Genomic DNA, 72,089 nt, shown 5'->3' on the forward strand with positions numbered 1-72,089 from the left:
AAAAAAATTAACTAAACTATTATATACTTTATGTTTTATAACTTTGTTCTGTGTGCCATTATATCAGGAGTACAGGTGTAAACATTGTGAGGGTGAGACAGAGGAGAGTGGAAATAAACATACAGCAAATAAGGATCTAAGGATTTCAAGATATACTAAAAAACTGTGGTAATCAAAACAATATGCTACTGACACAAAAATAGAAACATCAATCAATGAATAGAATAGAGAGCCCAAAAATAAACTCATGTTTATATGGTCAATGAATCGATGACAAAGGAGGCAAGAATATACAATGGGAAAAGACAGTCTCTTCAATAAATGGTGTTGGGAAAACTAAGCAGTTTTTAGTGGAAGGAAAGAAAGAAAGAAAAAAAGAAAGAAAGAAAAGAAAGAAAGGAAGGAAGGAAGGAAGGAAGGAAGGAGAAAGAGAGAGAGAGAGAGAGAGAGAAAGAAAGAAAGAGAAGAGAAAGGAAGGAGAGAAAGGAAGGAAGGAAGGAAGGAAGGAAGGAAGGAAGGAAGAAAGAAAGAAAAGGAAAGGAAAGGAAAGGAAAGAAAAGGAAAGGAAAGGAAAGGAAAGGAAAGGAAAGGAAAGGAAAGGAAAGGAAAGGAAAGGAAAGGAAAGGAAAGGAAAGGAAAGGAAAGGAAAGGAAAGGAAACTGGACCACTTTCTAACACCATAATCCAAAATAAACTCAAAAGGGATTAAAGACCTAATGTGAGACATGAAATCTTAAAAATCCTAGAAGGGAGCACAGGCAGTAATTTCTGACATTGGAATCAGTAATATTTTTCTAGATATGCTTCTTAAAGTAATGGAAACAAAAGCAAAAGAAAGTTAATGGAAATACATCAAAATAAAAACCTTTTGCACCGTGAAGGAAATAATCAACAAAACAGAAAGGCAGTCTACCAAATGGAGAAGATATTTGCAAATGATATAGCTGGTAAGGAATTAATACCCAAAATATATAAAGAACGTATATAACTCAACACCCCCCCAAAAAACCCCACAAATAATCCAATTAAAAAATTGGCAGAGGATCTAAGAGACATTTTTCCAAAGAAGACATCCAGATGGCCAACAGACACATAAAAATATGCTTAACATCACTTATCAGGAAAATGCAAATCAAAACCACAATGAGATATCACCTGACACCTCTTAGAATGACTAAAATCAGAAATACAAGTAATAACAAGCGGTGGCAAGGATGTGGAGAAACAGAAACTCTTGTGCACTGTTGGTGGAAATGTAAATTGGTACAGCCACTGTGGGAAACAGCATGAAGGATCTTCAAAAAAAAATTAAAAATTAAAATACCATATGATCCAATAATTCCACCACTGGGTAGTTACCCAAATGAAATGAAAACACTAATTTGGAAAGAGATACACATCCATATGTTTCTTGCAATATTATTTACAATGTTCACCAACAGGTAAATGGAGAAGGAAGATGTGGTATATATTATATAATACGCTGCCATAAAAAACGGTGAGATCTTGCCATTTGCAACACATGGATGGAGCTAGAGGTATGCTAAGCCAGATAAGTCACATCGAGAAAGACAAATACTATCTGATTTCACTTATACATGAAATCTAAAGAAAAAGAAAAAAGAAAACAAATTAATAAATAAATGAACAGAAAGCACAGTCAGGCTTATAAATACAAAGAAACTGATGGTTGCCAAAGGAGAGGGGAGGTGAGGGAAATGGGCAAAACGGGTGAAGAGAAGTGGGAAGATATAAGCTTCTATTTATGAGATGAGTGAGTCATGGGAATACAAGGCATAGCATAAGGAATACAGTCAATCATCTTGTAATCCTGTGGTACGGTGACAGATGGTCACCGTCTACACTTGGGCTAGCATGGCACATCATAGTGTACAGAAGTTGACTCACCATGTTGTACACCTGAAAGTAATGCAACATTGTCTGTTTGCCATACTCAGATAAAATATTTTGTCAACAAAGGGCAGGGCCTAAGAATAGGAATGTAAGTACAGTGTAACTGTGCAAGATTACATACAGTGCTATTTAAATTGCTCCTCATTTTTATGTTTAATTATAGTTTTTGTTGCCCTCTAAGGAATTCGGCTGGCAAAATAACTCAGCCGAGGATTTATTTTCTCTAAAAACTTTCAGCCAATCCGATACAGGGTTTCTCTGGTGTCTTAGAGACCGAACATGACTGCTGGACTTCACTTTGCACTTGCGTTGCTCTATAGCAGAATTATGTCTAGACTAAATGGGAAACTTTGCAGAAATGAACAGGAAGACAAGATGAAATCAGAAAAGAACCATTTTTCTCTGCAGCTGCCCGAGGCAGCTCACTTACATCTGTAAAATATGCATCAACTGTTAATGAAAATGTAGGGTCCTCCTGAAGAAAAATCAGAATTCAAGTGTGGGAGAAGCTGTCAGCTTCACGGCCCAAGAGCCCTATAATATTAACCTCTATGCAAGTTTAAATTGTACCTCTGGTACTGAGATTATGGAAATATGTCCCACAGCATAAGCATCAGAGAGAGGTTGAGTATTTCTGCATTCCGAACACTCTCAAATAGGTTAATATATAACAAACTGAAAATTTTACTCTTGCAAAAAATATTAAGTTCTGTATAATATTTAGGGTAGTCCAAATTTAGGAATATGTACTATAGATGACCAGATTATCAATAGATCTACAGTATGAAGTTTGAAAAATCAAGTCAGGTAAAAATACTGACCGAATAACCTGCGCTTATTTAAAAGGAGAATTTCAAATTATCTCCAGTAAGAGATATTTTATAAGATATTTCTATTTGTAGAATTACAGCGACATTGTTCTGGAGGAAAAGAAGAAGAGAAAACCTCTCACTAAAAGTAGATTGAAAATTATTATCTCTGTTCAATGAAAGAAAGTTCCCAATGCCCATTTAAGATTTAAAAACATGAAATTTTATTCATAGGAAACACTCCCATTCCCAGCACTCTTAAATTAAACTTTAAACTTTATGAACTTCTGATGAAGTCATATTCAAATATTCAAGTATAATATTATGCATGCATATGATCTATATAAGTGACTACATGGCTTTAAAATCAAAGGCAGTTTTCGTGAGTCAGAATAAATCAGAATATCACTGGAATATATCCTGCATTTTGCTTTCTTTCTCACACGCACGCGCACACGCACACACACACACACATTGTGCTCATGTATATCACACAAGTATAATGATTAACATATACGAATGTAAGCTCTTGATTTGAATGATAAATCTTCTCGAGAAAATTGCAACATATCCTCAGATTTACCCAACCGTGCTATCTTTCTTTCTTCACAATTTTGTTGTTATTATTCCTCTACTAGGTGAAGACACAATGCAGAGTTAAAATCACAAAATCTGGCCCCTGATCATCTCAGGAACAATTTAATGGGGTGTACAAGATGAGCAGCTCTCTAGAGTACAGTACCGTGCGTGATGTAAATGCACAGAAACAGTTCATTAGCCATGAGGAGAAGGAGGGGAAAAATACCAAAAATCACTGATGGACACTAAACATCAGGCTTCCAGTTTTCGAGTAGTGGATGGAACACACATGGATGCCCCCTTCTGTCCCAAACTTTGCAGATACCATGGCAGCAAAATAAAAGAGGCATTAACCCAAACAGCAGAGACACCTAGACAGGGAACACTATGTTGGTGTAACTCACTGAGCTATAAAAGGTGTTGAGGAGAGGAAGGGCTGGAAGCTGGTTTGGAGTCCCAGAAACATCTGAAAAGGGGATGAGGGAGCGGGGGGTTTGTGGGCTGCAGGCCATAGGACCACCAGGGTCTCCACACCAGAGGGGACAGGTTTCTGGCTCCCTGTCCCACACAGACCACTGCTGACAAACTCCAATCCACAAAGCTAGAAGCTTATTTTCTGGAAAAACTCAACCTGGGGGGATAGAGATTTGAGAAACGAGATACAGCAGAGGGCTGGGGTGAGGAGAGAGGTTGCAAACAGGGAGATTAACTCCATAACTGAACGATGGAGACTTCAAAACCTTTCCCTGAAAAGCTCCCCAAATGCTAGCTGTGGGTTTCTCTGCCCCACAGACAGGCTATCTGTAGGATTGCCATCTCAAAGCCTGGGGCCACACCCTGCTGCCCCCATACCCTGCCCACACAACACAACAGCTGCTTCCTCGCCTGCTGCCCCTAAACACAAGCCAGCTCCTCTGTAATCTCTGATTATGCACCCAGGCCTTAAATAAACTTCTCAGGAATTACTCTGAAATCCACGCAGAGATAACAATACACCAAAAACAAAGGGAAAACAATAAATGGAAGTTTTTAAGCACCATTAAATGGGTTTCTTTAATGGGTTTCTCTCCCTCAGAGAGTTAGTAAAACAGTATTAATTGATACGGAAAGTTAGGATAACAGTTATAATTAATTTCCCCTAGCTAATGTGTCAGTGGCCGTTCTCTGGGAATCAGAAACTGAGAGAGGATGGGTAGTGGGGCAGTTTGCTGGGGAAAGCCCGTGATGGGGGAAAGGTAGAGAGCCAGAGAGGTGGCCAAGCTTCAGATCACAGTGCAGGACATCTTTGAGAAAGAGAAGGAGGAGGAAGGACCGGGTGAGAAGAGCCTGAAATGGGAAATTCCTGGTCTCCCAGCAGGAGAACCCAGAGCGATAACTAATGTTGGTAGTTGGAGTGGGAATGTTGGGGCTCCAGCTCCCTCTTTTTACATAAAGGAGGAATTTTGGAGTTCCAGCATACTCACCCCACTTCACTTGAGAATATTGGGGTTCCAGCTCCCTCCCTCTACACTGGGTGGGAAGATTATGGTTCTAGGCACATTCACTATGTCCACTCTTGGTGGGCACAGCATGGAGAGAACGTGGTCTGGTGTAAGTGATGCACTGTCCCCCAGAGTGACAGATGGACACCTTGGGAAGATAGATGTGTGCCCGAGAGCAAGCAGTGGTGGCTCCTAAAGGCATGAATATGCTGTGTGAGCTGGGAGCTCATCCTTTGATGGCACTTTTACTTGTTCATTGCCCACTTTCATTTGACCTCCATTCAGAGACCCACAGAGGCTCCCAATGGTCAGTTAAGAGGGACATTAAGAACCTGAGCCTGGTTTGCCCTTGATTCTCTGTGGTCTGTCATGCTACTGTACATTATGGCCCCACACAAGAATGGCACAGAGAGTGGCTGTAAAAGAAAATCCCCCCGGTGGGAAGAACTTCCAAGAGCACATCGGGTTTCCAATTTGCCAGGACTGAAAGATGGCCAGATGTATGGATCTATGCTGACTCATAGTGAACAACTTAACAACTCTCATTTTAGCCAAATGAGAAGGAATTTGGAATAAAAGATGGAAATACTGATGACCAGAACCTCTGGGGAAAAGACAGGTAGATAGACCCTCAGGGTGGGTATAATGTATGAAGGCTTTGTGTGGACACTCACCCAAGTGCACCCACTGATGAGGAGGCCCTCAGAAATCAGGTGGACATAGTGATGTTCTGGGCATGCCACTCATTTTCCTCATCTCTCCAACAGCTCCTCATCAGCCCAAGTGTTTGCTGATGCACAGTAGAAAATGGCCAGGGTGAGAGGAATGGGAGCAATGTAGAACTTTGACAACTTAGACTTATCTGTTTAGAGACTCATCACCACAGCTCATCTGTTTAGAGACTCAGCTGATTGCCCAACTGCTGATAGTGGAGGCCACCGGAGCCGCCAGCATGACATCACCCCTGGAAGGAGCAGTCAGCTACCTTCTGGCAGCATGGCTATACCAAAGCCTTCCTTCAGGTTTGGCCTTATCAGAGTATGCAATTAACCTGGGTATGAAAATGCCTTTGTCACCCAAAGTACTTCTGCCAGAACCACCATTCCAGCCTTGCTGGATGCTCTCTTCACTGCCATGGTATTCCATGATACACTGCATCTACCAAGGACCCCCCCACACACTATTTTTTTCCCCAGAAAGAAAAGTGTTGCAATGGGCTCCCATCCACAGAATTCATTGCTTTTGCCACACCCGGAATCTATTTGTCTTGTAGCAATTGGAATGGCCTATTGAAGACTCAGAGCAACAACTGGAAAACATACCATGCAAGTTTAGAAAATTACACTCAAAGGTGTGATAAATTCTTTGACCCAACGACCCATGTATGGGGCCTTGTTGGTTTTTTATTGCTGTACAACAGATTGCTACAAACTTAGCTTTAAATGATACTCATTTGTTCTATCACAGTATTTTGTGGATCAGCTTACTGGATCTTGTGCTCAGGCTCTCACAGGTCTGCAATCAAAGTTTGGGCTGGCATTGGGATCTCCTCTGAAACTCAGGATCCCTGCTCTTCCAAGCTCATGACATTTATTGGCAGAATTTATTTCCTTGTGTCTGTAAGACTCATGGTGACTTGCTTCTTCAGGGCCAATAGGAGACAGTGGCTCTGCCTCCCAAACTCTTTAAAAGACTCGCCTGATAAGGCCAGGCCCACCCATGGGCTTTTGATTAACTCAAAGTCTCTTGATCAGGGCTTTTTATTACTTAAGCAAATGTCCCTTCACCTTTGTCATATGATGTAACCTTATCATGGGTGTGACATCCTTCATGTTCACAGGTCCACCCACAATGAAGAGGAGAGTCTCCTACAGGATAGGCACCACATTATAATTCTGACTACCACAGGTACCATCCATAGGGCCAGAATGCACTTATTTATACTAAACCTGGCTGGTTTAGAAGTGTTACTTCCCTGGGAGGTATGTAGCACCAGCAGGACTGCATCAAAGGGGTTTCTGCTCAGGGGCAGATACGTGGTTCCTATAGCACCCGAGGGGCAACCAGCTCTCCAGGTATGGGCAGTAACTTTGTTCACATGTGTGAAACACCTTTCCCTCCACTCTGCCTCTCCAGACCTTCTAATCTTTTTGTGATTGATTTCCTATGTTAAATCTCTCTCCATTTAATATATCTAACATGGCCTCTGTTTTTCTACTTAGACATTGACTGAAAAAAACATAATTTGTCCAGACTGTGGGCTCAAAAAATTTTAGCCTCTTCCTGCTCAAAAGACTGGGATTTATTGTCTTTTTTTAGGTAATAAGTTTCTTGATGTTATACACACATATTCCCATGTGGCTATGCAACAACCATTAGTGCAAAAGATGACAGAAATCCACTAAAAATGGATGTAGGTTCTTGAAACCTTCAGAATTACGCCAAACACTTGTCCCAGCATAGATCTTTATACAAGGCTGATATTTTTTAACTAGTAAGCAACTGTAGAAGAATAAAAAACTAGAACCCAAAGCATAGATATCTAGAATGCAACAGAAAAAGATTTGAACACTTGACAGCAATATTACTTGTCAAACTCTTTAGTTTTTTTTATTTTTTTTATTTTTTAAAATTTATTTATGATAGTCACAGAGAGAGAGAGAGAGACAGAGACATAGGCAGAGGGAGAAGCAGGCTCCAAGCACCGGGAGCCCGACATGGGATTCGATCCCGGGTCTCCAGGATCACGCCCTGGGCCAAAGGCAGGCACCAAACCGCTGCGCCACCCAGGGATCCCCGAAACTCTTTAGTTTTTACATCAAAAGATAGAATTAGTGGGGACTTCTGAGTGGCTCAGGTGGTTGAGCCTATGACTCTTGATTTTGGCTCAGGTCATGACTTCAGGGTTGTAGGACAGAGCCCCATGTTGGGCTCCTTGCTCAGTGTGGAGTCTGCTTGAGATTTATTCTCAGTCTCTCTCTCTCTCTCTTTCCCTTTCTCAAAATAAATAAATAAGTATGTTTACAAATATAGAATTCGTAAAAAAAATATATATGTATATAGAATTCGTGATAGATATTCATGCATACAGGTCTGCATATATCCTTTATTTGTCTATATTCTTGTTAATTAAAAAGTATCCTTGCACAAATTACACGCAGGAAAAAAATTTTTCCAATATAGTATGGGTTCTGAACTGTGTTGGGTGCAACATGCCTATCTTAGCAGCATCCCTAAGCAGTCGTATGGGTAGGCCTCCCTGGCGGTACTAACATTTATAATCATATTTCATGCATTCTATTAGTAAAAGCACTTATTTATACTATCAAAAAAGATCCTGACAAATGAGCTTCTACTCAATCTGCAAACAATTGTTTAGAAATCCAAAGTTAGCAGATTTTATGCCACTGTTTATGAAGTCTTAAATATGTATTTAAACAAAATACATTTTTCCTAAGAAAGCATTTGCTTAAGAATTGATATATCCTGTCACTCTGGGAGTAAACAAAGAGGGAACTAGAACCGGTAACAGAGTTAAACCAACACGCACCTGTCTCCGATGGCTTTGGTTATCTTGCATTCTGTATAACACCGGCACTGCAGATGAAATTACTGCTGCCCCATCCCACTACTAGACATCTACTTCTCCAGTTTTCTCACAAGAAACAAATACCACCAAGGTCAGCAGAGGATCTCCCTCTCTCTCTCTCTCCCCCTCTCTCGATTCTTTGCTATTAAGAATGTCAGGTCACTGTTAAGAGAATATCACATTTTGAGATCATCTCAAAAACAGTGAACTCAGCTCTGAAAAATCACGTTGGGGAAGAAACTGGACACATCAAATAATGTAGGTCTGGGTAAATCGGCTTGAGAAACAAGGAAATAAGAGATCTTGATATGACAGCCAAGAGCTACTGAGCCTCCATTTGAGTCATTTTTTCCTCTGCCCTAAAAAACCCCTTCACATCTTCCTCCAGATTTCCTTACATAGACACATCAAAGAAATAACGTTGGCTCTCACATTTGTCTCCTGATGCGGGCCCTACTCACCACGTACTCAAAGGCAACATTTGGGATCAGAAATGACTAATTTTATCAACCATAAAGCCTTGAGTCAATAGCAGGTACAGAAATTGTTGCCTTCATCTTCAGGTAACTTATTTTCCTAGACAAAACCACAGTTTTGTGAGGCAAATCCCTACTTGCAACCTCCTCTCAAGGATACTTATTGTAAATGAAACAATCATGTTTTCCTGGAGAGGTTTAAATTTCTGATAAAAAGCTCAAATCCTTCCCTATATAATTAAGAGTTTCCTGAATTATTGAAAATGGCTGGCACCAACACAGAGGTCCTAATGACTCCTCCATGTCTTTTTTAGGTTATCTGTCCACCAAAACAGGTCTGCAGGTTGCAGTTTTATTCTTAACCAGCTCCCAAGGTGGTCTCTGAAGTCATTATGGACCTGAAGGCTTATACACCAACAACCTAAACATTTGAGTCTGCCAGCTGGACCCCTACAGCCTACTGGCATGGAGGCAGTGTGAAAATGGCTAAAATTTCTCCCAGGCTTAGAGAAATTCAGACCGTCAAAGCTTCATAAATTAAAGACTGGTAGCATTCATTCTACTTGGGCCTTCTCCAACACCGCATTCTGTTCTGTCCCATCTCCAGTTGGTTTGACTTGGTACATTTCCTAAAAACAAGGGCCAGGAGTCTGGTGCTGCCAAGCCGAAAGTCATTTCCATTTTGGATTAGAATAAGCAATTCAAATTTAATTCTACTTTAAATCTTTCAAAATAATTTGTAAATATAACCTGATTTTCAGCAAAAGCCAGATGATCCCTACAATAGTTCCCTGCTTCTTGTAGAAATTCAATAAGTGTTGATTGATTTTTTAAAAAATTCATCAATTCTTTCTACTAATGATGTCTGGGTGATCAATTTTAAATCTAACCAGAGAATACACCAATTTTATTAGGCCGAGTAAAATATTACCAAGATGATTCAAGTAAAGGAATCAATTACCATAAAGCACCATTTCTCAAGACCCAGATTATATCAGGCTAGACATACTCATTTCACAGAGTTGATGTCAAAGGCTGATGTGTGTTTGTAATCACATGCACAGATTGATCTTCTAACATTATCTTCTGAAGCCCATGAAGAGAAAGCTCAGGCTTTTTGAAATTGCTGAGCCATTGTAATCTTTAATTCAAAAGCAGAAGCTCAGTCTCCACTATCTCTAGGAATTTTTGAATCTAAATGAGCTAAAATACCAAACCAGTGTATTGACCATTCTTGTTCCAAGACTTCAAATCAATAAACTCTCCAAATCTAATAGTTTCAGTAATAGAACTGTTCAATCATTCACTCACAGAAATAAGGATGCATGCAGTTATGGTCTAGAGCAGCTTAAAAGATAATTAAATCAACACCATTCATCTTCCTAAAGATTGCCTGGAAAAGATGAGAGAAATAAATAAAAGATTGAAGATGAACTCCAAACTTATTTAGTGAAACATTCTGTCTTTTTGTAGGATTCCAATGCACACAGATAGAACACAATCCACAATGATTTTCCAACACTTTCTCTTCCTTTTTACCCTCACAACAATGACTGTGGTTAAGGGGAAGACAGAATTAATGGAACACCTTCTCAGTGCATACACACTTGTTATTTCCCACAAAAGGCTACCACATAATGTACCGTGCATTTTGTAGTCTCTTTGAATAACACCCCTAGGAGTTATGTAGCACATTATCTGGTTACTATTTTAATACAGGAAGTCGAAAAAAGTGAAGCTACCTTAAAACCAAACTTTGCCTAGTTCAATTGATAGCATTCCAAGATGTGCCTGAATTCTCTAAATTTTTATTCAGAAAACAAATAGGTCTCCTGGGAATTTTTAATAAATTTAAACATTTTAGTGAATTCAAGGAAAAATATCAGTGAGCCTTTATTCACATTTATCAGTACTGAGTGGTTAAGAATATTTAAGAAAAGAATTTTCAAAATCATTGCCCACTAATATCTCTGAGCCAAGGCGGGGGGAAAAGTATAAAAAATTACAATCCATAGTCCAGTTCTTTTAGTCTACAAGTAAAATATTTAGAGACAAAATAAGGTTGCATCAACATTTTATAACCTTTCTATTTGTTTTCTTCTTATTTTACATGAAGTGAAAATGGATTCCTTTAAAGCAGCTAGGTAAAACTGATATTGCACTGAGAGGGACATATTAGGAGTACTTGGTTCTTGTAAGGTATTTTCACTACCCCACAGCAGTTTAGTGTTCTTCAAAAGCAGATTTGTGTTAGTTGTAAATATATATGCAAAGTTAGAGCAATCACTAACAACAGTTACAATAGAAATATAATTGCTAAGAAAGGGGGGGAAGCTAATCATATAAAATGCAGAATTAAAATCACAAAAGGCAAAATAAAGTGGAAGACAAAGATGGTAACAAAGAAAAAGGACAAAGAATGGAAAACAGTAACAAATGTGGTAGATATTAATCCAGCTATACCAAAGATCACTTTAAACATCAATGGTCTAACTACATCAACTAAAATACAGAGATCATCAGACTGGATCAAAAAAATAAGACCCAAATATATACTGTCTACAAGAAATCCACTTTAAATATAAACATATATAGATGAAAAGTAAACGGTTGGAGACAGATACCATGCAGACCCTAATCAAAAGAAAGCAGGAGCAGATATGTTAATTTTATACAGAGCAAACTTCACAGCAAGGTTATCATGAATGAAGAGGGGTATTACATAATGATAAAGGAGTCATTATATCCTCCAAAAATATAATAATCCTTAAAATCCTTAAAATAATCCTCCAAAAATATAAAATCCTTAAAATGTCACTATAAAAACATGTGAGTCAAAAATTGATAAAACTGCAATGAGAAAGAGATGACTATACTATATTACACATGAGGCTTGAACTCTGCTCTATCAGATATAGACTGATTCAGCAGCAGAAGGTCAGTAAGGACAGAGTTGAACTCGACAACACCATTGGTCAACTGGATACATTTGAGAGCTATAGACTACTTCATCCAACATCATCAGCATTCTACTCCACCTCACTGGGACATTCACTAAGACAGACCAAATTCTGGGCCATAAAACATACAAGGATAAAAATCATACTACATATGCTATCAGATCACATTAGAATTAAACTAGAAATCAATCAGAGAAAGAAAATCCCCAAATACATGGAGATTAAACAACACAACATGTGGGTTAAAGAAGAAATCTGAAGTAAGGGTAGAACATTTTTTAACTAAATGAAAGCAAAAATACAACTTCAAAGAAGCAGTGGAGGGAAGATTGAGCTATTAAATGCATATATTTGAAAAGAAGGAAGATCTATAATCAAAATTCTAAGCTTTCACCTTAGCAACTTGAGAAAATAAAAAAGCAAATTAAATCCAATGTAAGCATAAGAAATACTAAAAATTAGAGCAGAAATCAATAAAATTGAAAATAGGAAATTAACAGAGAAAATTAACAAGACCCAAAACTCAGTTTTTGAAAAGATCATAAAATTGATAAGCCAGCTAGCTAAGAAAAGAAAAAGATTAAAAAACATAATTGCTAATCTCAGAAATGAAAGGAAATGCATCAATACAAATCATATGGACATGAAAAGGATAGAAAAGGAATGTTATAAACCCCCTCTAAACCCACAAGTTTGATAACACAAATGAAATAGAGTAATTCCTTGCACAACAAAATCTGCCAAAACTCACACAAGAATAAATAGACTATTTGAACAAGTGTTACAAAATACACTGATGCACTAGGCCCAGTGTATTTAGTGAATACACTGAATTTGCTAGTGTGGATTCACTAGCAAATTCTACCACACATTTAAGAAGGAAATTATACCAAGTCTCTACAGTCTTTTCCAGAAGATAGAAGCAGAGGACTATCCTTAGCTCACTCTCTAAAGCCAACATTACTCTGATAAGAAAATCAGACAGAAACATTATAAGAAAAGAAAGCTGCAGACTAACATCTCTCATGAACATAGATGCAAAATCCTCAAACAAATATAGAAAAACAAATCCTACAATGTCTAAAAACAATTATACACCACAGCCAAATGGGATTTATCCCAAGTATGCAAGTTTGTTTTAACATCTCAAAATTAATGTAAGTCATAACATCAACAAGCTGAGAAAGAAGAAAATCACAGAATCATATCTGTAGATGCAGGAAAAGCATTTGACAAAATCCAAAACCCAGTCATAAAAAAAATTGAAAACAAACAAAACAAAGCAAAACCCCTTAGCAAACTAAGAGTAAAAGGGAACTTCTTCAAATAGATAGGAACATCTACAGAAAAGCTACAGTCATATTTAATGGTGTGAAAGTTGAAGCTTTCCCACTAATATCAGGTGCAAGGATGGCCCCTCTCCCCACTCCTTTTCAGCATCATACTGGAAGTCCTTGATGATGCAAGAAGACAAGGAAATGAAATAAAAGGTAGACAGATTGAGAAGGAATGAATAAAAATATCTTTGTTCCCAGATAATATAATTACCTATATAAAAAATCCAGAAGAATCAACCAAAAAAAAAAAAAAAAGAAAGAAAAGAAATTCTAGAACTGATAAGTAATTATAACAAGGTTACAGGATACAAGGTTAATATACAAAAGTTTATGAACAGATAGATGTTTACATCCACGGTCATTCAGAAATTGCAAATTTAAAACAGCAGTGAGATACCTTTCCATACCTATTAGAATGACCAAATTCAAAACACTCAAAACACCAAATGCTGATGAGAATGGAACAATGGGAACTGTGGTTCATTGTTAGTGAAAATACAAAATAACACAGTCACTTTGGAAAACAGATTGCCAATTTTTTACTAAACAAAGTACATTATTACTATATGATCCAATAATCATGCTTTTGATATTTCCCCAAATGAGTTAAAAACATATATCCACACAAAAATCTCCCTATGAATATTTATAGCAGCTTTATTCATAATTGCCATTTAAAAGCAACCAAGAGGGGATCCCTGGGTGGCGCCGCTGTTTGGCGCCTGCCTTTGGCCCGGGGCGCGATCCTGGAGACCCGGGATCGAATCCCACATCGGGCTCCCGGTGCATGGAGCCTGCTTCTCCCTCTGCCTATGTCTCTGCCTCTCTCTCTTTCTCTCTCTGTGACTATCATAAATAAATAAAAAAAATAAAAAAAAATTAAGAGACTCGGGATCGAATCCCACATCGGGCTCCCGGTGCATGGAGCCTGCTTCTCCCTCTGCCTGTGTCTCTGCCTCTCTCTCTCTCTCTCTCTCTCTCTCTCTCTATCATAAATAAATAAAAATTAAAAAAAATAAAAAAATAAAAGCAACCAAGATGTTCCTCATGAGGTAAATTGATAAACAAACTGTGGTACATCCAAACAGTGTAATATTATTAAGCAATAAAAAGATATGAGATATCAGGATGCCTGGGTGGCTCAGTCTTTGGCTTAGGGCATAATCCTGGGGTTCTGGGATCAAGTCTGCATCAGGCTCCCCACAGGAAGCCTACAGGCAGCCTGTTTCTCCCTCTGCCTTTGTCTCTGCCTCTCTGTCTGTTGTGAATAAATAAAAAATAAAATCTTAAAAAAAAAAAAAGATGAGGTATCAAGACATGAAAAGACATGGAGGAACCTTAAATAGGTATTACTAAGTGACAGAAGCCAACCTGAAAAGGTTTTCTACCTTGGAACTCCAACTATATGACTCTGTGGAGAAGGCAAAATTATGGAAACAATATAAAGATCAGTGGCTACCCAGGGTTGGGAGAGAGGAGAGGAGGGAATGGTCAGAACATAGATGACTTTTAGGGCAGTGAAAACGTTCTATATGATATTATCATGATGGATACATGCTATCATACATGAGTCCAAACTCACAGAATGTACAACACCAAGAGTGAGCCATAAGGTAAATTATGGATTTTAGGGGATAATGATGTGTCAATGTAGGTCTATTGATCATAACAAATGTAGCACTGTGGTGTTGGATGTTGACAGTGGAAGAGGCTGTGCATGTTGGGGGGGGGGCTGGGGTTACATGGGGGTTACATGGGGATTCCCTGTCCCTTCCACTCAGTTTTTTTTTAGGTAATTTAAAACTGCTCTAAGTCTCCAGCTGTGGGCCTGTGGGGAGCATGGCAGTGGTTTTTGAGTGGAGACAAGGAGAAGGAGTTGCCAAGAGGTGGCTGGAAGTCTTGTTGAGAGAACTTAGAGAAATCTTAGCAATTTCAGGAAACCAAAAGTTGTTACCACCTGGAGAAGAAAACCAGGTCCTGGAGTTATTAATTCACAGAGATGTGGAATTTCAAGAACTGATGAAATTGGCACTTAATCAGGGAAAAATCCATCATTAAATGCAAGTTGTAGAAAAGAAGGTAGAGAAGAGAGACAGTGATGTTCAGCAACTATAGAAATAGCTAAAAGAAGTAGAGCAACTACTGGCTACAGTTGTTTACCAAGCAAAAGAAAACTCAAATCAATACAAAAAGCAAGAAAAGCAGCCATCTCCTCCGAAGAAATAATAAAGTGTGCACATAGGATTAGTGCAAGTAACCCTGTGTGTGCCCCCACTGACCTGGGTTCCAGGGGACCATATCCAACTGAATTGAGATGAGAAGTAGATTAGTGGGTCAAATGAACAATCCTCCCACTAACGGTGTTAATGGTCATTTACCAGGGGATTTACTTGCTGCAAGGAGATTGCCAGATGTCCTTGCTCCACAATGCCCATGGCAGTCAAATGCCATGCCAATGAATATGCTACCACCAAATCACAGAAGTCACTGTTTGTTGATACTTCTGGGACATAATAAAGAAAATGAAGAAGATGTAGACTATGTCAACAGATTCATCAAGCAGTAGTAGTGACTCTGATCAAAAAACAAGAGACAAAATTCATACAGACTTAAATACCATGGGCGGGAGGGGAGGGTACCTGGATGGCTCAATGGGTTAAACACTGGACTTTTGATTTTGGCTTGGGTCATGATCTCAGGGTCATGAGATCAAGCCCCGTTTAGGCTTCACGCTGGGCATGCAGTCTGCTTAAGATTCTCTCTCTCCCTCTGCGTCTCCCCCCACCTCTCTCCCTCTCTAAAAAACAAACAAAACAGAATTGAATATTATAAAATTCTGTTTCTTAAACAATTGCAAGCCTGTAAAAAAATAGCCAAGTAATACTGGCTACAGTGGAATTGTGTAGCCCACTAAAAATCACTGGGCTTCCTTTTTAAAGCCAAAAATCATGATTTCAATTCTAAACCACTAAGTGAATATTTAAAGAATAATCAAAATCTACTGTTGAGGAAAAAAAAATCATTTCAGTGCCTCTTTACTCTGTTATTCCAGTTAAGTTGGACTTGTACTTAGTAGTTCTGGAAATAAAAGTTGAAGGAAATGACCCATGTACATATCACTAATCAGCCCCTGGAATTATTCAGAAAAGCATTTAAAATAAGTGCAGTGGATCACTGAATGTATATAATATCTCAAAATAACAAAACTCTTATTTGAAAGTGAAAGCTGGTAGCTTCTGTCACAATAACGGAGGAAATTGTCTCAATTTGTACTATCTGTTATTATTGTAATCTTTGTAAATAAATTCACTTTTGTTTGTTAAAAAATAAAATAAAAATAATATAGCTGCTCTAAAAGAGCAATGATATGGACGGAGCTAGAGATTATTATGCTAAGTGAAATAAGTCAGAGAAAGACAAATACCGTGTGATTTCATTCATATGTGGAACTTAAGAAACAAAATTAATGAACATAGGGGAAAGAAAAAAAAAAGAAAGAGAGGGAAGCAAACTGGAAGAGAGACTCTTGACTATAAACAAGGAACTGAGGGTTGATGGAGTGAGGTGGGTGGGGGATGGGCTGGATGGGGGATGGGCATTAAGGAGGGTACTTGTGATGAGCACCACATGTCGTAGGTACGCGATGAAACACTGAATTCTACTCCTGAAACCAAGATTATATTACACGTTAACTAACTAGAATTTAAATCAAAAGTTGAAGCATTAAAAAGAAACTGCTCCAAGAAAAGGTGTTTATTAAAAAAAAAAAAAAACTTACACACATGGATCTTAAAACAGCAAAAACTTATAAGCTAGAAAGAAAAAGAGACAAACCCACAAGTTACATACTGCATTATTCCATTTATATTATATTCTTGCAAAGGCAAATTATAGAGCTAGAAAACAGATCAGTGACTGCCCAGGACTGTGGGCTGGGGGAAGGACTCACCACAAGAGGGAACAGGAAAATGTTTCAGGGTGATGAAACTGTACAAAATCTTTATTGTGGTCGTAATTGCAAGCCTATATACATTTGTCAAAACTTACTGAGCCCTACACTAAAAGGGAGAATTTTACTATACCTAAATTATTTTTTTTAATTTTTCAACCAGGAAAAATAAACACTAAAAAGTGACAAAATATTCATTGCAATCTCTATCTGCAGCTATCTGTCTTACTTCTAGCAATTCAATTAACTAGGAAAACTTATTTCTAAGATTAGCACTCGCACTTCTCAGCTGCGCCACAATCAAAACTACCCCAGGGATCACTTTTCTCGTGTGAAAAAGTGAAATGAGGGTATTCAATAAACAAAGGAAATGATGTCTGAGACCTCTTTTGGAATATATGCCATTACATGGATTCAGTGCACATCTGTTTAAGCAATTCTTTTAGGTTTTTGTCTGCTAACCATCTTCATAAACTCATCTGCAAGTTGAAAAAAAAAAGTTGTATGAATCACTGTATAGCCAAAGGTGTGGTTATTCACTGAAACTCAGCATTGGAAAGCAACTTGATGATCAGACATTCCAAATCCTTATTGTAAAGCACATTGGTGCCAGATGGATTAGTGCCCAAGGCAGCTTGTTGGTGACCACCCTGGACCATGTCAGATTGTTTCAGCTGCTTTTGCTTCTGCTTTCCATCTCCATCCAGCACGTAGTGGAGTGTAACAAACGTAGTCATGTTTTTCTTTTACTCCAAACTTCCCAAAGCATTCCCATCTCACTCGAAAGAAGATCCAAAGTCCATGCGGTAGTAAGTATGGGCTCACAAAGATACATCCCCTTCTTGCTTCTGGGACTTTACTTCTTATGACTCTTTGTCCTCATTCTTTCTGTTCCAGGAACATAGGATTCATTGCTGTACTTCAACCCACTATGGAGCTGGCTCCTCTTCGAGAATGCTCTTCCCTGGCCTCATTTTGCCTCTGGTTCTAGCTCTTTCAGTTCCTCTAGGTCTTTAATCAAATGCTACCTGAAACTATCAAGCCATCATATTTAAAGATAAAACTTCCCATCCCCATTGACTATGTTCTTCTTGTCACTTAAAAGTATGTGATATGCTGTAGATTTTTAAATAATGTTTGCTCAGTTCTATCCAACTATGATGGACCTCCTCAGGACAGGGAAAAATGGATAAGAGAGTTACTCCCAAGGAGCAGAATTAGAGTTAATCAAAAAACTATCCAGCATCAGCCACAGGGTCTGCACAAAACCTACCCAGAATCCATTCTTAAATGCCGTGGACCGTGGAAGCTATCTGCCTCCCATTATTTAATTCTTTCCTGCACTGGAGATTGTGTTCCAGTTACCATGCACCTGTTCCACATCACTGCTGGTGTGAGGGAGGTAAACATGACTTGTCTACGTGTGACAGCTTTTAAACACTGTCAGCAGACAGTACTGAGGTCTGGACTTGTACTGACTGGTGGGACACTGGGTTGTCTCCCTTGGGAATGGGCAAGAATATTCCCCTTAGGAAGATGAGTGCAAACATATTATCTGGTGCTACTGGATGGCTAAATGGACAAGAAAATTCATGCACCTCTCCTCATAGCATAGAGCTGTCACTGGAAGCACTGGCCACAGCCAGAGTGACAGTCTCCAGCCATCTCTTTGCCTCTAGAAAGGACCACGGACATAGTCTTTGCCAATAGAACATAAACAGCAGTATATTTGTCACTAACAAGTCACAGCAGAAGAAAAGTCGAGATGAATTCTTCACCCTGTCATGTTCCTTCTGTTGATTGGGGAGTGGAGGAGCAAAGTGTGAGCAACCACAGAATGGAAGCCATCATGGTTGGATCAGGACCATGAACTTGGACTTCTATGTGAGCAAGCGCCAAAACTTCACTGTTTGAAGCCCCTGAAAGGCTGAGGTCCATTAACTGTACCAGCTCTTACTCTACCTAATGCACACCTAATGCACACTCAGAGCTGCTTTCCTATTGATGACCTCCGAGTCTCTTTAAAAAATGTTTTCACCCTCTCCCAAAGTTAGAAAGTGAAAGGTATGAGCTAATGGCTCCCAAATACCACCACACACACACACACACACACACACAAATCACACACACAAAGTGTATTTGCCTAGAATGGACTCTCAAGTGACTGTAAACCAGACAAAATTTCCTCCTTGTTTATTTTCTTTGCATGCATAGATATGCATTATGCAGTGCTCTCTGGTTATTAATGATGATGATTTTTTTAAATGACAATTCCTGGTATCCCATTAAATCATAATATGGAATTATTTGCACTAACAGAGGCCACTATAAAGTGTTCTGTGAAGAGATCAAAGAAAATCTGAAAACTTGGGAGTTGGTAACAAGAAGTCCGGAGGAGAAGCAAGAATTAGATGATGAAGATCCCTCCCTGCATGCCCGAATAAAGTGTTTGGACCTGATCCTAAGTAAATGTTCACTTACATGTTTAAGGTTCTTTCTGCTTAAACGTCACCTGTTCAGAAAACTCTTCCCGGACCACCCACTTACTAGAAGCTCCGTCCTGGAAGTATGTTATCTCTGCATCGCACGATCCCTTCATCCACCTTCCTCACCAGAATAGAAGCTTCCAGAGTCAGGGATTGTTGTCTTACTTATCCACCACTTATTCTCGGGGTGAGCAGATTATCTGTCCCAGGGTGGACATTTGATAAGTAACTGTTGACTGATTAAAAGAGGGAGTGTTTGTGACAGGTCTGTGTCAATCTGTGCATGTGTCTAGACTCACAGGAGTCTAGAAGTGCTGTCCCAAATGGCAAATAAACCCTTCAACCTTAGAGTCAGAAATGTATACTTACATATTTTGTTTGTTTTAAAGATTTTATTTATTCATGAGAAGGGCAAAGAGAGAGGCAGAAGAAGAAGCAGGCTCCTTGCAGGAAGCTCCATGCGGGACTCAACCCTGGAAATCTGGGATCACGACCTGAGCCAAAGTCAGATGCTCAACCACAGAGTCGCCCAGGTGCCCCTATGCTTACATATTTTGTAAGGTGGATGTATAATTGTTATGTGCTTCTTCAAGTTTTGCCAGTTCATTTCTCTATAAGTAGGAACATTCATACAGTGAGTGCCAGGCTGCCTTCTAGAACAAGCAGACATGAGCCAGCCTTCCTGGTTACCTGGAGAGCATAGTATATAGCAGTGGCATGAGGACACATCTTCAAGCCATCCCAGAGCTGGAAAGCTCATTCCTGAACACACTAACTAATGAGGTGGGTTGTTTGGGTTCTTTTTAAATTCTACATGCCAATCCTCATTGGATTCCCTTCTCACCTCCAAAACAGTCCCACCCTGCTATCACATAGGCATTGAAAATACCTGTTTGGGAATGAGAAAAAATACTGCTGTTTCTGTAATGCCATTCGGACATGATATGAACACATTAAGCTAAAAAGTATTTATCGTTCTCCAAATCCCTTTTCTGAGCCAAGGTGCATGTTTAGTAAACAGCGAGCTGCTTAAGGAATTTGAAGAAGAATAAGGTCTAGACACTAGTGAGATATTAAGAAAGAACAAAATAACAGGTCTTCTTCTCAAGAGTATTTGGTCGAGTGTGTTAAACCTGAATCTCTCACTGCAGGTAAAATTTATATTTAGTTCTTAACAATATAAATAAAGCTCCTCAAAGGGCAATCTGAAATACGTCAGGCACAAGAGTGTCTCCACTGAAAGGGACTCTCGTGGGTGTGTGCTGCTAAAAACCTTTCACATCTGTGGAGAATGGAATGCCACCGTGACCTCAGCAGCAGCAATCAACAGGGGGTTGAACTGATTACTTGCAGAATTCATTGCCTGCAAGCCTCTGCCTGTGGTCTCAGTACAACAGTAACACAGCGCTACAGCTCTGTTTTTATCTGCTTATTCAGAGGTGATCAAGTTCAGGAAAAATGATTCACTATAACCAAACTCCTGAGAGATTGATTTATGAACCAGAATGCCAATACTATCAGTTGATAACATGAGGTTTAGCTGAGGAAGTAGCGGGCATCTGTTGTACAATCAATAGACTCCTTTCCTAGAAGTCAAGTTTCTCTAACAAATTTATTTTCAGGCTATACTCCTTATTTCACTTAGTTCATCTATTGCAATAAGCTCTTAGGTGACTTTCCCAGGAATTAAAACACTGAAATTATCACATATTTCTGTAATGCGAAGCTACTATTCATGAGCTCAAAGACAGGGTTAGGCACAGGGTTTCCTAATCCCCATAGTGTTACTAGACTACTAGTTGAAAATTCATGCCAATCTAAACTATTATATAAACACAATAATCAGTTTATAGTTTATGTAAATTCACAAAAAAACGCTGTAGTCAATAGAAATGTTTATACTTTCCCATAGAAGAGTCATCTTGTTGTCTGATTCATGAATTATTTTTACAGTAATGGTTTCTTTTTAATAATTTATGTTCATGTGAATTATGGATCCCTCTGCCTTTCACTAAAGGCATGTAATTCTGCTAGCCATGTCCCATGTATCAGCAAATTACTCAAGAAAATGGTACACATTTATTTGAGAAGCCGTGAGTCATTACCTTCAGATGCTGTTATTAATTAAAAGTGCAAAGCTGAGAGGCACGGATTTCCTGATGTTAGCATGAAATTGATCTACCTTATATGATACAAAACCTGGTTTTTCTCAACTCTGAGCATGTAAGTACTGATTTTTCCTCGTGAGTGTTATGTTCTTACTTTGAAGTCTGAAGTTGAATTTTCAATGAAGAACAAATTAAGATGTTATAAGCATCAAGTAGATTTGATATGTCTGAAAGCATATAAAGGGGTTCTTTTAAAGACAGCTCAGTGAACATCTGATGGAAATGGCATATCTGAGTATTATCTCCCTGGACATCTTATAGAGACTATATACTTAACTACTTAGAGATTTTTTAAAAGACAAAATGTTTTAGTTGTAATAGAACAAAAATATTGTGATGAACATTAATTGAAATTCTTGATGTGAGTTATTATATACCACTGATATACGCTAAGTGTTTAATATATAGGATTTTACTGTGGAGTAGGTGTTATTAGACAACAGTAGATACTAAATCGTGTATATTGCTATATCCATACTTTATATATATTGAGGCTCAGGAGGGTATACAACTCCCTCAGTTTACGGCATCAGTAAAAGGCAGAGGCAAAAGACACACTGCTTTTTTTATAATGCTAATGCCCTCAGACCCTTTTCAAAATGAACTGAAAGAATGAATTTAACAAAACTGATCATGCTAAATGAGATATAAATTACCATGGGAAATAGGCTGGAAAGTTCACTCCTATCCCCCAGCCTAGCCTGGATAATAAAAAACCTTCACAGCCATGCTAGAGGAAGAGACTGACTATTGAGTGACCAGGTCGATTTCTGAGATATCAGGTGGACCAATTTCATGAGACCCCAGCACTATGAAATGGGGACACTCATAAATCATCATATATGCTACTTGCTACACCTTCCCTCAGGATTGTTGGGTAATTTTGCATAACGTCCATATAAATCATAGAAAATAAAGAATCTAAAAGTAACCTTGCACGTCTATGGGCAATTGATTTTTGCCAAAGCATGACATAAGTTGACCAAAACATGAGGAATAAAACTACAAAACATACAGAAGAAAGCATATGAGAAAATATACTCAACTTTAAATACATGAAGATTTCTTAGTTAGGACACCAATACCAAAACAATACAACAAACATAAATAAATTGGACTTGAATCCAATATAAAACTTCTGTTCTTCAAAGGTAGTGTTAAGGAAATGAAAGTGCAAGCCATGGGCAGAGAGAAAAGGTTTTTAATATACCTATCAGACAAAATAATGGTATTCAAAATATATATTCTTACAACGTAATGATAAGAAAACGACAAATGACAATTAGCAAAATATTTGCAATCTCCTGAAATAAGAACATACAAAAATGATCAATAAGAATATGAAAAATTTTTGACATCTTTACTCATCAAGGAAATGCAAAGTCAAACCTCAGTGATATACGTACTAGAAAGGCTAAAAGAAAGGAAAGAGACAATGCAAAGAGGATGCCCAGCAACTGGAAATCTTACACATTGTGTGTGGGAGTGCCAAATGGTACAATCGTTTAGAAAGCAATTGAACAACATCAATATCCTCAGCGATCCAGGGATTACACCCCTTCATATCTACCTGAGAGAAATGAATATATATTCATGCAAACACTTCTAAGCAGATGCTTCTAGCAGATTTATTCAGGCATCCAAAACCTGAAAACAACCTAAATGTCCACCATCAAGTTAAGAGATAAACAATTTGTGATATACCCATATGTGTAGTACTTCTCAGCAATTAAAAGGAAGAAACTATTTATATACTCAGTATTATGGATGAAAGTCAGAAGGATACTGAGCAAAAGAAGGCAGATAAAGAGCACATGCTGTGATTTTACTTATGTGAAATTGCAGAACAGGGAAAACTAATCCACACTGATGAAAAGCATACCAGTCATGAGAAGTAGAAAGGAGGAATTATTTCAAAAAGGCATAAACTACCTTTGGGGGTAGAAACGTTCCATAACTTGTATTGGTGTTTACCCTAATGTAGACCTCTGTCAAAAGTCATCAAACTATATAATCAGGATAAATATATTTTATTAAATATGAGTTATAAATGCAATAAATTATATAAGAATGGCCACACTGTTACCATTTTCATCTCAGATTGTCAAAAATTTAAAGATGTGACAAGACATTTTTTGTTAAGGTTTTGGGGAAACAAGCACTTTCCTACACTGCTGGTTGAAATGCAAATTGTTCTTGCAATATTTAGCAAATCTACATAGCGTTTATCTTTTGATTTAGCAATCCTACTTCTAGTAATTTACTCTAAATTTACTCTAAAGATACACCTCAACAATACAACCACACAGATGCATAAGTTTGTTCATGGTAACATTGCTTATAAATGGCAATTATTAGCAACAACAAAATCTCCATATATAGGAGTTGAAAAAACTAATACATCTACACAAGGGTATATTATGCAGCTTTAAAGAAGAATGAGGAACAGCTCTGTGAACTGATTTCCAAGATACGTTGCCAAATGAAAATTGAGTGCAAATATCTTTAGTTGGTGACCTTTTATAATAGAAGGAAAATAAATATGTATCTACTTAATAGTGCGTTAAGAAGTACAGAATGTGTAAACAAAAAATCAATAGGAAGTAGGATCGGAAAAGCTGAGAAAAGATGGAAAGTAGCCCCTATCAGTCAGTATACTATTTTTCATAGTCTGACTTTTAAAATAATTTCTATGTATCATACACACAAAAATTTAAATAATAAAGTTAATGATAATAATAAAATAGAATGCAAACAGAAAGCAACCTAATTATATTTCAAATGAGAGACATAACCACACAGAAAAGAATGAAAAAAACTGACCCACATGACTTTTAGCCAGTGTATTTTAACTAGACATCCTCAAGCTGAACAGAAAACTGGAATATAAACAAATATTAAACTATAGTTATAAGGGTTTTGTTCTCTTTTTCAGTGAGTGTAACTTAGGAATTCTAATGCTACTTTGGTAAATTCTGGGATTGAGCAAATAAGTAAATTTATTGTAGCCAGATGAAGTGAGGACTTTCCAGGTGAAGCATAAAGAGGGAGTTAGAGTAAATCTTTTATACTGCATTTGAATTGGAGGTGCCAGTATGAGCCCATGATTTGATAGATGGATGTAGATTTGATGTACATATTAACAAATACATATATAGTTGATATATTGAGAGATAAACAGGAGTATGTGTTGTGTGTGTGTATGCACACGCACATATTTTTAAGAACTAAAGCCCTAATATCCAGTAGTAGTGAGTATATCTCATCATATTATGAGACAGCATAATGTTGGTTTCCAAAAATATGTATTATTCTCACTAAAATAAATCAGGGCTCATTGGAGAGAATACCGATTCCAGGGCTGAGACTAGGGGAGTACACGATGAGATAGAGCATATCGCTACCCCAAAAATTAAGAGTGTTGAAAACATAATGGGACCATGACAAGAGGACACAGGAACCAGTTTGAAGGGGCTCCCACTGGTTAAAATGCATTTATTAAAGTAAGAATGTGGGATGCCTGGGTAGCTCAGCAGTTAAAGCATCTGCCTTCAGCCCAGACGTGATCCTGGAATCCCGGGATCTAGTCCCACATCGGGCTCCCTGCACGGAGCCTGCTTCTCCCTCTGCCTGTGTCTCTGCCTCTCTCATTGTGTCTCTCATGAATAAATAAATAAAATTTTAAAAAAAGTAAGAATGCATGATTCCATATTAAAGTGAAGAAATTAGTAGTAGAAACTTAAAAGCGCTCCCTCATTCTATAACTCCAAAGCATTAATTTAGAAGGAATGATCAAATTTGAAAAACACCATTTGATACACATTACAGCAATAATTTATTCCAGCAAGAACCATCAGTGGGTACTAAAGATAGTGGATGAAACATTTAAGGAGAAACAAGATATTGACCACATAAAGATAAGGAGATGATATTTAGAAAAGACAAAGTATCTCCTCACATGATACTTATTAATAACAAAGATAAAATAGCAATGTTATATTAGAGAAACCTGGGAGACACAACTTTAACAAAATGATCAAAATTAACATCATTTGTAAAAGGGCATGTACTGTGTACCATGTGACATAACATATTCAAAACGTCATCGTGTGTTCCAGTTACAAGTGCAAACCCCGAACCCACTTGTTAGTAAGCTTCCAGCACTCGCAGATCAGAGGATGCTGAATGCAATAACTAGTCTCTGCTTGTCAAAATGTCACAGACGAACGAACTCTTCCAGGTTAAAACAGACAAAGAAGTGAGAACTAAAAGCAGTGGGTATTACTGGTTTGGATCTTGGATAAGTTTTTTTTTTTTCTTTCTGCTAAAACAGACATGACTAGGATAATTGATTATATTTAAGTAATGATAGGTGGCTAACCAGGAGCATAATACACTAATTGCACTGCAGATATGTAAAGGAATGTCCTCAACTTCAGGAAACACAGTTATTTACCTGTAAGGAATCATATCTCTACAATTTTAATAGATTCTGAAAAAATATATGTAATATTAGTATATTACCATATATGTATACGTAAAATACATCTGGTTTTAACATTTGAGGAATCCAAATAAAGGACATATGGGCATTATTCATACTATTTTTGCAAATTCTCTGTAAGTCTGCAATAATTTCAAAATAAAATGCTTTTGAAACTATCATAATTAGATACATCATTGTAAAAACTTATAAAAATAAAAGATAAGGAGATGATATTTAGAAAAGACAAAGTAAAGACGAAAACAATGGTACAAATGACAGCTGACTTAGCAATAAATAAATAATAATAATAATAATAGAAAAAAAGAAAGGAGATCAGAACAATAGAATGCCAGCTTACAAAGTATGAAAGGAAAGAAAAAAAGAAATGTCAGCCTCACCTCAAATTCTATATCCAGTGATAATATACTCAAAAACTTAGAAGACAGAAAGACATTTAAAAAATAATAAAAACTCAGAGAACTTATCACAAGCAGACATGCACCACAAGGAAGGAAAAGGTATCAGAAGAAAACTGCAATCTTCAGGAAGAGATAAGGACCACCAAAATCAACATATGTATGAAAACATAACAAAAATATTTTAAACTCTTATTTTTTTATGATTTATGTAATTAATGTGGGGCTAATGGTCTATGTAGAAGTAAATTAGCAGACAATATGTATGACAAAACACTTCAATAAAAAGCCTGAAATTACTGCAATGCATAAAATGTAAAATCCAGCTCGATGTTATCTACAAGAAATGTCCTTTAGAGACAGTCAGAAAGTAAAATGATAGAAAATGTTATACTATGCAAGCAGGAGGCATAGAAGATGAAATGCTTATATTAATATCAGGCAACCCAAATTTCGAGACCAGGTGTATCACCTAAGATAATGAGGAACATTTCATAATGACAAAAAGTTCAATTCATCATGAACACTTTATAATCATAAATGTGTGTGAACCTGACTGTATCCATTAGGGTTTCACCAGGGAAATGGAATCAGTAGGATTCCATATATATTATATATATTAGGATATATATATATATATATATATATATATATATATATATATATAAAGACTTCATGAATGGAATTGGCTTACATGGCTGAGGGGATTTATTGGGCAAGTCCAAAATCTGTACAGAAGAACATTAGGACGGGCACGCTGGAGTTCACAAGCATGAGCTGTAACTATAGTCCACAGCTAGGATTTCTTCTTCAGAGAACCCTTAGCTCTGCTCCTAAAGCTTTTCCACTGATTAAATCAGGCCCACCCACAGAGTAATCTTCCTCATTTAAAGTAAATTGATTACAGACATCAATCCTATCTACTAAATACATTCACAGCATACCCTAGATTAGTGTTAATGATACAACTGGGAACTACAGGCTAGAGGAGTTGACAAATAAAACTGAATATCATGCTGAGCATAGACTTTCAAAATACACCAAACAAAACCTCACTGAAGTTCAGGAAGATATAGACAAACTCACATAGTAGGAGATTTTAATACCTCTCTTGGTAACAGAGAACAAGACAAAGAATCAATATGCATAAAGAATCTGAACAGCATTATCAACTATCTTGATTAATTCACATTTAAAAATAAAATACTGTAAAGTAAAGCCATCATTGGGTATGCTATGTAACATATTACTGCAACTTTAGTGGCTTAAAACAACACATCTTTATCATTCCAGTTCCTGTGGGTTAGGCATCTGGACATGGTTTAGCTGGGTCTTTACTGTGTTGTCTCATCAGGCTGCAATGCAGATGTTGATGGGGCTGCAATTTCATCAGTTGCCAGCCTGGGGAAGGATCAACCTCCAAGCTCGCTCTATCTATTTATCTCAGAAAACAAAAGTGTAGAATCCAGAAGCTAAACTCTCACTTAAAGAAGCTAGAAAAAGATGCACACATTAAAACCAAAATAATTAGTAGAAAGAAAGTCTTATAAAAAATAAGACTAGAATGAATGAAATGGAAAATAGACAAATTGGAAAAAATAATAAACCGCAATGCTTAAGAGAGTAAAGGTGAAAAATGTTTTTTAAAAAACCCTCAAACTACCAAAATCATAATGAAAATGATATATCACTACAGACTCTATAAGTAGTAAAAGATAAATGAGGGAACAGAATGAAAAACTTTTTGCCAAAAATTTAACAATATAGTCACAGTCACATTTTTTGAAAAATACAACTTTAAAAGTTGACTGAAGGTGAATGGAAAATCTGAATCACCTTTTTTCTCTTAAAGAGATTGAGTTCATTATTGAGAACCATTCCCCAGTAAAAATTGTAGGCCTAGATGCTTTCACCAGCAAATTAATTCAAAGACTAAAAAGTAAATGCTATCATCATTTCTGAAATTAGAGGAGGAAAAAACCACCAATTCCTTTTATTTAACCAAAGCAAACCAGATAAGGACATGAGAAATGAGAGCTATTAACTAATATCCCTCATGAAACTTGATAAAAATACACTTAGCAAACACGAATAAATCCAATACAGAAATACATAAAAAAAGACATCAGGACTAATAATGTTTTTTCTTCAAAATGTAAGGTTGATCAAATAATTAAATATCAATTAGCTTACCATATTAACAGAATAATGAGATTAACAATATAATTTTATCAAATAAAATGTAGACATTTTATTTCAACCCTTATTCTAATAAAAGTTCTCAGCAAACAAATAAAAGGAAACTTTCTCAAATTAATAAGTCATTTTAAAATATAGTTAATATTATACTTAATAGGAAAAATAATACTTTGTTCCCTAAAATGGGGAACAAATTAAAGATGTCTTCTTTCACCATTTTTATTCAAGATTGCTCTGGAGGGTCTAACCAGTGAAGCAAACAATAACATTGAAAATATATACCCACACAAAAAATTATATATAATATTATATAAAAGATTATATATATATGAATTTCATAGCAGCTTTATTCATTAGAGCCAAAATCTAGACATCATCCTAATGTTCATCCACAGCAGAATGAATTTAAAAAATAGGGCCATAAGATAATGGAGCAAACTACTGATACATATGAATTAACTTCAAAGTGCTGAATAGAGCAAGGAAACTGGACATTAAGAAGTATATATTATATGGTTCCAATTATATGAACTTCTTAAACAGAAAAAAATATGGTGGCCTAGAGTTGTACCTGGGTGACTCAGTTGGTTAAGTGAATGACTTCAGTTCAGATCCTGGGATCAAGTCCCACATCAGACTCCCAGCTCAGCTTCTCTGCTTCTCCCTCTCCCTCTGCCCCTACCCCCACTTGTGCTTGCTCATGCTCTCTCACATAAATAAAATCTTTAAAAAATATATATGGTGGTCAAGAGCAAACACTATTGTCTCTTGGGACAGAATTGAAGGTAAAGACACAGATGAACCCTGAGGAATGAAGGAAAGACTATGTACCTTGGTAAGGATTTCAGTTATACCAGAGCATGCATTTGTCAAAAATCATCTAAGTGTACATTTAAGATCTGTTTGCTTCATTTTGTGGAAATTTACTCTATTTTTTAAAAATTTTTTAAGATTGTATGTATTTATTTGAGAAAGTGGGCACGTGCAGGGAGGGGCAGAGGGAGAGAGAGAAAGAATCTGAACATACTCTGCACAGAGCACAGAGTCCCATGAGGGCTCCATCCCACAATTGGAGATAATGACCTGAACCAAAACTAAGAGTCAGGCATTCAACCAACTGAGCCACCCAGATACCCCTACCTCTAAAATGTTTTAAAGAACTGTAGAAAAATATTGGAGCTTAATTAATAGTATGGGTTATGGGCATGGGGTCTGAAACAACTTTTTATGTAGGGATTGACAGTGAGTAACTATGTTGAGGATTTAAAAAACAGAAGCACAGATTCAGAGCTGCAGTAAAAGTCATGAGCCCCCCAAATCGTATACTTATATTTACCACCCAACACACGATCATGGTGTCCATTGCCTGCTGTTCAAGCAGCGAACGGAGAAAGTCCTGTTCCTGACCTCGCACTGGCACCATAAGGAATGTTCCATCTTGTAAGACACTCTCTGACCTCTATTCTTCTACTCAGCAGGTTTCCCACTACAGAAAGCTTCTCTTCTGAGCATTTGCTCTCTGGTTAACATTCATGATGAAACAGAACCTACAAAAGGATAAAGACATATTTTTGTGGGTTCAATTGCCACCCAAAGGTGAAGAGGCATTATACCCGTGGTCTTAGGACTCCCCCTGAAGCAAGCAGTGCCTGTCATAGCTGGGTTCTGATGAGATGGGCTTGGTAGGAGACAGTGTGGGTGGAGTCATGAGATTTCTCATCAAACTGAAGAGGTCAGTGAGGACTTTGAAGTGGAGGAAAATGATGTCAATGGGGTCCTGCAAATGGGCTGATGGACAAACAAAGATTAAAGTACAGTGATTCATAATTGAAAGATGGTAAGACACTCCTGAGTTGGTTTATTTCAATGTAACAAATAACATCACAGAATGAAATGTACCAGTCCAATAAAACCTGTACATAGGGCAGATGGAAGTAAAATTTAGGGGTTTTTTGGCAAGGAATTGAGAACTTTGGGGCCTGAGATTTTGTTTTGGCTTCATCCATGTACTCTTCAATTTCTGTCACTTGACCTATTTTTTTATTTTCCTTTTCCACATTGAAAAATGAAATAATAAATGTTCTTTAAGCCTTTTCAATAATATAGATGAATTGTGGGGGTAAACTTAATCAATAGAAAATTGCCCAAGTTTAGCACTTGGCAAGAAAAACACTAACTAATTCACAGATATAAATAATCTCAAATTTGCTTTTTATTACACGAGAAATGAATCACAGAATAAATATTTATCTTCAGGGAAAATATCAAGAGTTAAACAGGATTGTTTATAATACACACTTCAAACGGCAGGCAAGAAAAATAGCCCTCCCATCTCAGGTATTTCTTTGAATATATATAGTTTTTCATTAAAACTAATTAAAGGAATTTAATGGTAACTGACATTATGTCCCCTGAATGCTTTACTTTAGAATAAATCCACGCCACCCCAACAAGAGCACCAAAAGTGCAAATAATGGCAAGACTGTGTCCCTTCCTCTGATTTTTTTCCCTTGCGTTTTACTGGTGCTCAATTATCTCCATAGATTGGTTGTTTTATCCCTGGTTCTTCCTAACTTTTATTTTTCTGTTTTGCCCCATGAATAAGTGAGAAAATCTTCTGGTTCTGTTCTCAAGAAAGAAAGTAGATCTGAACTAGCTAGTAAAACAGACTCGTCAACTTTCAAAGTGTTAAATCCTTTGTGTGATCCCGGATTCGGTAGTTGGAAATGTTAATATTCTGAGAATTACTGGTGAAGATCTTAAAGTGCAATTATTAAATTCAGTGCATTGATTGGAAATTATTGCACTGTATATTTTCCAAGTCACATTTTATGAAATTACATGGATTATTATATCGCTAACCTCATTGTCTAATTCCCTGGTAGCAATGTTCCTTCACACAAAGCTGGCTAAGTTAAAAATATCAATTCTATTTATTCAAACATCTACGTGAGTTCCCCGACAGTATGGGAACATGGCGTAGCGGCATAGCAGGAGGAGAAGTCATATCTGGTTCTCTTATACTTTTCCTAGGTCACCAATTATACATGTTTTCCCAAACTGTTTAACATGTCCTGTGAATTGTCTTAAATAGGAGGGTCAGACTCAGGGGAAAAATTCATGTAACTCCTTCTTACAGTTGAAGACAAAAAGAAGCAAAAGGAAAGTAATGATTTCATGACTTCCTGCTTTGGCTTTCCTTTCTGCTCATCTCTTGTCTAGGAAAAGGGAACCTGGCAATGAAAATTAGACAACAATAGAAGAACAGTAGACACCATCCAAGTGGCCTATCACTGAGAGAGTGATACTCTCATGATCCTGCATTTTGGTGATGACATCATTACATCAATACAGTATTTTGTGGCTTTATTATCATGTTAAAATTATATTGTTTTAGGTCATATCTGCTGAGCATGTCAAGGATTAATGCTAATAATTAAATGAACTGTCAACTTTTCCATAGATGATGTGATGGCAAGGGCCTTGAGAGGTCCCATAGCCCCCAGGTGGCCAACTCTATTGATTGGTTAATATCTCACATTCAGAATGTGCTTTTAATTCCTTTATTGTATATGCTTGGTCCCTGTTAAAATTCAAAATACCCCAGAGTGGACTTATGCCATGCATAAGGCATCTGTCCTGTTGTGTGAACAAAGGATCTAAGTGCAGGTTTTCCAGAGACTATTAGATGCTATTGTATCTACCCACACCATGCTCCTTCATAAAAGGACATTTTCCAGACTTTTGCCACACACCACAGCCTGCCAGATCTATGTAGAAATTCTTCAGCAGGGGTTTTGGAAGTAGAGCAACCACATTTTGCAGGTTGCCAAGGAAAAGACAGAAGGGGCTGGGTTCTTGGTGGCAGGTACTACAGCGCCACAATTCCAACCTGGATGACCACTTCCAAGCTTCTTGATGTGTGATAAAGAAACTGTTTAATTCAGATTCATCTATTTTAGCTACTACTGTTAGGATTTTTATTATCTGCAAATGAACTCAATCTCTAACTAAAGCAGCAGAAAATACAAGTAAGGAAATGCCTATCAAGGCTGACATCAAAACAAATGTGTGACATAAGTTGACAATTTGACAGGGTATTTGATGCTAATTCTTACAGACAATGAAGCCAAAAGAGTGGCATGGATAAGTGAGGGAGAGGGAGAAGGAGCTGCTGGCTGCAGGCTGAGGTGGCCGGCAGTGGGAGCCTGGGGGCAGGAAATCAGCCCAGAAGTTCTAGAGACAAGTGCAAGCTGTGTCACAACCAAGTTCTTGCTCAAACAGGTGCAAAATGGCACTGGAGCATCCCTGTTTTCCTTAGCACACACTCACGAGTCTCCACATCTTGGGGCCTGAGGTGGTCCAAACCTAACACCCTCCTCCTTGCCTGCACCTCAGGATCACTTGAAAAACAGACCAGTGGGACAGTCTGAGGTCAGCATGCTGCCATCAGTAGAAATGCAGAGGGCAGGTGACTTTGCTCCATCCATGGCCAAGGGGACAACCACCAGTATCCCCCCACCACAGCTCCACACATTGCTTAGAGCACAAACATGATGTGCTCTCTAGAGGTGAGCTGTCCCACCTCCGCCTGGTGCTCCAACCTGGGAAGAGTGAGTAGTGGGACAGGACTCAGGCCTCTTCTGCGTGGGAGCAGGAAAGAAGGGGAAGGTGGACACACACACACCATACCACACACATAACACACACACTATACCAGACACTACACCACACACACTACACCACACATACAACACACACACACTACACACACCACATACATCACACATACAACACACAGAGTACACCACACACACACTACACACACCACATACACCACACATATTCACACACACACACTCCACTGCACACACTCACACTACAACACACACATACCACACACTACATCACACACTACACCACACACATACTACACACACACCACATACTCACACTCAAACACCATACATACTACATACACTATACCACACACATCAGACAACACACATACCACACCACACATACTACACACATACCACATACACACAACACACACAGCACATATGCTATACACAACACACCTACGCCACATACAAGTGCACATATCACACACATATCATGACACATACACAACACATCACACACAATACACATAATATACACATACCACATACAAGTGCACAAACATGCATACTCACACATAGATGGACACAACTACTCAGAGTACACATGCTCTGGGAGAGAGCTTCTTACCGGCACAGAGCTCTTACATACAATGTTCAGATACACTTCATTGGGTCAGCTCTAGCAACATGTCAGCGATGAAGCAATTGTTTCATTTATTTTTTTTTAAGATTTTGTTTATCTATTTGAGAGAGAGAGGGAGACAGAGCACTCCAGAGAGAGAAAGCATGAGTGGAGTGGAGGGGTAAACAGAGAGGGAGAAGAAGGAGACTCCCCACTGAGTAGGGACCCTGTTGCAGGGCTCAATCCAAGGACCCTGAGACCATGACCTGAACCGAAGGCAGAGATTTCATTGACTGAACCACCGAGACACCTTAAAGCAATCGTTTTAATGATGACTGACTCAGTATATTTTTCTTTTCTACAATTTCTCCATTGTCTGGCTGGGCTAATGTTGGACTTCATTTGGAATCCGTAGATCCTAAAGATTAACTTTATGTCCTAAGAGGACTTCAGGATTCTTTAGAAAAAAAGTAAAAATGCATAGATAAAAGAAGTATCCAAACACTTTTGCAACCTTAATATAAAGTTTCTAGATTCCATACAATATTAGTGCTACAATAGATTGGCAATGATCAAACCCAGGTTTTTATTTTACAGGTGAGCAACTCATATCATAAAGTAGCAAAGTGAGTTTCCCAGGATCATCCCTGGTTAGTATCAGGATTAGAACATGCACAGGGGTTGGGACTCATGCAGGACTCATCCACTATTTCCCTGTCCTTACAAAGCCTGATTTCTCCCTCTCTGTAAGTATTACCTTAAAGAGCCTAGACCAGCACAGCAGATGAATGCTTTGTCCTCCCCAAAGCTACTGAAGACCAATGACATATGGCCTAAAGTCTTAGGAAATATGATCAAAGAAATGTATTCCCAAAGCCTGATCACAGATATAAAATTTCCAAAGATTGGCAGAGATTATCAATTGCCATAATGATGAGTGATAACAAAATACATCCTGCTAAATATGAGAAGAGAATAGTCCTTCAAAGCAGGTGATTCTCAATCGCACTTAATGGATTTCCTTCTACTGGATGATTCTGTTTCTCTAGAGTCATTCTAACCCTACAGGGCTGTTGAGGACTTAATTTTATACCCTTCCTTAGAACTTTATCTTCTGTAATGATTGTCTTTTACTTAAGTGCTGTAAAATCAAGATTGAAAGAACAATCTGTTCTTGAAAGAACAAAATGGTCAAATTACCTTTTTTTTTTTTTTTTTTTTGAGGGACACCTGGGTAGCTCAGTGGTTGAGCATTTGCCTTTGGCTCAGGGCATGATCCCAGGTCCAGGAATCAAGTTCTGCATCAGGCTCCCTGTGAGGAGCTTGCTTCTCCCTCTGTCTCTGCCTCTCTTTGTGTGTCTCTCATGAGTATATAAATAAAATCTTTTTAAAAAATTTATTTTTGAAAAAAGATATCTCCTTACACTGGTTATGTACCAGTTGAGAGGGATAACAAGAGCATTGTCCATAGAGAATTTAAAAATTTAAAGAGTCTGCTTTAATTTCACCATGTCCCTGTAATTCTAAACATCAGTGATGAATTATCCCTCCCCACTCTGGCAGACCACTGCCAACACCCATCTTGGTCCATCCTTGCCTATACTGTTAGGTCTTAGCTTTATACAGTCAGAGTCGACATTACCTAATCTAAAGGTCAGTAGTCATTGTAGTGTCCTAGGTCTGGGCCCATGGTCAGAGAAAGGTAATTCAAAGTCCCTATCTAGAGGTTGAGATGGATGCTCGGAGAAAAAAAACATCTCTGACTTAGATCCCATGGTGTTGTAACTATGTAAGCCAAGAGCAACTAAGAACTGTCTCATAGTGCTAAGAGAACTTGCTGGAATGAGGGTATCTTCGATGGAAATGGAGCCAAGGCATGGAGACACAGATTCACAATGATGTGTCTGAAGCTAGAGATGTGGCCAATTCTGATATCAAGCCAACATCTTTTATTTTATAAGTTAATTTGAACTTTTGGATTCTATCACTTGCCACTGAAAATATCCTGACTGATAAAACATCAAATTTGCATATTCTGTATTTCCTATTACATTGTCAAATGCCAAACTCCTTCATACGCTTCTAGTCTCTAATTTCAGTTCAATTTTCCATGCTCTATGAAGTCTCAATTCTTTTGATGAGTTTAACTGGCCATATTCTGAGCTCCCATTGAACTGTGTCTGTTGGCTTTACTCACAATATCAAAACCTGGTGTCTGCCATTTTCTCCTACTTAATATGATCTAGAATATAATGGGTATTAAGGGCTAAAATATCTGTAAACTATATTTACAATTAAGCAGATTGTCATTGATGATACAACTGCTAATCTGTAAATACAGCAGATATTTTCCCTCATCATGCATATGTACTCATATGTTACTACACCTACTTTCCCTTGAAATTCTCCCTTCCTTTGGCCTCCATAATGCCTGTTATTCTTGTCAAACTAAAATATGATCAATGTTTTCTCTTCCTAACATGCTCCCATTGCTCGCTCCAATGTGCCTTCAAGGGTGAATGAAAACCTCCATTCTGGCACAGGTCACGATGTGGAATTGTGGTTGTTGATGGGCTGTGGCTCTGATTCCACCTTCTCCACCAGTTAGAATCTGAGCTTCTGGAATCATCCACACTCTTACGTGCACTCTATTTACTACTGTGTCTCTCTCACTCAGCGTCCTTTGCTTTGAGCATTAGGCATTCAGTAGTTATTCATGGGATAAATGATTGGATGAGACAAAACTGGATGTCCCACACCTTTCTGCCTCTGCTCTCCAGGGGCCCTATGGGCCATTCCAGCACAGTGTGTAGCAGCCATGCCCACCAAACTGATCTCACTCCTCCTTCCTTGGAACTTCTTCTCCCCTCAAACTGGAGAACCCCTACTATTATTTTTACCTAACTCTTCTCTTTTGAGATTTGTCCTGAAGTCTTTCCTGACTTCTCCCCTCCTCCTCCATCTGGATTATGTGCTCTTCATCTGCTTTGATGGTACCTTCTAGAACTCTTAGTTACCAGGAGTTAACCACAGTGGTATTCTGAGCATTTGTCTGCCTCTCCTATTGAACGCAGGAATGCTGCCATTTCTGTCAGTACCCCCAACACAGTAACACATCTTTTAATGCCAAGATCTACTTTTAAGAGTAAATAGTTTGTTGACACCAAAACACTTGGGTTCCAGGTTTACACAAGGACACTGTAGTTCATTTCTGCTCTCTGTTACAGTTTCAATACCTTGGCATTAGCATCATTCCACAAAGATGTTTTAATGCAGTAACTGTAATAATGTAGTAATTGTGCTATCATTCTGTTATTGAATGAAAGAAAAATCCCCAGAAAATAAAGAAGAAAAAAAGAACATTGCTGCAAAGTAAATCATGTAACCATAAAATAGATGTGTTACATCACTATGAGTCATTTTTTTTTAATTTTACTAGTTCACCATATGTCACTGTAGTGGGTTGTTTGCAAAATGTTTGCCATAATTACTTCCCTGTGTCCATGCACTTGCATAATCCACTCCCACGTGGCGCCTGGGCTTGCCCGTGTTACTTGTTTTGGGTGCAGCAGTAGTAAACATGACAAAAGGAGAGATTTGAAAAGTGCTTATGCATTGGATCTTGTCGTCTCATGCTGCCAGGGATCTTTCTGTCATCATGTGAAGGACCCTGGAATCACCTGACAAAGTAGGTAAGAACTTTCATGGAGCAGAAATGAGCCAGCTAGCTAAACATCCCACACATCCCATACACCCTAGACCAGCCAGCCTACCAGCGACGAGACATGAGCAAGGCCTTCCAGATCATCCAGTTTGGGTCACACCCATGCAGAACAGAAAAGCCCCCAGCCTACCCACAGCACCATGGGAAATAATACACGTGTATTGTTGCTAGCCCTTAAGTTTGGCAATGGTTCATTATTTAGTGAAAGCTAACTAATAGAGTTACAGAATTTGAATTATAGAGGTGTACTTACAAGATATATAGTCAAACCAGAAAATTACTTTAGTTGAATTAACTAAACTCAATAGATTTTTTAATTTAGTAGCTGTAGCTTTAAAATGTATGTCTTATCTTCAAAATACATCCATTGACTCAGTAAATGTTATTGGGCACCTACTGGATGTGCCCAGCACATATTTACATAATTCATTTATATAAGATACTTCAAGTTAAAACAGTGGATTATTTAAAACTCTTCCTCCAGTTCAGTATGTACCTTTGCTCAGATAAGGCTTAAATGCAGAGGCATGAGGACCTGGATCTTTGAATGAAGGGATGACAGTCAATGAAACTGCAGTACAGCTTTTCTAGAGACTCAAAAGGAAAAGGAGAGAAAGAAAGAAAAGCAGATTTTTAAATTTTCTTCTGAGTCAAAAAGAAAATAGGAAATAAATATTTGTTCTCACTTGGTAGGGACTTGAGAAAAAATGAGAGGCTCTGGTGGAGAACAGGCATAAATGATGGTGATTTTCTGGTCCACAGGAACCACAGGATGATGTGACGTCTGGAGGAAAGAAGACAGGAAGGAGCCGGCTCCTGTGCTCTCCTCTCAATGCTGCTCCTGGAGAACATAAGGGCAGTGCTTACAGTGGCAAAACAGTTTGACCATTCCTCCTCAGTCATCCTTTCATTCTGTACGTCCATCTGAAAGGAAAGTGGCTCCTTCTCTTCTTCAAGGGTATCATCCCCTTAGTGTTGAGCTAGGCTTGTGCTCAAATTAATTATGAGTCTCAATCCATGCTTGAGACTCATAAAATGTAGGAAACGACTTGCTTTATAATGGGGAAAGACAGAGTAATGAAGTGGCAGGAAGAGGGAGAGATAAAAGTCATAAAAGGGCAGCAGCAATGCCAAAGTATGTAATTGAAGAGAATCTGTCCCCGGGGAGGTGTGTTCCAAGGAAAGGATGAGCTAGTGCCACACAAGCTTGTGGTTTTAAATGAAAAGACTTATTAGTCAATCGAATCAGTGAGACAGCCCAGAAATTCAGGGGAGTGATCTGTTCCTGGACTCTCCTTCAGGTGGGAAGATCACTCCAGGTTGACTTACACAGAACCAAGCACACCAGGGCCTGGCCAGCACAAGTCCATTCCTGCCATAGGCTTCCAAATGGTCACATTCCCATGCATCTGCATGCCCCCACAGGTCTACCCATAAACATCTAACATGTTTTGTATACATTATATATTTTACACATGGTATTCACATAAATGGACTAGGATTTTACATTGTGGGCTACTACTGGCCATGTTTGTGTAACCTGGATGTGGTTCAGAATAGATTTCCTTCCCTTTGGAAAGAGTTTATGGCAACTCATTAGACAGCCTTTCAAAAAACCAATTGCTTAGTTAATTCAGTAAACAAACTCTGTATTAAATACTCCTAAGTGACAAGCACCATGCTAAGCACAAGACGTACAATGATGGACAAAAATGAATAGGTATATGCTCTTACGTAGCCTATTGTCTAGCAGAGAAGCAGAGAATTATTAAACAATCACAAAAATATATGCATAATCACCACAGGTATAAGTGCTAAAATCAAAAGGGTGCCACCAACGGGCACAATAAAAGTATGTGACTTAATCGAGATGACCAGCAAAGACCTCCTCAAAGTAACTACTTTTGAGGTATAATCTGTAGGATGAGAAGAAATGCCCAAGTGATGCTGGATACAGATGAGAAGAGAAAGGGCTCAACATGCAGAGAGCCCATGGTGAGGGATAGGATGGGGTTTTCAAGGTCTTGTGAAGGTCACTGCAGCTTAATACAGAACATAAGACAGAGGGTAATGTGGGATGAGACCACAGAATCAGGGAGAGGCCAAGCTGGCCAAAGCTTCAAAGCTGTACAGAAGATTCTAGATGGTAGCCAACAAAAATTTTAAGCAAACGTTCTTTGCTTTTTGAAAAGAAAGGCTGCCACACAGGGAACAAAGCCAGAAAAATTAGAGAATGCTGCAGTATTCTAGGTGAGATGCAAACATAATTGGTACCACTGAAGAGGTAAAGGAGGGTAAGAAGGAAACAAATTTGAATTCATTTGGAATTCATTGTGATATAATCAGTTTTCTTTCTCATGGTATTTTCTTTAAGCCCTGGATCAATTGACAAACAAATATCCAAACCTTGAGGTTCTAGGATATGCCTTAGTTTTTTAATCATTATTGATAGGATTTATGCAACCATCTTTATTGGTGCAGATCCAGAGGCATCAACTGTTATACACTGAATTTTTGTGTTTTCTCAAAGTTCATATGTTGAAACCCTACCCCCTAGTGTGATGGCAGCACCAGGTGGAGCCTTTGGGAGTTAAATGAGGTCATGAGGGTGGGCACTTACAAGAGTCACCAAAGAATTTTCTTCCTGGTTCTGCTGTCTACCTCATGAAGATAACAAGAAGTAGGCAGTCTGAAGCCAGAAAGAGATCTCTCCCTAGAACCTAACCACACTGGCACCCTGATCTTGAGCTTCCAGCCTCCAGAATTTTGAGAAATAAGTTTCAGTTGTTTATAAGCATCCAGTCTACAATAGTCTGTTTTAGCAGCCCAAACCACTGACCTAATACCAAACTCTGTGCTATACCACCATTTCCCAGCCTACATTCCACCAAACAATTGAGTACTACAAAACATATGCTCTGTCTAAACAGTGAAAGCTACAGAAACATTGGGAAACTGCAACCATCCCCCTTTTCATATGAATGTCTGAGTAGTATTTTATGAGACACCCAGTGGACATCATTTGACTCAATGTCTACAAAATGTATTTGATCCAGAAACATTTATTGTTTTTTTTTTGTTTTGGAACCCTGTTATTATTTTTCTTGAACATCCATTCATATACTTTTCAAAATAGGATCATAATCATTTATTTCAGGTACTATGAGGTTGTGATTTAAAGCCTTGATTGCATCCACACTTTCTTGCCTTGATTGCATCCACACTTTCTTAAAACTTCACTAATAACATAAAAAGTTTCCAAATGACTCAAAAGTATGAGAAATAAGGATTCACAGCTTTCCCCTAGGGTAAATTGATAATGATTAAACTTGATGTTTCACATTCTTTCTCCAAATTTAATGTGAATTTCCTTTTTCTGAGCAAGAACCACACCTTACCTTTCCAGTAACTTCATCTGACCTATAACACTTGCTCTCTTACTGAACCCAGCATTTGTTAAGCTAATAGGTGTGAACTAACCTACTTCCCAGGAAATATTCCATTAACAATATAATCAAGAAATTAAACTCTTGGTTTAGGTGACTCAGTTGGTTAAGCATCTGCCTTCAGCTCAGGTCATGATCTTGGGGTCCTGGAATTAAGCCCTGCATCGGGCTCCTGGCTCAGCAGAGAGACTTCTCCCTCTCCTCCCGGCTCATGCTGTCTCTTACTATCTCAGTCTCTGTCTCAAATAAATAAATAAAATCTTTAAAAAAAAAGAGAAAGAAACCAAATTATTTTTAGGTTTTAATCTTTTATTTAAATCCAATTAGCCAACATATAGTACCTCATTAGTTTCAGATGTAGTGTCCAATAATTTATCAGTTGTGTAAAACACCCAGTCGCTTATCACATTATGTGCTAAATTCTTGCCAACTTTTTAAACTGTATTTTAAAAATTAACAAGGAATAAGAAAAAGGAAACAATACAATCACAATACAATGTTTTAGAAGTTTTTCTTCCCTTAAAATGGAGATCTTTAAAAAATACCTATTTTTTTAATTCAAGTATAATTGTCATATAACATTATAGTCATTTCAGGTGTACAAGATAATTCAATGTTTCTATACATTGCAAAGTGATCACCACAATAAGTTTAGTTATATCATAGACGTTCACTCCTTATAAGAACTTTCAAAATCTATTGTCTTAGCAACTTACAAATATGGAGTACAATATTATTACTATAGTCATCATGCTGTACATTACATTCCCAAGGCTTATTTATTTTGTAACTGGAGATTTATCCCACTTGATCTCCCTCACCCATTTCGCCCACCCCTTAGTCCCATTCCCTCTGGAAACCACCAATCCGTGCTGTATTTATGAGTTTTGCTTTGCTTTGTTTGTTTAATTTTAAAAAACAAAAAACACCAATTTTTAAGCAGTTTCTTCCAAGCAACACAAATAGACATGCAGATATTATCTCTTTAATTTTCACAGGCCTTCACTGAAAAAAAGATTTTCCCCCTAGTGGAGATATATGAATACAGTTCTTTTTTTAAAAAGAGTTTACAAAAAGTGTTCCCCAAAATACCTTTTTTTTTCCTCCCAGCAGTATTATCTATTGACTATTTCTGTCTTGATAATGGATTTATTTTCTTCATCTCCTTTCAGGAAAAAGTAGCCTAACAAAGAACTAAGCATATGAATTGCGTTCTTACACCTGTCTCGTTCCCTATATCTCACTGTCTGCTCCCAATTCCTGGTGGGAAGCAGTCTTTTAAGAAACACTTAGTAAGGGGCTTCTGGGTGGTTCAGTCGGTTAGGCGCCTGACTCTTGATTTGGGGTCAGATCATGATGTCAGGGTCATGAGATTGAGCAGAGTCTGGCTCTGTACTCAGTAGGGAGTCTGCTTGAGATTCTCTCTCCCTCTCCCCCTGCCCTTCCCTTTCTGCACACACGCTCTCTCTTTCTCCAAAATAATAAATGAGTAAATATTTAAAACAAGAAAAGAACTTAGTGATAGAACAGTAATGAGAATAACAGTAACTACTGTGGACTATCTTTGACATGTGGGTGTCATGCACACATTGTTTCATCTTTGTTACTGAGCCTTAAAGGGGCTAGTTTTTATCATCATTACATGTCAGCCCATTTGGGCTGCTGTAACAAAAATACCATTGACTGAGGGCTTATGAACAACAGACACTTGTTTCTCACGGTTCTGGAGGCTAGAACCCCAAGAACAAGGTGCTGGCAGGTCTGGAGTCTGATACCTGCTCTCTGATTCACAGCTAGCTGTCTTCTCTCTGTGTCCTCATTCAGTGGAAAGGCAAGGGTGGGTCCTTGGGTCTCTGCATAAGGGCACCAATCCCATTCAAGAGCACTCGATTGTTTTATAGATGTGCAAACTTAGACTAAGACAAAATCCAGAATCATTTCTATTTCCATGTCCAGAAAGCACCATCAAGATTGGAACCCAGAGGGATGCCTGAACGACTTAGCAGTTAAGCTCTGTTTTTGGCTGAGGGTATGATCCTGGAGTTCAGGGCTCCCTGAGGAGAGACTGCTTGTCCCTTTGCCTATGTCTCTGCCTCTGTGTGTGTGTGTGTGTCTCTCATGAATAAATAAATAAAATCTTAAAAAAAAAAAAGATCAGAACCCAGATCTGCCTGTCCAAAAGAAGGTCCTTCTCACACTACCACCAACCTTCTTCAACATTGATCTCCTTTTTAAGGCAAGAAAAACTTCTAGGGTGTCAATAAACACCCAAAACCGTGTTTGTATAAATTTATGTCTCTGGGCTGTTTGTTTATTATTTTTGCACAACAGTCTTATAATCACATCACCAAACTTATCAGAAGATGATTCTATTACTTTGACCTTGTGTACACTATTTAGAGAGCTGCTATGATTCCCAGTGTACTCAGCATGTGCATTCCCACTGCTCTTCATCACCACTTTGCAGAGCCATAATCTATTTTTCCACATAATGATAAATTTCAACTACTCCCCCAGCGTCTTCTCTTTCTCAAAGAAGATATTTAATGAAATCTACTTAAAAATAAAGGTTTGTAGGAAACTGAGTAATCACAACATAGTGGCAGGAAAGTATTAATTCATTCAATAAATAGTCAACAAGCATCCATTGTGTCCAGGCACTGTACTGGGGACCACACATAAAACAGTAAACTAAGATACACTTTCTGACCTCAAGGAACTTGCAGTTTGGTATCAGATACAGACAAAGAAAGAGAACTTATAATGTAGAAAGCACTATCTTAGGGCTAAGTACAGGTGCTCTGGGACTCTATTTGCAGGTTCTAGAATAACCTCCTGAGGAACGTGATGTCTCCACTAAGAACATGAGTAGAACTGAACCAAATGAAGAGAACAGTGCAAGTGTTCCATACTCACACACACACACACACACACACACACATTTCAGATATAGGCTTCTATACACAAGAAAGAAGTAGCTGGAATGAACAGCATGAGGATGGAAACTCAGTAAGAGTTATAGGAAATTACTTTTTTTAAGCATACAGCCATATAACCAGATTTGTATAGAACCAGCACCATGTTTTCAAGGTGAATACATTGGAGATAGTGAAATCTGAGGCTGGAGTTTGAGTTAGAGGCTGTCACTGCAGGAAGTGTGACTGCTGAGTCTTCCATGCAGTGAGTTCTCTAACCCATGATCTCTGCATCAGGCAGGTGAAAAATTGGATGACCAGTAGCCAAACAGGTCTAGACAATCACTTTTAACCAGAAACAGGTGGGAGAAAGAAGTTCAGAAAAAGCCTTCGAAGACACTGGTATGGAAGAGATTGACAAGGATGATGTGTGTAGTAAGAAGAGAAGAGCCTAGGATCCAAGTGTGGACTCGCAGTATTTACAGGAACTCAAAGATATTGATTGCTGTCAGAGACTTGGAATAATTAGCAGGAGAAGAAGGAAAACCAACACACTATAGTCATGAAGGTCAGGATAAAAGGAGGACTCGGGTGGGGAGAAGTAGGTGAGGCAGCCTCCAAAACCTCCAGTGAATGGTGGGGTGTAGATTCCTGAAAGTCTGTAATGAGCAAGGGTAAAAACTATAGGGCATATGTATTGGGAAAGCTGAACTGTGTTTGTGCGTGTGTGGTGTGCATACATGTGTTCGAGTGGCGGTTCGGTTTGATTTATTTTATGTGTTTATTTAATACAAGGTGGAGAAGTAATAGTCTGGAAGTAGAAGTTGAACTGAAGGAAAATATCACCGTCTCCTTCTGAACCTGAGGAGGTGTAAGTAAGGAAAATGAGCACAGACTACCTGCTTGACATGGCCACCTGGGTTCAACTGAGAAAACGATGAAGGAAGAAGTTGAAGTTGAAGGAAATACTGAAAGAAGAAATCTGTAGTTTACTCAGCATGGAGGTGGGATTGGTTTGGGTGCAGAGGGTTATTTGGGGAGGGGCTGGGCAGTTGCACAGAGGAGGAGGAGATAGGAGACAGAAAGTGCAGGAGTGGACCATGATATGGCGAACTAGCTATGAGTTGAACAGGACAAGGAAATGATACAGCAACTTTTAAGAAGAGTGATGGTTTGGGGATTTGATTATGAGTTCCCTGGAATAAGAACCAAGGAATGGAAATGAGGAGGACAAAAGATAAATTCATTAAGCCCTTGATAATTGGCCGAAGGTAGAGAAGGAAAAAGTCATCACTGTGCTCCATTTTCCAGTTTTTATTTCTACCTCGACTTCACCATTCACATTCAATTGTCTTCTTTTCGTCTACCATGTTTCCATTCTCCCTTACTTCTTTCAGAAACAAGCTACTTGTATCACTGAATAAAAAACTGGAAGAATTTCAGAGATCATCTAGCTGAACATCACATTTTATAGGTGAGAAAACTCAGTTCGGGAGAGATTATATAAATTGCTGGTGTCGTACAGTGAAGACATAGTCAAAATTAAGCCCATGTGTGCCAACTTTCAGCACAGCACCCCTTCCAAAAGCAGTGTAACTCTTCTGTCAATTGTAAAATGTTGAAATTTTTTCAGCTGATCATTCAAAAGCCCCATTTATCTATAACTTTTAAAAATGAAATGTTAAGACCATATAATGCAAAGATAAGCTGTCAATTAATTTTTCCAAAGTCTTTGGTCAATAACCAAATCTTCAGAGATCATTTTCCTTACACAAGGGGCTGTGTGTGTGCACACGTGTTTTTATGAGTGTGTGTGTATGTGTGTGCTTTGAGGAGAAGAGGAAGAAGGAAACAAGCTCAGAAAAGGGAAATGCAAATACATACATACATACATACATACATAAATGAGAAATGCAGGTTATAAATACAAAAAAATAGAGGACAAAGCCCCTCACCTCAAAGAATTTAAAATATTTTCAGGGAGATGCAACCTGAAACAACAAAACAATTACAAAGCAATTTATCAAAATTACATAGAGCATAGTGAATACATAAACTTGAAGATGATGAAAGGTCAAGGAGTGATTCTAAATAATGCTGTTCCAAAAAGCAATATAAAAATCATGGCTGAGAAACCATGCATCCAGTTGGTGGCAGCCACACATAAATTACTCACAGCAAAACTTCAATGAAATTCATTCAATCCTACACATTCTGGCATTCCGCATCACTCTCGTAGGCTTTGGGTCGGATTTGGACAGGAGAACAATATAGAGCCTTTATTGTTTTCAAAGTCACATAGTCTCTGTCCTTACATTTCATGGGCTTCACATTATTAACATTATTTGACCCCATCACTCTCTCTGCTCTGCTGTTATTTATCATTCTCCCAGGTAAAGGGCTTATGTAGCGTGAGCCTCCCCCACCTAAACTTTGTTCTCTGTTTATATATGTCATTCTTCCTGGATTGTTCTAAAGTTTCACCCATTCTTTTCTTCTATACTTTCTTTGACTGTTCACTGCCCTCAAGGCCTTTATGAAGCCATTTTGCTTCTACTTCCCACATCCTCAAATCTGCCTTTGCTTTCCTGTTTATATTCATTAATTCCCTTGGACTCCAGTGCACTTTGTTAGGCATCTGCCGTGACCCCACATACCTGTGCCATTGTCATTTCACTCCCTCCTCTACTTTGCCTCTTCCTTCCCCTGACCCACAGCCTGACCTGGACTTTGAAGGAATTACATTTTATCTATATAACTTCCAGAAAGCGTCCAATATACTACTTCTGTGTTTTCCTCTGGAACACTGAAATATATACCTTTCTTAACCATGTTAGCCAGAGAGAAAATATTGGTGTGAGAAAGACATTTTGATGCTAGAAACACTTCACTACTCAAATTCTTCATTGTCCGTGGACATATGTATCTTGGCTCTTCTGAATCTGTATGTATATAATATACATTGACTATTTATGTGTGTGGTTAAGTCTAATATACACAATATATAAACCGTGTATGCATGTACACAGTGATAGAAGGAACTTAGTACTCACTGCCCACAATGTACAAAATCCCCCAAATCCATGCCCAGATCCTTCTGCATTCCTCTATTAAACCACATCCTTTATGCTCCTCCAACCTCATTCTTTAGGTAAAGCATAAGCACTAATAACACACCAAGTAAAGTTAAAGCATATAATTCTATAGATGTGGAGTGAACATTGCCCACCATCTACCCCATGACGTGAGCTCTCTGTGCCAGCTTAATCTCCTGCAGCTCACTGGCAAATACTCAAGTGACAATGTTGCAGAGACCGTTTCTGACCTCCCTCCATGCCCACAACTGTCCGCACTTACCTCCATTCTTCACTCTGGAATTCTACATCTTCAGAACCAGGATTGTTTTACTCTCTTTAACACATCCACCATCTCACAGGCTTTTGTTGATGTTGTTTCGGCGAAAACACTTAAGTCCTACTCCCTTAGCGAATTTCAGATATATAATAGAGTGTTATCAACTGTCGTCACTGTGGTTTACCTTAGGTCATCAGACTCATGTCATAACTGAACATCTATACCCTTTACTAACCTCCCTGCCTCCATCCTCCGCCCCCAGCCCTGGCAACCACTTTTCTAATTCGTGTTTCCATCAACCTCACATTTTAAAAAAAATTTCACATATAAGTGATACAATGAGGTATCTCTTTCACTGTCTGACTTATTTCATTTAGCATAATGCCCTCAAGACCCATCTGTGTTGTAAATGGCAGAAATTCTTTCTTTCTCAGGGCGGAATAATATTTCAGGGTATATATGCACCATATCTTCTTTATCCAGTCATCTTTTTTTAAATTTTTTTTATTGAAGTTCAATTTGCCAACATTTAGCATAACACTCAGTGCTCATTCCGTCAAGTGCCCCCCTCAGTGCCCATCACCCAGTCACCCCAACCCCCCGCCCACCTCCCTTTCCACCACCCCATGTTTGTTTCCCAGAATTAAGTGTCTCTCATGTTTTGTCATCCTCCAGTCATCTATTGACAGACACCTAGTTTGTCTCCATCTCCTGGCTACTGTGGATAATATTGAAATGAACATGGGAGTGCCAACATCTCTTTGAGATCCTGTTTTGGATATATGCCTTTGGTTACATGCTCAGGAGCAGAATTGCTTTATGATAATTCACTTTTAATTTTCTGAGGACTCACCATACTGTTTTCCATAGTGGCTGCACCAGTTTGCATTCCCACCAAGTGCCAAAGGTCTGCCTTCTCTCTACATCCACCAACATTTGCCAGTTTTTACTTTTTGATGATGGCCACTCTATCATGTATGTGGTGATATCTCATTGTGGTTTTGATTTGCATTTCCCTGATGATCAGAGATGTTGAGCACTAGACTTTCTTCATCCCCTGATTTCTCTTTTGTTGCTGTAACAATATCTTACTTTTCCTTTTAATTATTAGACATCATTACCCTCCTATGTTCCATGATTTCTCTTTTCTTCTCAGTTATTTCTCCAGTTTTTGCAGAAACTGACTCACCGTTGCCTCTCTGACAGAAATAGGCCCTTATACGATGACCCATTCCCATTCCATAGCAAACAATTACATAATTGTGTTCGGTGACATAACTAACTACAACATGGATCCTCAGTGGAGATGCTGACAGCGCATAAAGTCTTTAGTCAAACTAAACCATCCTGTGGGAAAATTGCCTCTAACTTTCCTCAGCTGAAGCACTTCCCAAGTGTTGGAGTGAAGAATGACATGGATTTGAGCTTAAAATATCAGATAGAATTCCCAGGTCTCATGACTGACACATCACTTACCCTCTGGCACTCAGTGTTACAATTCATAAAGTAACACGTTCAACAACTGGCCCACAGAAATAGAAAGAAACTTGAATCTAATTGATATTTGTAGTTAAGACAACTGCAACAAGAAATTGTGCAAACTCATTAGGTGGTAAAATTTATTTTGGAAATGTGTTACAATATATAATGTTTCTAAAATGAAACATAAAAAAATCTGATTGTAGAGATGAGGTTTGTGATGGGGATGTAAATATTTCAATTCTTCCTCATTTTTTAAGTTCCCCCCATGGAAGAATGTAACAAATCTAAAAAGGAATCCGCCAGTGGAGCAGAGACTAAGTCGTTCATACTGGTGTTTTTCTAATAAGTGTGCAATTATCATAAACTAGATGAAATCCTAAAATGTTGCAGGGCAATAAAATCTTAGAAAATAGAATCTTGTTTCCCCTTTAACTTTATAAATGATTCCAGCAAACCTTTAAGTGTTTGTTGGGAACAGTCTGATCATTCTTCTTTGGTAAAATAGAACTCGTGAACTTGAATGACCAGGCTGACTGGATTTTGAAACCAGAGGTGGACACTGATTATGGGACCTGGTGCCTCAATGAACATGGGGCTGGTTTCAAATTCAAGACCACAGAACCCCACCACAAGATCAAAGGAGACAATTGGCCACTGTCATCTGAGGCATGAAACATCTTGTCTCTGTTCCATTGGAAAGCAAACCCCTAGTTTTATTTTGAAGTGAAATCATCAGCTACCAAATAAACAAAAAAAGCTAAGACCATATAAGCTATCATAAAACAGAAACTGCACAACCGCCAAATGGTGCACACACACACAAACATTGTGATGAAGCATCACAAAGGGTCACATGATCATTGACACACATACTGGGAAAGTATGAGTGTAGAGGAAGAGAGGATTGCTTGAGAATGCAAGGAGGGAGGCTCAGGGACAAGGAACCCTGTGGTTCACAAATTAGATTAGGTCCAAGATGGAGTCGCTCATGCTAAGCCCCACATCAGTAAACCAAAATGTAACTGAGTTCCAGTGCTTGCTCTTCCAGAAAAGGAAGGCTGAACTCCACCAACCATCCCTTGCCTGCTCATCACACATACCTGACCAGCTCCAAGCCTTCCCTTTGCTGTACATAAGAAAAGTAGCCCTGTTTTAACCAATCTACAAGTGGCCAGGATAACTTTCTTGTTCTTGCTTCATTTGGTCTATAAAAATCTTGCTTTGTATAGCTCTTCTAGAGCAACTTCCTCCCTGCTAGGCTGGGTGCTGCCTGACTCATTAATCACTGAATAAAAGCCTAGCACATCTATAAATCGTCTGTAGAAAATTTTCTTTTAACACACCAGAGGCTGCAGCACTGAAGCACATGGCAGGAATCTCCAGTGTTTCCTGGGACTTTGAGAAGTGGGGATGACCCTTTCACAGGAGTGACATGATCATTTTCCCCTCCAGAGAACAACAACAAAACACCACTAAAACAAAAAGCCAAAACCCTGCACAAACGACCTGAGAAGCTCTGCTTAATACATGATTTCTGAGAGATGGTTTCACGTGTTATCCCCTGCCAGCGGCCTTATTTTCCACTTGGACATCTGCGCCCACCCCTGACACCAGGGCCATGTGTATGTGGCATCTCCACCAGCCAGGCCGTCATCACAGTGCAAGGCTTTCGACTTCCTAGGTCTGTGGCCTTTTCACAGAGCTATGCAAGCTGGCTGATCTATAACACTGACAGCACAGTGGTGCAAATTATTTTAGAAAACACAAACGTCATACTATTTATTACATGTCTATGAAATCACTAAACAGTGACTTTGTTGATTTGGAGTTATGTGTGTGTCTACGTTTCAACCTCACCACTGATCCTAAATTACATGTTGGTTTTCAGCTTTGACATAAATATTTAGTCTTTTACATAAAGTAGTACATGTCTGTGGTAAACTACGAAAGAAGGCATAATTATAAAATAAAGTGAGACCCACTTGGTCCAAGTGACTCCTCCTTCCATTTCTAGAGGCAGTATTTTTTAACACAAGCATGAACATACTGTGCACATCATTTCCCACACATCCTGGAAAGTTTTCATAGCAGCGCACATGAATCTACCTATCCTCTCCACATGGCCCATCCTCATGTGTAGATCTTCCACAGTTTATGGAATCAATGCCCCATCAGTGAATGGTTGTTTCTATATTTTTGTTATAAACATGTTAGAATAAGCATCCTTGAATATTTATGTTTGCATATATGATGTGCCTAGCTGTGGAATCTGCATTTATTATTTTTATTTTTACATAATTTTCAGAGTTTCATTTGTTGCTTAATTGATTTATTGCTTAATTGACTTAAAGAGGTGGAGACTGTATTAATAGTTGAGATGAAAATTAAAAGTACCTCACATCTGTAGCTTTACATTGTGAACACCACAAAAATTGGATGAAATATTTTTTTACTAGTCAAAAAGGATTACCCCTTCAGAAAAGAAGTCATTATCTCATCAATAAATGACTGAAGTTTCCAATTTTTTTGCAGTGTCACTGTTTTCTTTTTTTTTTAAGATGTTATTTATTTATTCATGAGAGACACAGAGGGATTGGCAGAGAGACACAAGCAGAGGGAGAAGCAGGCTCCTTGTGGAGAGCCAGATGCGGGACTGGATCCCAGTACCCTGAGATCATGACCAGAGCCAAAGGCAGACGTTAAACCAGTGAGACAACCAGGTGCCCCTGTTTTCTTCTCTCTTTTTAAAATTTTATTTAAATTCATCACTCAACATCAGGGAAATACAAATCAAAACCACTGTTCTCTTAACAAAAATGAGAAATATTAACCAACACACATTTAAAAATAGACCAAAAAAAGCAGCAATGCCCACAAAATATGGAAAGAGCCCAGATTGTCCATCAACGGATTAATGCATAAAGAAGTGATATATATCATATATATATATATATATATATATATATACACACACACACACACATATATATATGGGAATGTTACACATATTACAGATTTATTTATGGGAATATTCTTCAGCCATCAAAAAGAATGGAATCTTGCCATTTACAATGATGTGGTTGGAGCTAGAGGGTATTATGCTGAGTGAAATAAGTCAGTCAGAGAACAACAAATACCATATGATTTCACTCATATGTGGAATTTAAGAAGCAAAACAGATGACCATAGGGGAAGGGAAGGAAAAATAAAACAAGATGAAAATTGAGAGGGAGACAACCCATAAGAGTCTCTTAACTCTAGCAAACTGAGGTGACTGGAGGGGAGGTGGGTGAGGGGATGGGGTGACTAGTGGATGGACATTAAGGAGGGCACTTGATGTAATGAGCACTAGGTATTATATACAACTGATGAATCGCTAAATTCTAGCTCTGAAACCAATTTTTTAAATGAACAAAAGATGAATTTTTACATTTCAAAGAACTTATGTGGGTTGCAAATAAGCACTTGAAAAATTGCTCAAAGTCATGGGTCATTAGAGAAATACTAGTTAAAACCACAATGAGGCACTAATACACATCTATTAGAATAGAAACAATGGAAAACACTTTCCATGGAAATTTTAAGTGAGGATGTTTAAGAACCATAACTGGTCCACACTGCTGTTGGAAACATACATTTTAAAACACAATTTGGCAGGCTCTTAAAATGTTAAACATTCATGTACTCTCTGACATAGGCATTAACTCAAGAGAAATGAAAGCATGTATTCATATTAAGACTTCTATGTTCATGGTCATAGCAGCTTCATTTGTAAAAGCTAAAAACTTGTATGTCAATTAGCAAGAGTAGATTAACTGTGGTACATTCATCTTACAAAATACTATTCAGCAATAGAGAGGATGAACTATTCATACGCACTGCAGGGGGAATTTCAAGATAATCATGTTGTAGTGAAGAAAACAGACAAAAAAAAGAGTGAACACTTTATGATTTTAGAAGAGACAGACAATTCGATAATAAAAGAAAGTAAATCAATGCCTTCCTGGAAATGTGAAGCTCGAGATGGAGGAAGAGAATGATTATAAAGGGTAGACGTGGAGGTGATGGATATGTTCATTATCATGATTATGGTGATGGTTTCATCCATGAATATGTATTTCAAAACTTATAAAACTGCATACACCAGATATTTACAGCTTATTGTGCATCAATTATGCCTCAATAAAATGTTAAAATAAATCACTGCACATGAAAATCTGGATTTACCCCTTATTTTAGGAAAACAATATGTAATAACCCTGTGTGCACCCCACCATCTCTGTCCTCAGCCTTGACTGCAAATCCCAATAAGCAATGAGATCCCTTTCCATCTGGGTTGTCAAGAATACTCTATCACAAATGCCACATTGCCGGACTGTGAGGTCTACCTTCTTTCCATTCCCCATTTTCTTACGTGCACAATGACCTTGAGATGGATAGTCCACAGAGGCTGTAGTAATCCACAAATGCTTCAGATTATTTGCTCTGGCAGTAACATTAAGCAAAGGAGAGACACTGGTCTAGAAGTTCTGGAAGTTTCTGCAGAAGCCTCATCCTGCAGAGCCATGTTTGTGGAAATGTCTGTAAATGCACTGTTAGAGTAGGCAACTTCTCTTTGACTTGCTGTAACCCTGTTAACACCGTCAGTGATCTCATATAAAATATGGTTCCCACATAAGCCTTGGAGTTCTTGCAACCAATAAGCTCTTGTTATTCATGATTCCCTCCAGGGATCAGAAAGAGAAGAGAAGTCCACCTTCTCAAAGAATATTGAGCTGACAGATGCAAACAATGGAAACTTGCCCGCTGGGAGAGCGAAGCTGACTTCACAAGAACTGATTAGTGACAAAACTGGTAAACCCCATGAGCAGACCACAATTGCAACATGCTCCAGAAAGCTTCTGACATAACCTGTACTTGTGGGAACTCTTTCCGCCTGGAAAAATTGGGTGAATGGGGTTTGATATCTGGCTTCCTAACAAAATCCATTCTCAGAGCTTCTCTCTGTCATGAGCTATTATGTTAAGAAAATTTGTGGTACGTGACTGTTTAGGTTCTCAGTAAGCCTTCCAGTCCACAGTAAGCTCTTAGTAGTTAAGTTTTTGGGGAATCAAAACTCATACACAAATTTTCAACTGTATGAGGAGTCAGTGCCCCAAATCTCACATTGTCCAAGGGTCAACTATAGTGCCATTTACCCAAGATGAATCAATAATCAACCAATATTAAGGTCTCCTGGGGTGCCTGGGAGGTTCAATCAACTAAGTGTCCAACTCTTGATTTCAGCTCAGGTCATGATCTCAGAGTGGTGAGATCAAGCCCCTCATTGGGCCCCACACTGGATGTGGAAACTGCTTGAGATTATCTGTCTCCTTCTCCCTTACCCCACCCTCCACTCACACTCTTTCTCTAAAAAAATATTTCCTTTATTTCATTAGGTTTCCATGGTCAATCAAGCTCCATAAATCATAAAGATGTTGTTTACTAAAGTGCCTTTCATAAACTGCACTCGTCACAAAAGCAGTTTCATTCTAGAGTTGTTCAACCAGCGGTCCTCAACATTTTTCCCTTTACAGCATACCTGAGGGCTAGACTTCCTTCAGCAGTAGCAGAGACTCAGTAGCTAGTGGTTCTTTCACACTAGCAGGGAGGTGGAGAACCAGAACCTCCAGGACACACGTCTGGCTGACACCTCCCCACGTGGTTGTGACAGCTCCCCACGTGTCACCTCCCTCCATTCCTGTCCCACTTTCCCCACCCGGAAAGGGCAGGGCCGTTTCTGTCCAGGATGGTTATGTCAACTGGTAAGTGAAATAACACAAGCCTCTGAAATATCTAAAATAATGTCGGCTATACTAATAAATGACAGCCCTTGTTACGAAATGGCATTCTTGACATCCAGAGAAGTAACTTCCATTTACTCAATGTAATGAATAATACGATGGAGGAGCATAAACACTAAAACAGGCATCATTGTGCTGTCCTCAAATTTATATAACTATCAGTATTTGTTTAGAATTCTTATTTTCCTGTAAAACCTCTAGACACTCAAAAAAATCACTAGTAAAAGTCAGGGCTTCTGTATTTCAATTTCTCCCAAACAGAGTTTTTGTGTTATTAACAATAAACTCTACACTATAATAGAGGGAGAAGGAGCTAGGTCTTATTTTATTTTCACCTTAGCCTCTATATCACCTTGTATGTTGTAACTACTGAATTTTTAAAATAAACGAATTCTGAAAACTGAGAACAAAAGATCAAAATGCGGGTGAGAAATTCAGTTTTCTGAGACCTGCATCCAAACGCACTACTTCAAGGATGAGTCTCATCCACACCCATTCATGGCACCGCCCCGCACACCCAACCTCACTCTCATGCTTTCTTCCGTGCACTTGAGTATTGCCAGAAAAGATATACCCAAAGGCGCAGCTTGTTCATTACTATTAATCAGGTACAGTTAGAGCTTGCATTTTCTATGCTCCTTAGCACTTTGTGAACCTCTAACACAGCACTTCTCACATCGCATTTAAACTGTTCATGTATTTTTCTGACCCCCTAATGGTAAGTTCTCCAGGACCTGGAACTGAGTTTGGTTTAAATTTTTATCCTTAGCCACCAGCACACTGCCAACTCACTATAGGTATGAAATAAAATGCAAATGAGTAGTTGAACAAATGTAGGCATGATTGCTTAGTGAAACTTGAAAGTGCACTCTAAAATTTTAGATCCAAGAAACATTGAGCAACAGGTGTTCAGATAGGCTCCTCCTCGGATCGCCGTATCTCCCTAAGGTTGGGAGCCCTTGGTGAAAACAGCATGATCAGCCTCTTAATGGATTATGTTTCATGGTAGAAATGCACACCGTGCTCTCTTGAGCCCTGAGAAGTCGACTCTAAAATGAACTTTTTGGCTGATTCAACTCCGTTCAGTGGGGAAACTAAGAAGGACAGCCTCGGGCATCAATTCCTTTAGCACTAATTATCCAACCTATTCCAGATTAAATTCAGAGTAGAGTGGCCAGGTCAGGCAATCTCCTTAAACTTTAACAGAAGTTAATTATTCATTGATCAAACTCATTTATACCTAATTAAAGTTTTCTTGCAGTAGAAAATACAAGATAATGGTTATGGTTCTCTCCTTGGGAGTGTGCCTGATATAGAAACAAATGGAAAAAAATCCTGATCACTGTGCTCCATAAACACACCTTTTTAAAAACTGGATTGTCAGCTGAAGGCATAATTCTTTCCGGTGACCTTCTTAGGTGAATGTAGTTTCCACAGCACTTCCAAATTTGGGTAATTTTTGTAGCCAGAGGAACAGAGCCTTACTGTAGACCAGCAATACTTAGGAACACTTAAACAAAATCACAGACACTGATTTTATGGAGCAGTTAGCTTTTTATGAAGCATAATTAATGTGCTTCACTATACACATTTATAGAAAAACAGCTCAAGAATTGAGTCTTGGGAGTAAGGAGGATTGCAATTTCATGACCAACTAGTGTACCACCCTCCCCAAAGGCCTCTGCAATGGCAGGATTGTTGAGAAAGCAGTAGAGATCAGATGCTTTTCCCTGGAAAAATAACATATGTCTTATCCTAAAAAAATTTTTCTTGTGCATTTAACAGAGATCAGTTACAATATGCCGTGTGAAGTATGTCACTTTCTTTTATGGAGTGTTTTCTAATATTGAACATATTTCCAAGTTTTATATTTTTGCTTCAGGGATATAATTTTTCTGCAGGCATATATATCTATGAATGTCTTTTTCTCTTATGATGGCCAGATTGACAGTTTTATTTCTGACACTATGAGTCCTCAATTAAAACCACTGTCTGAAAATGCCAATTACCATGAATAAGCCATTATAAATAAATTTCACACAGTCTGAATTTCTAAGGCTAAATGTTAAGTCTCTTCCTGAATCTAGAGTGCTTTACAATTTTGTTATTATTTTCATTCATGATAATAGAGATCTAAGACTTGAATTGAAACCCTCACTTCAAGGCCGTCTTCATGTTTGCCAAATACAAAATGCCGCCAAACCCTGGATCTAGAAATATACAATGAGTGTGCCATTCAGACGTACTTAATTTTTCCTTGGGGGAACAAAAGATAATTTCTTTCAATTATATTTTGGAAAGGACCATAGGCAGAGTAAGGCCTTCTCAAGTTCCCATGTTCCTGATTTGAGTATTTCCTATCATTTCCAGTAGTTAAAAGGCATTACAATTGTGTGTTTATGATGTTAACCTTCCCACCAAACTGCACGAGTCCTATCCATTTGTCCTTTGTGTCCAGAAACTAGCAAAAAGTTCTGCCCATGACATGAGCCAGGAAGAAAGTTGGCACCATTTGACTCAGTCATGGAGAATAAATAAAAAGTTTGGTTTGCATTTTGCAGATTAAAAAAAAAAATCTGTGCATAGAAAGCTTTCGATATTTATTGAAAATGTAAATTAGATGGATGGATGGTGTTGGAGGAGGTCACTGAGAGGATATAACTACTGCTTGGTTCATGAGTTGGACCCCAGCACCTGAGGCCCCTCATCCCCTCCCTGGTCCTTGGAATGTACATTCTGCTCACCTTCCCCACTCCTAGAAACTGCTCCAAGGATACAGGCCTGAGACAGTGATGTGGTGTTGAGACCAGCTGGGCGGTAGAGGCCTCCAAACAAACTTCTAAGATTTGATGGGTGGGCAGGGAGGTCTACACAGCTTGTATTCACCCAGGACAAGCCTCACATGTAAGCTCCCTTGCTTATTAAACCTGCTGCCTATTCTCTGGAGTGGCCTGTCCCTTTCTTTGATCTCTCTCTGTGCTCCACACAAAGCGCCTGGTTTCAGATCATACCTGGGATGCTCCCGAGGAGGCTGCAAACTAGCAGATGGATGGATGGATGCTCACAATCACCATGATACACTGCCTAATACACTCGGCATATTGATTGTCATAGAATCAGGGCCAACCAACCCTACTCTCTTTCTGAAGGTAAGTCATGGCCTAAAATAAATTTCTAAAGGATGTGACTGTATATGTAACTTAAAGATTCTGAGAGATCGTTAGAAATCTTCATTGAACCCTACAAAATATTTTCACTGCAAGAGGCCAATGCTGTTTCTCCTAATGAAATTTCATAATTTCGGGGCACCTGGGGGGCACAGTGATTGAGCGTCTGCCTTCAGCTCAGGGCCTGATTCTGGGATCCTGGGACCAAGTCCTGCATCAGGCTCTCCACAGTGAGCCTGCTTCTCCCTCTGCCTATGTCTCTGCTTCTCTCCGTGTGTCTTTCATGAATAAATAAAATCTTTTTTAAAAAATAATTTCATAATCTTGAATTTATTTAAAATTGTTGTATGTAAGCACAAATTTCAATAACAGAGAGTTATCAGCATTTTTAAAGTCTATATATAAATATAACTGCACCGGCTGGATGAAGTAAGTAATTATTTCAGATTAAGAAAATAGCATGTTGGGGTCTCTCAAATAAGTGTGATCCACACAAGAGATATGTTATCAAAAGCATATGGGGGGGAAACACAGGTCAGATTAAATAGTTTTCAAGTACCTTAAGATGTTGGTCTGAAACAGCTCTGTTTATGGATATAACTTATAGCCTGTGCTACCTTAATGGCTTTCCTAAACAATTATTTTTTTCTCCACTAGCCTTCAGATAAAAAAGCATTTCCAAATTGATATCAATGATCAATGAGTCATAGCCCTGCCTTATTTTATCATTAATTCATTTTAAATCTCTTTTTTCCCAGGAAACTCAAACAACAACACACCTTAGAACTCCAGTTTGAGCTGCTTCCCTGGATAAGAGCAGACACATGCATTTTTCTCCTTCTGAAAGATAATAAACATTATTTTGAAAACAGTTGAAGCTTTACACAGGCAGCATTAGAGAACATATTTCATGTTCAGGCCTTTAAAAACAATAATAATAGTATTAATTCTTATTGATCTGGTAAAGAAAAGGAAAAGGGTTTTCTTTACTAGAAAAGGATGAGATATTTAGGTTTTAAAGAAGAGACACAAGTGGATAATAGCAGTAGAGTACCACACTATCTTGAGAATTGGCAATCAGTGCCCAATTTTGAAAGAAGTAAAGGCACAATAATTGGCAGCTATTGCGGATATTTTTCTTTGCCAGCCAACATCTCATATATCTTTTGTTAATTGGATTAAAGCCAGCTGCTGTGCATCCAAAAGTGGAACTTTTTCACGCAGGGGAGCAGCATGGTACGGTGATGTTTACTCAATATAGAGAGGAGTCCACACCAATATTTAGGACATGACATTTCTTTGTTATTTAAATCAACTGAGAGTTATCTTTCAGAAATTTCCAAATAATTGAGACATAAGTCAATATGCTCTAATGTGAGGCCCCATCTTCTGGTGGCTGCGGCAGGTGTTCAGAGATGCCAACCCTACCTCCCAGAGCCACGCATGGCTCTGAAGCCACACCGGAGGGACTCAGCTCCTGCCACCACTGCCACCACACCTTCCTCCCAAATGACTCTGATTCAGTTGATCTTGCAGGACATCTCAGTTATCCCTAAAGATATGAACATCTCCCATTTAGAGGATGGGGGAGTTTGAGATTATATTTTCACTAATCCTGAAAATTCCTGAGATTGTTTTTCAAATGGAGTCTTTTCTTGTGTTAGTTTGTGTCCTGGTTTTGAATAAAAGGGCCGAGTACATTACCTAGGAAATCCCCCTCCGCCTGTCACAACCCGAATATCTACCAGAATCACCAGAGTATCCACTTCAGGGATATTCTCCACTGAGAAATACTTGAAACAAGTGGATGTTTGTGAAAGAGTTTCTGAAGGGGAGGGTTTCCCTGCCATCATGGTGCAGTTGCTAAGTGTGCGCTGGCACAAGTCAGAGAGAGCCCCTGAAGGGCAATAAAGCATCAGCACAAAAATTACCTGCTTCTTCTCTCATTTCAGGTCATCTCATACCATAAAGGAAAAAAGAACCAAAGCAGAAAATAGCCCCCTTACATCTTATGTCTTTAAAATGTCTTTTTAAAAAAGCCATGCAGTTGGAAGCATCTCCTTCATGTAACTACAGCCGGAAGCCATTCGAAATGTCATCAAGAAAATGATCTCATAAACTCAATTGTCACTGGTAACTACATGAGCTAATACTGTTGCCTTGTGACGGAGACCAAAAATGTTTAAATTAATATTACTTCTCACCTTATGCTCTCACAGCCACATTTCCCCCATGACTACATGTCCCCCGCAGTGTTCCTCCCGGAGAAAAACCCACCATCCACCCAGGTGCTTAGGCCAGAGCCAGGTGGCCAGTGGCAACTCTCTCTCACCTACCAGAATGTGTCTGACCCTGTCAACTCCTTGCAGCCCCACACCCAGCTCCATTCCACCTCCTAGTTATCTCACCCAGATCACTGTGATAGTCCACACACGATTTTCTTCAGCCACTCCTGCCTTCCACAATCTCTTCTCCGTTTGGCAGCTGGACTGATGATTGAAGGCAAGTTTGACAATGTCATTGCCAGACGTCGTGCTGCATTTTCCATGTCAAAGTCCTGACTGCTGTGCTCCCTGTCTACCTTCCTCAACGTCATTCGGTGCCAGCATTCATGATGCTTACAAGCCCCTGACACAGTTGTCTTCTCTGGTTTGTTTGTTTGTTAAGATTTTATTTATTTGAGAGACAAAGAGTGCACAAGCGGGGGGGGGGGGGGAAGGCAGAGGGAGCGGGAGAAGCACCACCACCACCCCCGCTGAGCAGGGAGCAGGATAGGAGGCTTGAGGCTTGATCCCAGAACCCTGGGATCACCACCTAAGTCGAAGGCAGATGCTTCACCAACTGAGCCACCCAGGCTCCCCACTTGTCTTCTTTTGTTCCCTAAAGTGCCAAGATCTTCTGCATGTGCTACTCCCCATCTACAATATTCTCTGTTCCTCTTTCTTCTGGCGAGGTCCTGCTTCTCACTCAAATACCAGTATCAGGGGCGCTTCCTCATGAGGGCTTGCTTCAGACTCCCAAGACTGGAGAAGACCCCTCCCTCTGCCATATGCTGTGCTTTCTTCTATCACACTTGCCACCCTTGTGCATATTGGTATAATTATTAGCAAACTGCACATGGGCAGAGTCCGTGTCTCCATTGTTCTTTGTTCTCTGGTACCTAGGCACACAATTATCCCAATGGATGCAATTAATTAATTAATTGATCAATAAGGATAAACAGGCTTCCTGGAAAAAGAGCTGAGGAATAAGGAATTATGCCTTGGTGTTCTGAAATACTAAATTAATGGAGGATGTGACTGAAATGTATCAATGTTGAGAAACGTGGAGAAATAAATAACAGTAGGAGTTGTGATGTCTGATCTGACAGAAATGTAAATGGCATTACTAAAAACTGGTTTTTTTTTAAAGCTAGCAAAGAGTAAATATCTGGTTAATGTAATGTATTATTTACTCCTGAAATATATTTAAGGAATTTTTCTAGCACCCGTTTCTTCAGATATATGAAAATATATAAGCTATTAGGCAACGCTAATTAATATAAAGAACTAACAATTTTAGATCGTACCTCTTTTTCTGTTTGGTCTACATTTGAGCCACACTAAGACCAAAAAATTTCAAAGATTATTCTACTTCATAGGATTGTTTTTACCATTTTGTAGACTACATGACTGAAAAACTTGTATGTATTATTTACGAGAGGAAAAAAATGAATAAAGAACACAGTGATGTTGTAAGCGGTACCCCTTTGTTCTAGGAACTTGTGGTGCTGATTCTATTTAAGAGAAGTCCTGGTTAGTGAAAGGGAATAAAGGGGAAGGGAGAAGAAATGGGTAGGAAATATCAGAAAGGGAGACAGAACATGGAAGACTCCTAACTCTGGGAAATGAACTAGGGGTGGTGGAAGGGGAGGAGGGCGGGGGGTGGGGGTGACTGGGTGGTGGGCACTGAGGGGGCACTTGACGGGATGAGCACTGGGTGTTATTTTGTATGTTGGCAAATTGAACACCAATAAAAAATAAATTTATTATTAAAATATAATAATAAAATTTAAAAAGAGAGAGAGAGAGAAGAGAAGTCCTGGGCAGCCCCAGTGGCCCAGCGGTTTACCACCGCCTTCGGCCCGGGCCTGACCCTGGAGACCCGGGATAGAGCCCCACATCGGGCTCCCTGCATGGAGCCTGCTTCTCCCTCTGCCTCTCTCCCTCTCTCTCTCTCTCTCTCTCTCTCTCTCTCTCTGCCTCTCATGAATAAATAAAATAAAACCTTTAAAAAGGAGAGAGAGAGATAGAGAGAAGTCCTGCTCTTGCTGGTGCCAGAATAGTGGTAGAAAGCCTCAAGCAATGCAATGCAGCCTGACTCTTCACTCCAGTGACTTATCTGGGTCAAACCAAGAGTCCAAGCAGCCAAACGGTCTATCTGAAAGTGGGGACATGTGTTGATCTTTTCAAGGCCTGGGTCAGTTGCAAAAAGCAGTGGATGATCCTTGAGCATCTTTGACTTACCACTGTAACCAACTGCAATGACTGTATCTCTCTTGATATGCACCATTCCTCTCCTGCCCCTAGCAAGAGGGTTTCCCAAAAGAAGACTCTACACCTGATGCCTCCCTTTTCCAGTGCCCATGCACACCCCAGGTCGCTGCAAGCTGGGTCTTAGCTCAACCCTAACCCTCAGTGACAACTTTAGTAACCAACACCAGACCAAAAAAAAATGAGTACTTCTCAACCTACGGGCCTCTCTGCAGCATTTTAAAGTGGTTTCACCAGGTTCTTCTCAAAACTCTCTGTTTAAGTAACATGGATTTCCTAATTCTTTTCAACTGTTGGCTCAGTTCTCAGGATATTTTAAGGAATTCTCTTTGTGTTCTCTAAGATTCTATCCTTTGTCATTTCTCTTCTCTTGGCACACTTCCCAGACTACTTTATTTATTCCTGATGTTTAAATAACACTTGTTAACTGATTATCCCAGGCAATGCGTTCCTCCCTAGCTTACACCCTGCCCTGCACTTTAGCAATATTAATAGTAGTATCTATTAGGTTCCAACATCTATTTAACTGATGTCTTCAACTTTCCCCTCAAAACTTTATTTTTGGTTTTGAATCATGCTAGAGGCTGATTCCATTCTGCAGCCAGCTATGCCAGCTTCACTTTGGTGAGCTGCCTGAAACCAGGGGTTCTTAACTGAGATTAAATTTAAGTGAACTTGAGAGATGGAGCAAGTGTAGATCTTTGAACTCTTCCTCAAATTTCTCAGCAAAATTTTGTATGTTTGTGAGCTGATAACATTTTCCAAGCCAACATTTTATGTGATTCTCAAAAAAATCCAAGAATCCTAAAAAAAAAAAAAAAAACAAGAACTTTATCTCAGACCCTGATCTATCCTTTAACCCTCATACCCAATATATCACAAAGTTCTGTCCATCCTACTTTAATATCTACATACATTCTCCTTTCTTTTAGGAGATCACCAATCTCCTAAAATTCTTAAAATCTTTACTTCATAAAAAGAATAACTGCAAGAAAAAATTAAAAAAAGAATATCTGCATCCATTCTGACCCATTCTCTGCATTACCCAATCATCCTTTTAAATAGCTGATTTCTTTTCTGCCCCAAACCCTCCAAATGCAAACCACAACTTTCAGAAAAACTCTGTGGCATTGCACTTTGCCTGATTCACCAACCATACCCAGCCTGACCCTTCCTCACTGGCCACCCCATCCTTCTCTTTACTGTCTCCAGACAAATCTTTCCTCTGGCTGCCTTCTGCCTCCTCCCCCATCCCCAACATGCTGCCACCCCCCTACCCATGCCAAGTCATCACCATTGCTTCTGGTCAATCAACACAATGATATTCCAAATCTTTAGGAAAGATGTGAGTCATCTAGAAATGGACAGACAGTGTTTATGAAAATGAGTCTTGGGGATGAGAGAATTTTGCCAGGAACTGGGGAGTGAGGTATACTTCAGTGAAATTACTTAGATATGATCATTAGGCCTTTCCTGACACTGTACATTCCTGTTGTAGCCTCTGTCATGCAGACCAGCTCATTTGCTCTTTCAAGAAGTAACTATTTACCGTTTTAACTTCTCTACTGCCATTTAAATTCCCTTACATTCTTACATCTCAATGTTTTATTGAGCTTTTATTTTTCTGAAATATTTTAGCATGCTAGAAACTGCATTCTCATTAATTCTTAAAGAAATTGTTGAAAAAAGCATGAACAGTCTGATAAGTAGAGTGACAATGCTAAGGATATGCCCATGCAGGAGACAGGGGACAGATGGTTTTGTTTTTACATGGTTTATAATCTGTTAGCATAATAGCCTCTGTACAAATAATTATAGAAATAACTCCATTATAGTTTGGGTGGATAATAGGAGGGAAAACAACAAGCTACTTTGAGAGCATATTTTTGAAGATCTATTTTAACCAAAAGTCAGGCATATTTTATTTTTACTTTGTTCAGTTTCCCAAGGTAAAGAATATGCTATTGATGACATTCTTTCCCTTTCCCTGGCATACACAATATTGATGCACCTTACAATCACTGAGGCATTAGACTTAATGAAATACTGTAAATGTCCAGACTTTTTAAAGTATTATGAACTACTACCCTGAATAGTTCAACATGCTCTCTTTAGAATAAGGATAGTCTCTCACACAAATCAGATATAGTTATCACACCTTAGAAAAATATAAACACCCTCATGATACCATCTAATACCCAATCCATACTGAAGTGTGTCAACTGTCCCAAAAATATCAGGTACCACTGGTTTTCTCTCTTCACTAGAATTTGCCTGAGGTACATGTATTGCATTTGTGCATTATAAGTGATATTATTATCAACACTGTGCACCAACTTAGTAGGAACAATATTTTTAAATAAAACTCTCTATTTTAGGCAAACTTGTTTATCTCCTTTTCATCTTTTTTTTATCTTTTGTGCCTCGTCCTTAAAAAATTTTATCAAAGCATATTTTGCATATTACAAATCATAAAATTCACCTGTTTCAAATGTACAGTTCAGTGATATTTTTTATTAGCTTTATTGAGTATACAACCATCACCATAAATCATTTTGGGAATATGTATTTTCATTCCCTCCAAGTAAAATCTCTAATGCTCACTTACAATGAATCTCCATCCCTCCTCCAGCACCAGGTACCACTAAGCTATTCTCTGTCTCTATAACTTTGCCTTTTCAGGATGCATAAGTGGAATCATATGGTATGAAGTCTTTCATTTAGCATAATGCTTTGGAAGAGGGCTATGTTTTAAAATTTGACTTCAAAGACTTTTGAGTTCAACTGCTAGCCCTGCCATGTCTGTCATAAGCTAAGCGATGAACCCAACCTTCTAGGTTACTATGATCCAGTCATTCCTATGCATTGTTCTTTATCAAGGACAGCAAACAAGCATAGATCCACTTTATCTGTACCTTGACATCTTTTTTTTTCTCTGACAGTGACATTTGGTCCTTTTCTACAGCTTCCATTGTTATGATTTTGGAAGATTCTCTCTTCAATCCACTCTCCACATACTGCTCCCCATCCCAACCTAAGAACACACTGTATTTATTGGGATTTTCACTTTGAAAAGATCAAATCCTGATCTAAAGTGGGTTCTTGACTTGCAGAGAGTAGTGTCTCATGTAGCTAGATTCCAGGCAGCAAACCATATTATATATATATATATATACATATAGGTATACAGGTATAGTCCATTTCTGTCTCTATCCTTTCTCTTCAGTACTTGACTCACCTTTCCTTTGGTTAGCTTCATTCTTAGGCAGGCTTTCTCAACATGGCAACTGAGTTATATCACCTATAAACTTAGCAAACCCACAAGAAAAAAAGACTTCTTGTCTAACAAAAAAATACTTCTACCGAAGTTCCTGAATTGGACAGAAGCAAACAAAGTGCCCATCCCTTACCAGTCATGCCATCCTTGAATGCCCAGGAGGGCTTAGTCCCGAGACGGGAGCAGGACTGGACTCATCAAAGAATACAGACCAAGAGCATAGGAGGTTGGCTCCTTAAACAGCAATCATGAGCTATTACCATAAAAAGGAACACTGGATACTAGACAGGGAAAATAGTATTTCGCCACCACACATCTTCTAAGTCAGAGTAGACAAACCTTCTGTAAAGACTCTGGTAATACAGGCTTTGTGGGTTCCAAGGTGTTTGTCACGACTGCTCAACTCTGCCATCACAGTACAAAAGCATCCACAGACAACATACAAATAGACAAGCATGGCTATGTTCCAAAACAACTTCATTTACAAAAGTCAGTAACTGGCCCAATGTGGTCTGCAGGCTGCAGCTTGCTAACCTCTGTGCTTTGTCATCAACAGAAGCCACATCCAAGGACACAGGTATGGCTGTCACTGCTATGCAGCCCACCCTATACTTTATAACCCTGCATCATCCATATGTCATTTTTTAAAATTTATTCATGAGACACAGAAAGAGAGAGAGAGAGAGAGAGAATGAGAGAGAGAGAGAGAGAGATACAGGCAGAAGGAGAAGCAGGCTCCACGCAGGGAGCCTGACATGGGACTGGATCCCGGGTCTCCAGGATCACACCCCAGGCTGAAGGTGGCGCTAAACCGCTGAGCCACCCGGACCGCCCCATATGTCGTTTTAAGAGACAATCCATGAGCACTGGGTATTATATATGACTGATGAATCATTGACCTCTCTCTACCTCTGAAATCAATTATATGTTAATTAATTGAATTTAAATAAATTTTAAAAATTATTTCAAATTGTAATAAATCTTATTAGTGACTAATTAAAAAAATACAATTCAAAGTTCCTCCAAATATTATCAATGAACAAGATGCTCACTAATGAGCAAATGAATATGCAATAGTGATAAATCCCCGTTGAAAGGACTATCCGAAGGTAAGAGGAATTTTCTTCAACACAAATATTTATGTTTGTACTTACTCAAACAAGAATGATGAAAAATTTAAAAGATACTAAGACAGCCTATAGAGAGTACAATGCTAAGAGAAATAAGTCAGTCAGAGAAAGACAAATGCCATATGATTTCATTGAAATGTGGAATTTAAGAAACAAAACAAATGAACAAAGGAAAATGAGATAGTGACAGAGAAGCAAACTAAGAATCAGACTCTTAACTCTACAGAACATACTGATGGTCACCAGAAATAGGTGGGGGAAATGGTGATGGGGATGAAGGAGTGAACCTGTCATGATGAGTACTAGGAGATGTATGGAAGTGTTGAATCACTTGTATACCTGAAACTAATATTACACTGCATGTTAACTAACTTGAATTAAAGTTTTAAAAATTTAAATATATAGATACATAGATAGATAGTCAGATGGACAGATACATAAATGAAACTTTAGTGCATATGTTCATACTTTCCTATTTCTAGTTACAATCTTGACCTCTGCAAGAAAAAACAATCTTAACCCTTGTTACAAAGGCAGTAAGTAAATAAGTAAGTAAGTAAGTAAATAAATAAAGCATTGCTGTTTCTTTTATCCAGGATAACTACATTATTTCTGCATTACTAATTAAGAAAGCTAATAATTTTTAGAAAATACAGTTTCAACCCTCCCACCTAAAATTTAATATATATATGATTTATGAGTAATATTTCTAAGACTGTTATGATGAAATATAAAGTAAATAAAAGTGAGCTACTAAAGTTTATAAAATTTTGTAATTCAATATACCTATACTTACCACAATAAATACAAAATTTTTCATAGCCTGTTGCTTGCTTTTACAGCCTTAATTCATTTTTAAATATAATCCTTTCTTTATCATGAATTCTTACACTGCTGCTACTTCATTATCATATTTACAGTATTCGTTTCCCCACCTCCTCCAATGTGTCTGAGTTCAGTGTTCACTGAATTTTGTCATCAGTGCCGTGCTTTCACAATGCGCACCGTCCCCAACCCGCCAGGTCTGTTCCCCTCCAGATTTTCATCAGTATTTCTAATCTCTTTCTAGAAGAAATTTTGGTTCTTATTTAGAGTAAAGGCATTCCTTATCTGGATTTTTTTATAAGATTTTATTTATTGACTTGTTTATTTGAGAGAGAGAAAGCCAGGAGGTGGGGGAAGGAAGAAAGAGATTCCCAAGCCTACTCTGTACTGAGCACATAGCCTGATGCAGGCCTCAATATCACAACTGTAAGATCATGACCTGAGCTGAAACCAAGAGTGGGCCACTTAACCAACTGAGCCATTTAGGTGCCCCTATCTGAGTGCCTTTAAAAGGCAAACAAGAAAGTGGTGACTCTGGTAAGATATGACCAGGTTTTCATGGCAACAGGGACAAAACTATTTCTTGACTTGCATACATAGTGATGCATTCTACCTAATGTCTGATGACACCAGTAAACTCAGGTAAGTTACCCCAAATCGCTCAGTGTATTGTTGGCATGAATCTGCTCCTCTCTGAAACCTAAGAACACCCCATCACGCCACCTGGGCTGATGAACCTGTTAGTTATGCAGAGCTGTGTGAAGTCTTTTTCGCAAAACTGCTGCCCACTAGCAAATCACCCACTCTCCAGGACACATCAACATTGTAGTTACCTATGTAATGGACTCCCAAAGTGCACACTCAGGTGGAACTCCTTTGCTGCTGAGGCAAGCCTCATCTACATTGAAGAGTAAAGATGCCCGCATCCCATTCCTTGTCTGGTTCTTACTGAACAAACAACCACTGATGTTGGCAAACTTTACTAGAACCCTGTTTACTCATTTGTTGAGTGGATAGAGTAACACTAATCAGACTTCATCAGATTGTTGCAAATCTCAAAGAAAACACTTTATTTACAAGTAATGAGGTCAATGTTCAGGTGTCATACAAGCATGATGGTAATGTTAGAGGAGAAGTTGCAGTAGGTACAGCTTTGTATCCCCTGCAAAGGGCTGCCCAGGACCTTGCAGATAAGTTGTGGATAAGTAGTACTTTGGTTTTCATTTGAAATTACACCTTGTGTTGGTGGATAAGGCAAAGTGTGCCATGCTTTGTGAGATACAAAGAAGCGTAAACTACTCCATCCTTAAGACTAGGGAGAAAGTCAATTTAATTGAAAAAATGAGACAAGTAAACATAAGAGGCATAATGTTTTAAAGCACGATCAATGACTAATACAGGATGTACTCAGAACAGAGTTGTCCATGGTGTGTGCTGCAGAACATGTGTCCCCTTTGCCCTTCCATGAAATCATGTCTGTTCTCAAATATACATGTAAAACGTAAACTCCACTTGAAGACTCACAAACTTAGATACTAAAAGCTCTGCAAAGTCTTATGGTAAAGAAACCAAATTAACTTCATTTAAATCAACAACTCCCAAGTGTACTTGACCTCATAACTCTAAAATGAGAAAAAAAAATTAAAGTTCCAAAGAAATCATTGTTCAGGAATGGCTGCTCTAGGGGATCAGTTTGAACGCAAGCCCTGTCAGGAAGAGCTGAGGAGGTTTCCTGGAGGCAGAATGATGGGAAAAGACAAGACACAGCCAAAAGGAGAGAAAAGGCTTTCTAAGTCTGGGGTCCAGAGTAGGTTGTGTGTCCAAGGCAGAGAATGAGCTCTTGGAAGGCACAAGTGAGCTATGTGGATACCCTTTTATTAATCACAGTTCCCAACCTGATGTCTGCATGACAGCAGATATTCAATACATTTCTGATTAATTAAATTCACAGATTAGGATGCTGGAATTCATATTTGGAGGGTAGTGAGTAGAACCACCTGAGTCCTGCAGAGAAGTAGAAAAGGCAGGAAGGGAAGGGGAAGGAAAGAAGGGGAGAAGAGGTAAGAAGCTGGGAGGGAGAAAAATTAACACTTACATAGGAATCATGTGCCAGGTATTCATCCCTCACTTCACGTAAGCCTGACAGTAATCCTGTGGCAGGCTAGTGGATGATGTCACTAAAGCAGCAAGGTAGAGATGAGGAAGAAAAGAAGAAGAAGAAGAAGAAGAAGAAGAAGAAGAAGAAGAAGAAGAAGAAGAAGATAGAGAACAATTTACCATTCAAATGGTCCTCAAAAGAAAGCAGGGGTAGCCATCCTTATATCAGATAAACTAAAATTTACCCCGAAGACTGTAGTGAGAGATGAAGAGGGACACTATATCATACTTAAAGGATCTATCCAGCAAGAGGACTTAACAATCTTCAATATGTATGCCCCGAATGTGGGAGCTGCCAAATATATCAATCAATTAATAACCAAAGTTAAGGCATACTTAGATAGTAATACACTTATACTTGGTGACTTCAATCTAGTGCTTTCTACACTCGATAGGTCTTCTAAACACAACATCTCCAAAGAAACAAGAGCTTTAAATGATACACTGGACCAGATGGATTCCACAGATATCTACAGAACTTTACATCCAAACTCAATTGAATACACATTCTTCTCAAGTGCACATGGAACTTTCTCCAGAATAGACCACATACTGGGTCACAAATCGGGTCTGAACCGATACCAAAAGATTAGGATCGTCCCCTGCTTTTTCTCAGACCATAAGCCTTGAAATTAGAACTAAATCACAACAAGAAGTGTGGAAAGACTTCAAACACGTGGAGGTTAAGGACCATCCTGCTAAAAGATGAAAGGGTCAACCAGGAAATTAAGGAAGAATTAAAAAGATTCATGGAAACTAATGAGAATGAAGATACAACCATTCAAAATATTTGGGATGCAACAAAAGAAGTCCTAAGGGGGAAATAGATCGCAATACAAGCATCCATTCAAAAACTAGAAAGAACTCAAATACAAAAGCTAACTTTACACGTAAAGGAGCTAGAGAAGGGATCCCTGGGTGGCGCAGCGGTTTGGCACCTGCCTTTGGCCCAGGGCGCGATCCTGGAGACCCGGGATCGAATCCCACGTCGGGCTCCCGGTGCATGGAGCCTGCTTCTCCCTCTGCCTGTGTCTCTGCCTCTCTCTCTCTCTCTCTCTCTCTCTCTCTCTGTGTGTGTGTGTGTGTGTGACTATCATAAATAAATAAAAATTTTAAAAAAAAAGGAGCTAGAGAAAAAACACCAAATAGATCCTACACCGAGCAGAAGAAGAGAATTAATAAAGATTTGAGTAGAACTCAACAAAATTGAGACCAGAAGAACTGTGGAACAGATCAACAAAACCAGGAGTTGGTTCTTTGAAAGAATTAATAAGATAGATAAACCATTAGCCAGCCTTATTAAAAAGGAGAGAGAGAAGACTCAAATTAATAAAATCATGAATGAGAAAGGAGAGATCACTACCAACACCAAGGAAATACAAACGATTTTAAAAACATATAATGAACAGCTCTATGCCAATAAATTAGGGAATCTAGAAGAAATGGACGCATTCCTGGAAAGCCAGAAACTACCAAAACTGGAACAGGAAGAAATAGAAAACCTGAACAGGCCAATAACCAGGGAGGAAATTGAAGCAGTCATCAAAAACCTCCCAAGACACAAGAGTCCAGGGCCAGGTGGCTTCCCAGGGGAATTTTATCAAACGTTTAAAGAAGAAATCATACCTATTCTACTAAAGCTGTTTGGAAAGATAGAAAGAGATGGAGTACTTCCAAATTCATTCTATGAGGCCAGCATCACCTTAATTCCAAAACCAGACAAAGACCCCACCAAAAAGGAGAATTATAGACCAATATCTCTGCTGAACATGGATGCAAAAATTCTCAACAAGATACTAGCCAATAGGATCCAACAATACATTAAGAAAATTATTCACCATGACCAAGTAGGATTTATTTCTGGGACACAAGGCTGGTTCAACATTCATAAAACAATCAATGTGATTCATCATATCAGCAAGAGAAAAACCAAGAACCATATGATCCTCTCATTAGATGCAGAGAAAGCATTTGACAAAATACAGCGTCCATTCCTGATCAAAACTCTTCAGAGTGTAGGGATAGAGGGAACATTCCTCGACATCTTAAAAGCCATCTACGAAAAGCCCACAGCAAATATTATTCTCAGTGGGAAGCACTGGGAGCCTTTTCCCCTAAGATCAGGAACAAGACAGGGATGT

At 38.6% G+C, this 72,089-nt stretch overlaps 1 pseudogene; it reads left to right on the forward strand.

Annotated features, from left to right (window-relative positions):
* The first annotated feature begins 14,984 nt into the window (after nucleotides 1-14,984).
* Nucleotides 14,985-18,085, forward strand: LOC129499824 (mediator of RNA polymerase II transcription subunit 4-like; annotated as a pseudogene).
* The last annotated feature ends 54,004 nt before the right edge of the window (nucleotides 18,086-72,089 follow it).

This window comes from Nyctereutes procyonoides, unplaced genomic scaffold (assembly GCF_905146905.1).
Source record: "Nyctereutes procyonoides isolate TBG_1078 unplaced genomic scaffold, NYPRO_anot_genome, whole genome shotgun sequence".
NCBI classification, from domain to species: domain Eukaryota; kingdom Metazoa; phylum Chordata; class Mammalia; order Carnivora; family Canidae; genus Nyctereutes; species Nyctereutes procyonoides.